This window comes from Triticum urartu, chromosome 2A (genome assembly GCF_056163025.1).
Source record: "Triticum urartu cultivar PI428250 chromosome 2A, HENAU_Tu73, whole genome shotgun sequence".
Lineage (NCBI taxonomy): Eukaryota > Viridiplantae > Streptophyta > Magnoliopsida > Poales > Poaceae > Triticum > Triticum urartu.
This window is the reverse complement of record NC_141874.1, coordinates 505587459-505659547: the sequence shown is the minus strand read 5'-3', so window position 1 is coordinate 505659547 and position 72089 is coordinate 505587459.

The following is a 72089-nucleotide window of genomic DNA, read 5'->3' as shown; positions in this document are numbered from 1 at the left end:
CTAAGGTTTATCAATCCGTGGGAGGCGTAGGATGAAGAGAGTGTGTTCCAAACAACCCTGCAACCAAATACAAGAAACCTCTTGTGTCCCCAACACACCGAATACAATGGCAAATTGTATAGGTGCACTAGTTCGGCGAAGAGATGGTGATAAAAGTGTAGTATGGATGGTAGAAATATATTTTTATAATCTTAATAAATAAAAATAGCAAGGTGAGTAAAAACGGCATTGCAATGCTTGAAAACAAGGCCTAGGGTTCATACTTTCACTAGTGCAAGATCCCTCAACAATGATAACATAGTTGGATCATATAGCAATCCCTCAACATGCAACAAAGAATCACTCCAAACTTCCTATCACGGAGAACATAAGATGAAATTGTTTCTAGCGTATGAAACCACCTCAAAGTTATTCTTTCTGATCAATCATTTGAGCTATTCCTATAAGTTTCACAAACAGCCCTAGAGTTCATACTAAAATAATACCATATGACACGCATCAATCAACCCTAATGTCACCTGGATACTCCAATGTCACCACAAGTATCCGTGGGTTAATTATACGATGTGCATCACACATATTCATATCCATAACATTCGATCCAACATGAACAACTTCAAAGAGTACCCCAATATTTCTATCAGAGAAAGGAACATGAAAACGTGTATCAACCCCTATGCATAGATTACCCCAATGTCACCACGTGAATCCTCAACTTGATAACCAAAACAGACACGAAGTGAATCAATAGAACATCCCATTATCACCACGGATATCCCATTGCAAGACATACGTCAAGTGCTCTCACATCCAAAAGATTCAATCCAACATAACAAAACCTTAAAGGAAAATATTCAATTCATCACAATAAGGTAGAGAGGGAAGAACACCACAAGATCCAACTATATTAACAAAGCTCGTGGTAGATCAAGATCGTGCCAAATCAAGAACATGAGAGAGAGAGAGATCAAACACATAGCTACTGGTACATACCCTCAGTCCCGAGGGTGAACTACTCCCTCAACATCATGGTGGCCACCGGGATGATGAAGATGGCCTCCGCTGATGATTTCCACCTCCAGCAAGGTGCCGGAACAGGGTCCCGCTTGAGTTTTCATGGATATAGAGGCTTGGGGTGGCGAAACTTCTCATCTAGGGTTCTTTTGGGGGCTTTGGTATTTATAGGAATTTTTGGCGTTGGTTTCACGTTAAGGGGATGCCCGAGGGGCGCACAAACTCGGGGGGGGGGGGGGGGGGGGTAGGCTCGTGGCTCCCTTGTCCACTTCCTAGCCCAGCTCTGGTGCTTCATGGGTCTCTTGTGGTCCATAAAAAATCACCGTATATTTTCAGCCCATTCCAAGAACTTTTATTTCTGCACAAAAAACAACACCACGGTAGTTCTGCTGAAAACAACGTTAGTCCGGGTTAGTTCTAATCAAATCATACCAAAACCATAAATTGTTGTAAACATGGCATGAATATTTCGTAAATTATAGATACATTGGAGACGTATCGGCCACCTCCTATTCTTCATCGGGAGGGTTGATCTGGAGTCCATTTTGGGCTCCGGAGAGGGGGATTCAACGTCGTCGTCATCATCAACCTTCCTCCATCACCAATTTCATGATGCTCACCACCAGCAGTGAGTAATTACTTTGTAGGCTTGTTGTACAGTGATGCGTTGGATGAGATTTATCATGTAATCGATTAAGTTTTGTTAGGGCTTGATCCCTAGTATCCACTATGTTCTGAGAATGATATTGCCATGACTTTGCTATGCTTAATGCTTGTTACTAGGGCCCGAGTGCCCTGATTTTAGATCTGAACCCTTTATGTTTTCATGAATATATTTGTGTTCTTAATCCTATCTTGCAAGTTGCATGCACCTATTACGTGTTATGATCAGCATACCCCAAGGTGACAATAATTGGGATTCTTTATGGTGATTACCGTAGTCTGAGGAGTTCATGTATTCACTATATGTTAATGCTTTGTTCCAGTTCTCTATTAAAAGGAGGCCTTAATATCCCTTAGTTTCCTTATGGACCCTGCTGCCACGGGAGGGTAGGACAGAAGATGTCATGCAAGTTCTTATCGCAAGCACATATGACTATATACGGAATACATGCCTGCATTACATTTATGAATTGGAGCTAGTTTTGTGTTGCCGTAGGTTATAACTGTTACATGATGAATGTTATCCAACATAATTATCCACCACGATCCAATGCCTATGAGATTTTCACATATTGATCTTTGCTAAGTTACTACTATTGCTGATGTTGTCACAATTGCTACAAAACTACTGCTACTTCTGGTACTGTTATTGTTGCTATTGCTACTACCGCTATCAAACTATCATATTATTGTGCTACTGATCACTCTGCTACACATATTTAGTTCTCCACGTGTGGTTGAATTGACAACTCAATTGCTAATACTTGTAAATAGTCTTTGGCTCCCCTTCTGTCGAATCAATAAATTTGGGTTGAATACTCTACCCTCGAAAACTGTTGCGACCCCTATACTTGTGGGTTATCAAGACCTTTTTCTGGTGCCAATGCCAGGGAGCATAGCTCTATTTTCCGAGTCACTAGGGATTTATATCTGTTGATCACTATGAAGAATCTAAAGGATGATAGAACCAAGACCGTCCTCTCTAGGACGAGGGGAGGTAAGGAAGTGTTATCTAGCTCTGCACTTGATTCACCTTCTATTTTAAGTAAGCTTGCGACACCACAACCTGCTATTAATTCTAATATGTCGCCAGTAATTGATGATGCTACTTCTTCTATGAATGATGTTATGGATGATGCTAGTGCTTTGCTTGATGATACTGTGCCACTAGGTGAATTTCTTGATGAACAACTTGCTAGATCTAAAGAATTTGAGAATGCTGAAACTGATGAAATTATTGAAACTGAAAATTATGAAACACATATTGGACATAGCTCTCCTATATATGAATTGCCTAAGATACGTGAGGGTTATGTTATGGATGGAGAGATAGCTAGACAATTTCTTGCTTGTAATGTTAGAGATGGTCTTAAGAAGTTACTATGTAAGCTGAAAGAAAAATCTCTGAATGCTACAATGAAATATTATCCTAAGTTTACTACTTCACCTATCTTTGTTACTAATACATCTCCAACGTATCTATAATTTATGAAGTATTCATGACGTGTTTACAACAATTTTATATGGTTTTGGTATGACATGATTAGAACTAACTCGGACTGACGTTGTTTTCACCAGAACTACCGTGGTGTCGTTTTTTGTGCAGAAATAGAAGTTCTCGGAATGGGCTGAAAATTTACGGTTATTTTTTATGGACCAAAAGAGACCCCTGAAGCTCCGGAGATGGGCCAGGAAGTGTCCGAGGAGGCCACAAGCTATGTGCTTGATCCTCAGGGTTGAGGGTATGTACCATGACGAGGAGGGACTAGTTCACCCTCAGGGCTGAGGGTATGTACTAGTAGATATGTGTTTGATCTCTCTCTCTCTCTATCTCTCTCTCTCTCTCTCTCGTGTTCTTCACTTGGCACGGTCTTGATGTACTGTGAGATTGTTACTATAGTTGGATCATATGGTGTTTCTCCCCCTCTACCTTCTTGTGATGAATTGAGTCTTGCTCTTTGAGGTTTTGTTATGTTGGATTGAGTATTGGATTTGAGAACACTTGATGTATGTCTTGCGATGGGATATTTGTGGTGACAATGGGATGTTCCATTGATTCACTTGATGTATGTTTTGTCACTCAAATCGCGGATTTCCGAGGTGACATTGGGGTAATCTATGCATAGGGGTCGATGCATGTTTTCGTCCTACGTTCTCCGATAGGAACTTTGGAGTGATTCTTTGTTGCACGTTGAGGTATTGCCATATCATTTGATTATGTTATCATTGTTCAAAGAATTTGCACTGGTGAAAGTATGAAGCCTAGGCCTTGTTTTCAAGCATTGCCATACCGTTTTTTGCTCACTTTTGTTACTAGTTACCTTACTGTTTTTATATTTTCAGATTACAAAAACATATGTCTACCATTCATATTACACTTGTATCACCATCTCTTCGCCGAACTAGTGCACCTATACAATTTACCATTATATTTGGTGTGTTGGGGACACAAGAGACTCTTTGTTATTTGGTTCCAGGGTTGTTTGAGAGAGACCATCTTCATCCTACGCCTCTCATGGATTGATAAACCTTAGGTCATCCACTTGAGGGAAAATTGCTATTATCCTACAAAAATCCGCGCTTGGAGGTCCAACACGAGTCTACAAGAAGGTTGTGTAGTAGACATCAAGCTCTTTTCTGGCGCCGTTGCCGGGGAGGTGAGTGCTTGAAGGTATATCTTTAGATCTTGCAATTGAATCTTTTAGTTTCTTGTTTTATCACTAGTTTAGTCTATAAAAGAAAACTACAAAGAAAGCCACAAGCTTGGGGATGCTATGTTTGATGAAGATCATATTTTTTGTCCCCCAAGTTTTGATGAGCAAATTTATTATGATGATAGCATGCCTCTTATTTATGATGATTATGTTGATGAAAGTGGGTCGGAAGAGTTTCAACTCTAGTTAATGATCCCACTATTTTGGAGGTTGTTGAATCTTTTCACAATATTGATAAAAGTGGACTTGGAGAGGTCATGACTTTATTTAGTGATGATTCCACTATCTTGGAAGATGTTTCAATTAACTATGATAAAAAAGTTGCTATCTATGATGATTATTGTGATGACATATATGATATAAAGAATAATGATAACCATGGAACTTGTCATCATGATTTTAATTTTCAATTTTATTATGTCAATCAAGTATCCCATGATATTTATTTTGTTGAATTTGCTCCCACTATTATGAATGAGAAGAATTTTGCTTATGTGGTGAGTAGTGAAGTTTCTATGCTTGTGGATCATGAAAAGAATGCTTTATGTGATAGTTATACTATTGAATTCCTTCATGAAGCTACTGAAAATTACTATGAGAGAGGAACATATGCTTTTTCACATCTCAATAGTATCAAGTTTCCTCTCTATGTGTTGAAAGTTTTGAAGTTGCACTTGTTTTGCCTTCCTATACTAGTTGATTCTTGCTTCCAAAAATTATTTGCTCACAAAATCCGTATGCATAGGAAGTGGGATAGGATTAGATGTGTGATACGTCTCCAACATATCTATAATTTTTGATTGTTCCATGCTGTTATATTATCAGTCTTGGATGTTTTATAATCATTTTATAGTCATTTTATATCATTCTTTGGTACAAACCTATTGACATAGTGCCAAGTGCCAGTTGATGTTTTCTGCATCTTTTTTTACATCGCGGGAAATCGATACCAAATGCAACGAAACATTTTGTGGATTTTTTGGACCAGAAGACATCCAATGGGACGGAGAAGCGCCTGGGGGTGCTCCAAGGGGAGCACAACCCACTAGGGCGCGCTAGGAGGCCTAGGCGCGCCCAGGTGGGTTGTGCCCACCTCAGGTGCCCCCTAGACCAACTCTTTGTTCTATAAATACCCCAATATTCCAGAAACCCTAGGGGAGTCAATGAAAATAAATTCCAGCCGCCGCAGACTCCAGAACCACCAGATCCAATCTAGACATCATCACGGAGGGGTTCACCACTTCCATAGGTGCCTCCCCGATGATGCATGAGTAGTTCTTTTTATACCTTTGGGTCCATAGTTAGTAGCTAGATGGCTTCCTCTCTCTCTCGCGCGCGTTTGATTCTCAATACAATGGTCTATTGGAGATCCATATGATGTAACCCTTTTGCGGTGTGTTTGTTGGTATCCGATGAACTTTGAGTTTATGATCAGATCTATCTTTTTATCCATGAAAGTTATTTGAGTTTCTTTGATCTCTTATATGCATGATTGCTTATAGCATCGTATTTCTTCTCCGATATTAGGATTTTGTTTGGCCAACTTGATCTATTTATCTTGCAATGGGAAGAGGTGCTTTGTAGTGGGTTCGATTTTACGATGCTTGATCCCAGTGACAGAAGGGGAATCGACACGTATGTATCATTGCTACTAAGGATAAAATGATGGGGTCTATTTCAACATAAATAGATCTTGTCTACATCATGTCATCGTTCTTATTGCATTACTCCATTTTTCCATGAACTTAATACACTAGATGCATGCTGGATAGCGGTTGATGTGTGGAGTAATAGTAGTAAATGCAGGCAGGAGTTGGTCTACTAATCTTGGACGTGATGCCTATGTAATGATCATTTCCTGGATATCGTCATGATTATTTGAAGTTCTATCAATTTCCCAATAGTAATTTGTTCACCGACCATTTGCTATTTTTCTCGAGAGAAGCCACTAGTGAAACCTACGGCCCCCGGGTCTCTTTCTCATATTATTTGCCTTTGTGGTCTATTTTATTTGTCTTTTATTTTCAGATCTATTAAACCAAAAATACAAAAATACCTTGCTGCAATTTATTTTATTTGGCGTTCGATCTATCAATGGTTACAACTCTCTCACGTCTGTTTGCCAATTTCTGGCGCCGTTGCCCGAAAGGGATTGACAACCCCTTTAATATGCCGGGTTGCGAGTATTTGTTATTTGTGTGGAGGTGTTGTTTATGTATTGGTGCTCAGTTCTCCTACTAGTTCGATAACTTTGGTCTCATCTCTAAGGGAAATACCTACTATTGTTGTGTTGCATCATCCCTTCCTCTTTGGGGAAATACTGACGTAGTCCTAGCAGACATCAAAAGGAATTTCTGGCGCCGTTGCCAGGGAGGATCTTCAACATCTACCAGGTTCTTAATCACAAATCTCATCTCCTTGTAATTTACATTATTTGCCAATTTCCTCTTGTTTTCCTCTCCCCCACTTCACAAAAATTTTCCGTTTTATTCGCCCTCTTGTTCGTTTGCCATTTTCTTGCCAGATCTATTTTTGTGTGCAATCTTATTTTCCATTATTATTGTCCTGCATAGTTCTTCCTCTATTACGTGCACTCCCGAGAACGAAGTTCTCAACTTTAAACAAAGGGGAAGAGAAAATTTGAAAGATGTTTGGTATAGAATTTGCAATGCTCATAATAGATCTATCTGTAAGCAATCTACCGTTGTTCTTCTTTGTTGTTTTTATGTGGGCATCACCACTTGGTATAGATTCATCCTTGATATGATTGTCGGTGGAAATTTCTTGATGTTCCCCTCTCTTGATGCTTTTAATGCTATGGAAATTTAGTAGGCTCGCCACCTCTTCTGATTAATGAAACAACTATGACTCTTGAGCATGTCATGGAAAGATTAGATCCTATTGAAAAGAAAATGCTTACTGAATAGCATATTGAAAACTTGGATAAAAAGATACACAATTTTTCTACTAAGATTGGGTCAAAAGTGGGAGAAGATTTTAAGTTGTTAAAAGAAAAGGGGACCGTAATTCATGAAAGAATTGAAGAAAGCCCGTCTCGGATTGATAAACTGGAAGAAATCTTTAGTAATTGAAGCACGGCTTTGCTTTCACTAAGACTATTGAAAAAACTCCTGTAAAGATTGGCAAGACTACTCAAGTTACTAAGAACAAGGGTGCAACTTCTAGTAATAACAATAAAGAGGATCTTAAGATGATTAGTATTCACTCGGATTTTGTTGAAGTTATAAGAGATCCCTTTGGAAAGAATGAATTCTTTAAATTTGTTCCTAGGAGTATTGTCATTGAAAATATTTATGCTAAATATTTGAAGAATTCTAAGTGTTTTATTGAAGAGTTGGATAAGGATGAAAAAACTTAGATCCTTGCTTTATGCCTAGCTAAGGGCGTGAAACAATAGCGCTTGTTGGGAGGCAACCCAACGAATAAAATTTATTTTTGATTTTTGCTTTCTGTTCTTGAGTGTTAGCACAATTATGCTACTGTTATGATTGTGTATTTTGTGTTTTAATTAGTGTTGGTGCCAAGTAAAGCCTTTAGGATCTTCTTGGGTGATAGTTATTTGATCTTGCCGAAAAACAGAAACTTATGCACTCATGAAAATAATTTCCATAAATCACAGAAACGTGATTTTGATCTGATTCATTTTGCAGAAGATTAATATACAAATTTCTCAGGCTTTCCTAATTTCTCAAGATTTTTGGAGTTACACAAGTATTCGAAACATCCAGATTGCTACAGATTGTTCTGTTTTTGACAGATTCTGTTTTCTTTGCGTTGTGTGCTTGTTTTGATGATTCTATGGTTTTCTTTGATGAGTTTTTGCCATAGAAAAGTTGGAATAAAGTAGATATAATGCAAAAATAAAATATGAATTGGTTTTCTACATCACTTGTAGTAGTGATTTTTTTCTTATACTAACGGATCTCACGAAGGTTTTGTTGAGTTTTGTGTGATTGAAGTTTTCAACTTTTGAGTTATCTTACGATGGATGAAGGAATAAGGAGTAAGAAGAGCCTAAGCTTGGGGATGACCATGGCACCCCAAGTTATTATCCAAAGAGAATCAAGCAACTAAACTTGGGGATGCCCCGAGTGGCATCCCCTCTTTCTTCTAACAACCATCGGTATTTTACTCGAAGCTATATTTTTATTCGTCACATACTATGTGTTTTGCTTGGAGCATGTTGTATGATATGAGTCTTTGCTTGATTTTCTTTGTGTTTTAAGTCTTGATCCCTTGCTGGACACACTTGTTTGAGATAGCCAAAATTATGCCATGACTTGTTAGAATTGCTCTCTATGCTTCACTTAAATTTTTATGAGATATGGATTCGCTCTAGTGCTTCACTTATATCTTTTTGAGAACGACGTGCTTTAGAATTTTTGAAGAAATACTCTCTTGCTTCACTTAGATTTATTTGAGAGTTAGTAAAATTTTCAAGAAACTCTCTCTTATTTCACTTAAATTATTCTGAGAGAAAGAAATATTATGCTCATGACCTTCACTTGTATTTGTTTGAGCTTATCAAAAGCAACAGATAAAAACTAGTCCCAGAGTGATAGATATCCAAGAAGGATATAATAAAAACTTTCATGAAGATCATTGGACAAAATAAACTTGATTCTTAGTAATAGTTTTGAGATATGATGATGTGAGTCATGTTGATGAGTAATTATGCTTTAGTAAGAATATAGGTGTTAAGGTTTGTGATTCCCTATGCAAGCACGAAAGTCAATAGTCATGCAATGAAATTACATCCTACTTGTGGTGTGTTATTCGATGTTAATTATGCTTAATGCTTGCTTATGAGATTAATCGTTTCTTGGTTGGTCGCTTCTCAATCTTTTGCTAGCCTTCATTTCACACTAAGTATGATCTCTACTTGTGTATCCAAAATTCTTTAAACTAGTTTTGCCACATGAGTCCACTATATCTACCTACATGTGGTATTCTTTTGTCGTTCTAATTAATCAAATTTGTATGTGCCATCTCTAATATTCAAAATAAATTTCTCTTTTGTGTGCTCGTACCGCTCGCACGGCGGTGAGGAGTCGCTAATATTTTCCATGCTAGATGTGTTATTCTCACGATGAGTGTTTATTCACTTGTCATTGCAGGAGAGTAAGGCAAAGGTATTATGGATGCCCAGTCCCGAAATGAAAAATGAATTTACTTTATGTTGTCAAATAATAAATTCCTTGGAAAGTGTTGGTATGGAGGGCAACCGTGGATACGGCTAGCCATGGAAAGTGAAAGTATGGTTGAAAAACTAATAAACTTTATTTTCTGTTTGGGAACCGCCTATGATATATCTAGCATGTGAAGTGTTGGGAACTCTAAATCGTTTTCGTTGGTGGGAAAAGTATGCCTCTCAAAATGTTTTTATCTCTCAATTTCTGCTTTGAGCTCTGGCACCTCTACAAATCCCTACTTCCCTTTGTGAAGGGTCTTTCTTTTTACTTTATGCAATTTTTATTTTTATTTTGAGTCTCCATCTTCTCTTATAAAGCACCAACTAGGAGGCAATATGATTGTACTTGAGCATTGGGTATAGCTACTATGCGAGTGTGTTTCATGAATGGATCAATGATTGAGCATGATGGGCTAGGGATAGCTTATTTTAGTGTTGATATTTTGAAAGACATGGTTGCTTGTTGGTATGCTTGAGTAATTAAGTCCTCATGTCAAAACTAGACTATTGTTTTAAATCATATAAAAGTCCAAATGTCCATGCTATAAAGAAAAGAATATGAGATGACATGTTAGGCAGCATTCCACATCAAAAATTATGTTTTTATCATTTACCTACTCAAGGACAAGCAGAAATTAAGCTTGGGGATGCTGATACATCTCCAACGTATCTATAATTTTTTATTGTTTCATGATGATATATATATTATCATTCTTGGATGTTTTATAATCATTTTATAGTCATTTTATATCATTTTTTGGTACTAACCTATTGACATAGTGCCAAGTGCCAGTTGTTATTTTCTGCATGTTTTTTACATCGCAGGAAAGCAATACCAAACGGAGTCCAAACGCAGCGAAACTTTTTGTGGATTTTTTTGGACCAGAAGACATCCAATGGGCCAGAGAAGCGCCTAGGGGTGCTCCGAGGGGAGCACAACGGGCCTCCTGGACCGACTCTTTGCTCTATAAATACCCCAATATTCCAGAAAACCCTAGGGGAGTCGACAAAAATTAACTCCAGCCGCTGCAGAGTCCAGAACCACTAGATCCAATCTAGACACCATCACGGAGGGGTTCACCACTTCCATTGGTGCCTCTCCGATGATGCGTGAGTAGTTCTTTGTAGACCTTCGGGTCCGTAGTTAGTAGCTACATGGCTTCCTCTCTCTCGTTTGATTCTCAATACAATGGTCTCTTGGAGATCCATATGATGTATCTCTTTTGCGGTGTGTTTGTTGGGATCCGATGAACTTTGAGTTTATGATCAGATCTATATTTTTATCCTTGAAAGTTATTTGAGTTTCTTTGATCTCTTATATGCATGATTGCTTATAGCCTCATATTTCTTCTCCGATATTTGAGTTTTGTTTGGCCAACTTGATCAATTTATCTTGCAATGGGAAGAGGTGCTTTGTAGTGGGTTCGAACTTACGATGCTTGATCCCAGTGACAGAATGGGAACCGACACATATGTATCGTTGCTACTAAGGATAAAAAGATGGGGTCTATTTCTACACACTAGTAGAAAAAGGGTCTTCTGTCCTGGTTGGTAAGGGCCTTTTGTCCCGGTTTTTGAACCGGGACTAAAGGGTTGTTACTAATGCCCTGCCCTTTAGTCCCGGTTCAAACAGGAACCGGGACAGATGGGCCTCCACGTGGCCGGTGCGCCGAGCCCAAGCAGGAGGGCCTTTGGTCCCGGTTGGTGGCACCAACCGGGACCAATAGGCATCCACGCGTCAGCTTTTCAGGGGCTGAGGTTTTTGTTTTTTTGAAAGGGGGGGGGGTTGGGGGTTTTGGGAGGTTAATTTAGGTGTTTCATATATTGTGTTAGCTACCTAATTAATAGAGAGAAGTGTCCTCTCTTATGTCCGTGCTTGGTCGATGCTACGTACTATATACGTATAGAGAGGACTAGACACGCTAGCTAGCTAGTAAGCAAACAAGGAAACAGAAGATCGTCATGAAGATATATGCATACAGAGATAAGTGATATCGACCACCTCTCCTTCTCCGAGAGATTGGTCGAACAACAATTTCTCGTATATCTATCCGACACTACCGGCCACATATATACAATAATTATCTCTTACAATATAATCTCCTAATTATATACGAACACAGGATCCACATAGTATTCTCTGTCTTCAACGATCACGTGGTCAAGGAAGAATGCCGCCAATTCCTCTTGAATTGGTCGCATACGATCTGGTGCTAGGAGTTCAACCCGCATCCGAAAGATCTAATTTGAAGAAGGGGGTCAATACATATATATGTATATATATATATGAATAAATGAAACTCAACACAAATGATGGTAATAAAATAAAATTGTGAATATTATTGCTTACGTACTTCATATTGTTCGTCAGAGTACCGCTGTTCACAGGTCGTGTGGCGGATGGACTCACAAACGTAGTATCCACAGAAATCATTCCCTTGTTCCTGCCACAACCACTTTACAAGAAATAGAGGTTAATCAAACTGATAAGCAAGCATGCCAAATGGTATTGACGAAACTAGCGCTTGAATCACTAGGAGATGCGCGGAACATGTTACTATAGTACTTACTTTCGGGTGTCTAAATTGCAGCTTCTTCGGCAGTCCCGGAGCTTTTGGTGAATTTTCTCCAAACCATGCCAGACAAAGAAAACAATTACTTGATATCAGGAAATGAACAAAGTTGCTGATATGGTGGATAATGATCGATTTAACTTACTTCTCGAGCATTTGAGTCATGTCCGCATAGTCCTAGGGATCTTTTCGTCTCGAGTCTAAGACGGTTACTAGTCCCTGCTCAAGCTTAATCTCTAGGAGAATATAGTGGAACCTGTGCACGCATGCATAACTCATCAATTATATTACTATAACCTGGACTAATAAGGGAAACCGAATATGCACAAGACAGTAACACTCACTTGAAGTTGTAAGGAAAGAGTATTATATCTTTGTTTTCATTTATTACCAATGATCGTAGCATGTTGGCCTCGTATCTTCGGCACGCTATTTAACCTCAGTTGTATCTATGAGATTTGTGTTAATGAACCCAATATCACCGATTTGTCTTTTCTTCAATTCGGCGATCTTCAATCTGCATAATATAGTGAGGATAATTATAAATACATGCAATGAAAGAGATGACCTATATAGAGAGACTTAATGATAGAAGTAGTACTACTTACAAACAGTAGCAAGTGACCGTTGCTTTATCGAGGGCCTTTTGATTGAAAAACTGGAAGAACTCCTCAAATGGAACATTCAACAGCTCAATTCCAACGAGGTCATGCTCCTCTCTAACTCTCAGCGTCAAAGTATTCCTCCCCCAGACTCTCTGCAGGTTTTCATGTACCAATCATGGAATCTTCGCATCATCGTTGTTAGAGATCTTTCATCTTTGATGAGAGGCTTCCCGTACTCGTATTTGTGTTCCTCCACCTCCAAGAACTCATAATGTACATCGTCAGGCAGGTAATCTCCAAGATTGCCATAACCGGGCACCATCCTCGGATCATTAGTAGGCACCTTGAGCGGGGGGCATGATTGGTTCGCTTGTTCGCTGAGTTGGGCATTTTTTTCCCAGCTCATCGTTCTTTTAACCTTTGATCACTGACAGTACTTCCCGACCGCTCCGCTTCGACAAATGACTTTTCAATAATGCGCTCATAGTTGCCTTTCGGCGGAGACTTTGCTGGTTTTTTCAGGGCAGCCAGAGTGCGCTTCGCTTTCACCAGATCTACCTTCTCCTCTGGTGGTGGATGTTTCTTTGCTTTCACCCCTTCAAAGAAGTTCCTCACTTCGGCTCGCGCGATCTCGGCGTTCTCCTCCGGGGTCCTCTCGTATGGTAACTTCTCTGGAGTCTTCAGAGAAGGACCGAATCTGTATTGCCTCCCGCCTCTGGCTGTACTGCTAGACGCTGGCAGAGCAGACGGAGCGGCTGCGACTGTCTTCTTTCCTTTCTTACAAGGCGAGGAGAAGGACTACGACGCGCCGGAGCAGCCGGAGCGACGGCGGGTCTCTTCCGCCCTTGCTGACGAGGTGGAGAAGGAGGAGGCTGGCTGCTCAGGCGCGCCGGCGCTGGCAGAGAAGGAGGCGGAGTGCCGCCACGCGCCGGAGAAGGAGGCCGAGTGCCCTGATCTTCACTCGCCGGAGGAGGAGGCAGAGTGCCCTGACTCGCCGGAGGAGGAGGAGGAGGCGGAGGTGTCTAGTTCGGAAGGTTGATGAGCTCCTTCCGCCATAGGCATGGAGTCTTCAGAGCAGAACCCAGCCGAGTCTCCCCTTCACCGGTAGGGTGGTCAAGCTGGAGGTCCTCAAATCCCTCCGTTATTTTATCCACCATCACCCTAGCATATCCTTATGGAATCGGCCGGCGGTGAAAAGTTGCGCCGGGTTCAGTAGGAAAAACAGAGCCAACAGCCGCCTCGACCTTCAAATTCATCCATTGCGTCATAAGGTGGCAATTTTGAGACTCCATGATAGCATCCACGGGATAGCTAGCAGGAGCCGTCAAGACATGCTCCGTCTGAAGCAGCTCGATGGAAGCCACGCTGCTTCTCCACTGAGATGGCGGGGTAGCTTCGGGGGAAGCTTCGGCAGTTCGTTTGCTGCGATTTGCTTCTCGTTCCTCTATCGCTTGTACCCTTGCGTGCAGCGCCTGCATTTGGGTCTACTGCACTTTTTTCCTCCTCTCCTGGCATTTGTACCCGCCTGCGTCCGGAAAACCAGCCTTCCACGGAACAGAGCCTGGCGTGCCTCGTGTCCGTCCAGGGTGCTCAGGATTCCCGAGGGCCATTGTGTGCTCGTCGTTCTCTCTGTCTGGAACGAGCGTCCCTTGCTGCGCTGCATCGATATAGTGCTTTAGCTTCTTGACTGGTATGTTCATTTGCTCATCCGTCCAAATGCATTTCCCTGATACAGGGTCCACGGTTCCGCCAGCCCCGAAGAACCAAGTCCGGCAACGGTCTGGCCAGTTCATTGTCTCTGGTTCGATCCCTTTATCAAGGAGATCATTCTCAGCCTTGGCCCACTTAGGCCGGGCTTTGAGGTAGCCACCTGACCCCGTGCGATGGTGAAGCTTCTTCTTTGCAGCATTTTTCTTGTTTGTCGCGACATCTTCTTACTCTTTTCCGATGTCTTGTAGGCCACAAATGCGGGCCAGTGATCTCTGATCTTCTTATATCTGCCGATGAATTCTGGTGTCTCTTCGTTGTCGACAAACGTTTTCAGCTCTTTCTTCCACCTCCTGAATAGCTCTGCCATTTTCTTAAGAGCATGAGACTTGATTAATTGCTCTTTGACTGGCTTCTCCGGATCCTCCTCTGGCGGTAGGGTGAAATTTGCCTTCAGCTCAGTCCAAAGATCATCTTTCTGCATATCATTGACATAAGACACCTCAGGGTCTTTGTTCTTAGGCTTATACCATTGCTTGATGCTGATCAAGATCTTGTCCCTAACAAGAACCCCGCACTGAGCAGAAAATGCTTCCTTTGTCCAGATGGGTTCAATCGGCATGCCATCGCGCGTGATTTCTGTGATCTCAAACCTTTCATCCAAGTGCAACTTTTTCTTCGAGCCTCGTCTCTTTACCGAAGTTGTGCTCGATCCGGAGGGCTAGAAAAAAGAAGAATTAGATGAGAGTTAATTAATATGTGTACATACCAAAACAATAAATGCATCAATTAGCTAGTCATCACAGGCTTAACTAATATATTTACCTGGCCGGACTCTGCTCGGTCACCGGAGCCGTCACCACGGGCTCCTTCTTGCACCAGCATTGGGTCACCGGAGCCATCATAATCATGTGTTTCCTCCTCCATTCTTCGATCACCGTAGCCTGCTTCTTCTTCACCCTGTTCTTCTTCCAGACCATCATTGTCCTTAAGATACGACATGACATCACCTCCGGCTAAGATTATGTCCCCCAACACCTGTTCTTGTTCCTCGTCTCGTCCGAACTCCATTGTTTCTGCAAATATTACAACATGGCGATTATTACACAAACATGACAACATGTGGATATATTAGTGGCAAATGTAGACCTAGCTTATTCCGGGTTTGGGGTGGCCTCAGCAACGCTTATCACGGTCGAAATTATCCGGGAGGGGGTTATATCAACAACGACGACATACATACATGGGAAAATAATGTTATCAGGGAGGGGGTAGGTCGAACCCCCCCCCCCTCGTGTTGAAGTTATCGGGACATGGGGTATATGAACCCCCCCCCCTCGTGTTGAAATTATCGAGAGGGGGTATATCGACCCCCCCCATGTGTTGAAGTTATCGGGAGTTTATATCGACATGACATACGTACATGGGAAAATAATATTATCGGGGAGGGGGTATATCGACCCCCCCCCTCGTGTTGAAGTTATCGGGAGGGGTTTATATCGACAACGATGACATACGTACATGGGAAAATAATATTATCGGGGAGGGGGTATATCGACCCCCCCATGTGTTGAAGTTATCGGGAGGGGGTATATCGACCCCCCGCCCACGTGTTGAAGTTATTGGGAGGGGTTTATATCGACAACGACGACATACGTACATGGTAAAATAATATTATTGGGGAGGGGGTATATCGACCCCCCCACGTGTTGGAAGTTATCAGGAGGGGGTATATCGACCCCCCCCCACGTGTTGAAGTTATCGAGAGGGGTTTATATCGACAACGACGACATACGTACATGGGAAAATAATATTATCGGGGAGGGGGTATATCGACCCCCCCCCACGTGTTGAAGTTATCGGGAGGGGGTATATCGACCCCCCCTCGTGTTGAAGTTATCGGGAGGGGGTATATTGACCCCCCCCCCACGTGTTGAAGTTATCGGGAGTTTATATCGACACGACATATGTACATGGGAAAATAATATTATTGGGGAGGGGGTATATCAACCCCCCCCCCCCACGTGTTGAAGTTATAGGGAGGGGTATCTCGACGACGACAGACCCGATAAAACATAAGAAAACGAAGAAGAAATAAAAAGAGGAGAAGAAGAAAGGAATAGAGGAGAAGAAGAAAAAATAGGGCTTCTCCTCTATTTTTTCTTCTTTTTTCCTCTTCTTATTTATTTCTCCTCTTCTTCCTCTCCTCTTATTCTTTCTTCCTCTTCTTATTTTCTTTTTTCATATCCTTCTTTTTCTTCTTCTTCCTTCTTAATATCACTTAGCAACTTTTGCAACGATAGGGAGCGGGTGCTCCCGTGGTCTAAAATACGTCTATGCACGATAGAAAATTCTGAAGAAACACATCTATGATCCCTCGACGTCCCCGCCTCTCTCATGAACAAAAAAAATCTGTGAATAAAAAAACATCATGTTCTATGAACAAAAAACATCATATTTCATCCACATCTGTGCATACATCATATATGTGATCATCTATGAAAAAAACATCATATTCTATAAAAAATCATTACATATATATATATATGTGAACAAAAACAATTATGATAACAAGCATATATATCATCATATATATAAAAAACAAGCATATATATGAAAAAAACAAGCATATATATGAAAAAAATGCTAGGGAGGGCGCCGGCCGGACCAAGGTGAGGAGGACCGCGGGGTCGGTGGCGAGGATGGCGACGGGGCAGTGGGCGCGCGCTCGGGGTAGGGGGCGACGGCGATGAAGGGCGAGGCAGGGCGACGACGATGACGGGATCGGGGCAGGGCGCGGGTGACGACGAGGGCGTGGGTAACGGCGGGCGACGGGGCAGGGGCATGGGCGACGGCGAGGGCGTGGGTAACGGCGGGCGACGGTGAGGGCGCGGGCGCGCGTTGGGGCAGGGGCGAGGGCGCGGGCGACGGCGAGGGCGTGGGCAATGGCGGGCGACAGCAAGGGCGACGGTGAAGGCGACGGCGGGGGCGGCGTCGTCGGGGCGGCAACTGCGATATGAGAGTGAAAATTTCCTAAGTGTGAACTTATATAGCAAAGCCTTTAGTCCCGGTTCGTGGCACCAACCGGGACTAAGGGTGGGCATTAGTCCCGGTTGGTGCCACCAACCGGGACCAAGGCCTTTGGTTCCGGTTGGTGGCAACAACCGGGACTAAAGGGGGCATTGGTCTCGGTTGGTGCCACTTACCGGGACCAATGCCCCCCTTTAGTCTCGGTTGGTGCCACCAACCGGGACCAAAGGCCTTGCGCTGGCGCGGTGCGGTGGGAAGTTTAGTCCCACCTCGCTAGCTGAGAGAGCTCAGCACCTGTTTATAAGCTGCATTGCGGCTCCGGTGCTGAGCTCCTCTCTAATATGCAGACAGTACTTGCCAACCCTTGTCACTTCCTTGTTGGGCCTGTTGGGCCTGCATCCTGGCCCATGTACAGATGGGTTTCTAGTCGTATGCAGGCCCTGTGGCCCAATAGGTGGCATTTTTATTTTTTGAATTATTTATTTTCTTTTGATTCTTGCTTTATTTTTTATTCCTTTTGCTTTTAGTTTTAGAAAAATTATAAAGTTTCTGTTAGTGTCATTAGTTTCCAAATTTGAATAGTTAAAATTTGAATTGTTTGAAATTTATGTGAATCACAAGTTTGTGATTAACTTTACTAGAAAAATAGGTTTTTTCAAGTTTTTTGTTCTGTTTTCTGCATTATTTATTTTCTTTTGTTTTTTCTTTATTTTTTAATTCTTTTTGCTTTTAGGTCAGCAAAATTATAAACTTTCTGTTAGTGCCATTAGTTTTAGAAAAATTATAAACTTTTTGTTAGTGCCATTAGTTTTCAAATTTGAATAATTAAAATTTCAATTCTTTGAAATTTGTGTGAATCACAAGTTTGTGATTAACTTTACTATAAAAATAGTTTTTTTCCTGTTTTTTGTTTTGTTTTTTGCATTATTTATTTTCTTTTGTTTTTTGCTTTAATTTTTAATTCTTTTTGCTTTTAGGTTAGCAAAATTATAAACTTTCTGTTAGTGCCATTAGTTTTAGAAAAATTATAAAATTTCTGTTAGTGCCATTAGTTTTCAAATTTGAATAGTTAAAATTTGAATTCTTTGAAATTTGTGTGAATCACAAGTTTGTGATTAACTTACTAAAAAAATGAGCATAGATGCGCTTATAGAGAAAATTCAACCTAAATTCATAGTAAATTTCTATGAATTTCAGAGAAATTCACTCTGAATTTAGGTTAAACTTTTCTCTATAAGGGCATCTATTTTCACTTTGAGAGGAGCTCAACAAGGCAGAGAGGGAAGGGCTTATAAACCGGTGTGAGCCCCCTTCGGTTGGCGAAGTGGGAGTAAACTCTGCCTGCAACGAGGACCAACCCTTTAGTCCCGGTTTGTGGCACAAACCGGGACTAATGGTCATGGGCCAGGGGCGAGGAGCATTGGTCCCGGTTGGTGCCACGAACCGGGGTACCAACCGGGACCAAAGGCCTTGTGCTGCCCCGCGTCAAAAGTTTAGTACCACCTCGCTAGCTGAGAGAGCTCGAGAGTGGTTTATAAGCGTTGCTGCGCCCACCCCCTCGAGCTCCTCTCAATTGTAGGCTTTCGGGCCTAACCAGACGTTGTGTGCCTGTGGGCCTACTGGGCCACCTGCGGGCCTGAATCCTGGCCCATGGTAGGGTTTCTAGTCGTATTCAGGCCATGGGGGCCCAGTAGGTGGCACTTTTTTTGTTTTTTTGTTGCTTTATTTATTTTATTTTGTTTCTACTTACAACAAAATACTTATTGTTTTTATTTTTAATTATTTTATTAAATTTTATTTTTAATTATTTTTCTTTTAGGTCACAAAAATTTTAAACTTTCTGTTAGTGCCATTAGTTTTCAAATTTAACTAGTTAAAATTTGAATTCTTTGAAATTTGTGTGAATCACAAGTTTGTGATTAACTTTACTATAAAAAATAGTTTTTTTCTAGTTTTTTTGTTTTGTTTTTTGCATTATTTATTTTCTTTTGTTTTTTGCTTTATTTTTTAATTATTTTTGCTTTTAGGTCAGAAAAATTATAAACTTTCTGTTAGTGCCATTAGTTTTAGAAAAATTATAAACTTTCTGTTAGTGCCACTAGTTTTAGAAAAATTATAAACTTTCTGTTAGTGCCATTAGTTTTCAAATTTAAGTAGTTAAAATTTGAATTCTTTGAAATTTGTGTGAATCACAAGTTTGTGATTAACTTTACTATAAAAATAGTTTTTTTCTAGTTTTTTTGTTTTGTTTTTTGCATTATTTATTTTATTTTGTTTTTTGCTTTATTTTTTAATTATTTTTGCTTCTAGGTCAGAAAAATTATAAACTTTCTGTTAGTGCCATTAGTTTTAGAAAAATTATAAACTTTCTGTTAGTGACATTAGTTTTAGAAAAATTATAAACTTTCTGTTAGTGCCATTAGTTTTCAAATTTAAGTAGTTAAAATTTGAATTCTTTGAAATTTGTGTGAATCACAAGTTCGTGATTAACTTTACTATAAAAATAGTTTTTTTTCCAGTATTTTGTTTTGTTTTTTGCATTATTTATCTTCTTTTGTTTTTTTCTTTATTTTTTAGTTCTTTTTGCTTTTAGGTCAGAAAAATTATAAACTTTCTGTTAGTGCCATTAGTTTTAGAAAAAATTATAAACTTTCTGTTTGTGCCATTAGTTTTCAAATTTGAATAGTTAAAATTTGAATAATGGTATTACGAGGGCCGAACCATAAGACATTAAAGCATTTCAAATGAACTCTGAAAAAGTTGAAAGTTGGCATGGTATCATAATTTCACCCACATAGCATGTGCATGTATGAAACGGACAATGGTATCATACTCGTCTGTTACAAAGTTGGCATGGTATCATCATAATAGTTGCGGGAGAAAGTCTTCACTTTTTCTTCGCTTGTATCATTTGCTTATTGCGCCGTAACCATGGATAATCTTCATCGTTTATCAGGATTCTTGGGTCAGCCTTGACTTTGAAGGGAGGAATTTCATGAAACTTTTCATAATCTTCAGACATGTCTGTCTTGCCCTCCACTCCCACGATGTCCCTTTTTCCTGAAAGAACTATGTGGCGCTTTGGCTCATCGTATGATGTATTCGCTTCCTTATCTTTTCTTTTTCTCGGTTTGGTAGACATGTCCTTCACATAGATAACCTGTGCCACATCATTGGCTAGGACGAACGGTTCGTCTGCATACGCAAGATTGTTGAGATCCACTGTTGTCATTCCGTACTATGGGTCTACCTGTACCCCGCCTCCTGATAGATTGGCCCATTTGCACTTAAACAAAGGGACCTTAAAATCATGTCCGTAGTCAAGTTCCCATATGTCCACTATGTAACCATAATATGTGTCCTTTCCCCTCTTGGTTGCTGCATTAAAGCGGACACCGCTGTTTTGGTTGGTGCTCTTTTGATCTTGGGAGATCGTTCAAAATGCATTCCCATTTATCTCGTATCCTTTGTAAGTCAATACAGTCAAAGATGGTCCCCTGGACAACAAGTACAGCTCATCACAAACAATGTTGTCACCTCTGAGACGTGTTTCCAACCAACTGCTGAAAGTCCTAATGTGTTCACATGTAATCCAGTTGTTGCACTGCTCCGGGTGTTTGGAGCGCAGACTATTCTTGTGTTCATCGACATACGGGGTCACCAAGGTAGAGTTCTGTAGAACTCTGTAGTGTGCTTGAGACCAAGAATATCCGTCCCTGCATATTATTGAGGCCCCTCCCAGCGTACCTTTTCCAGTCAGTCTCCCCTCATACCGCGATTTAGCGAGACCTATCTTCTTAAGGCCAGGAATGAAGTCAACACAAAACACAATGACATCCTCTGTTTGATGGCCCATGGAGATGCTTCCTTCTAGCCTAGCGCGGTTACGGACATATTTCTTTAGGACTCCCATGAACCTCTCAAAGGGGAACATATTGTGTAGAAATACGGGCCCCAGAATGACAATCTCATCGACTAGATGAACTAGGACGTGCGTCATGATATTGAAGAAGGATGGTGGGAACACCAGCTCAAAACTGACAAGACATTGCGCCACATCACTCCTTAGCCTTGGTACGATTTCTGGATCGATCACTTTCTGCGAGATTGCATTGAGGAATGCACATAGCTTCACAATGGCTAATCAGACGTTTTCCGGTAGAAGCCCCCTCAATGCAACTGGAAGCAATTGCGTCATAATCACGTGGCAGTCATGAGACTTTATGTTCTGGAACTTTTTCTCTGGCATATTTATTATTCCCTTTATATTCGACGAGAAGCCAGTCGTGACCTTCATACTGAGCAGGCATTCAAAGAAGATTTCTTTCTCTTCTTTCATAAGAGCGTAGCTGGCAGGACCTTCATACTGCTTCGGAGGCATGCCGTATTTTTCGTGCAAATGTTGCAGGTCCTCCCGTGCCTCAGGTGTATCTTTTGTCTTCCCATACACGCCCAAGAAGCCTAGCAGGTTCATGCAAAGGTTCTCCATCACGTGCATCACGTCGATTGAAGAGCGGACCTCTAGGTCTTTCCAGTAGGGTAGGTCCCAAAATATAGATTTCTTCTTCCACGTGGGTGTGTGTCCCTCAGCGTCATTCGGAACAGCTAGTCAGACGGGACCCTTTCCAAAGATTACGTGTAAATCATTGACCATAGCAAGTACGTGATCACCGGTACGCATGACGGGCTTCTTCCGGTGATCTGCCTCGCCTTTGAAATGCTTGCCTTTGTTTCGACATCGATGGTTGGTCGGAAGAAATCGACGATGGGCCAGTTACACATTCTTCCTGCATTTGTCCAGGTATATGCTTTCAGTTTCTTCTAAACAGTGTGTGCATGCGTGGTATCCCTTGTTTGTCTGTCCTAAAAGGTTACTGAGAGCGGGCCAATCATTGATGGTTACAAACAGCAAGGCGTGCAGGTTAAATTCCTCCTGTTTGTGCTCATCCCACGTACGTACACCATTTCCATTCCACAGCTGTAAAAGTTCTTCAACTAATGGCCTTAGGAACACATCAATGTCGTTGTCGGGTTGCTTAGGGCCTTGGATGAGAATTGGCATCATAATGAACTTGCGCTTCATGCACATCCAAGGAGGAAGGTTACACATACATAGAGTAACGGGCCAGGTGCTATGATTGTTGCTCTGCTCCCCGAAAGGATTAATGCCATCCGCGCTTAAACCAAACCATACGTTCCTTGGGTCACTTGCAAACTTAGGCCAGTACTTTCTCTCGATTTTTCTCCACTGTGACCTGTCAGTGGGTGCTCTCAACTTCCCGTCTTTCTTATGGTCCTCATTGTGCCATCGCATCAACTTGGCATGCTCTTCGTTTCTGAACAGACGTTTCAACCGTGGTATTATATGAGCATACCACATCACCTTCACAGGAACCCTCTTCCTGGGGGGGCTCGCCGTCAACAACACCAGGGTCATCTCGTCTGATCTTATACCGCAATGCACCGCATACCGGGCATGCGTTCCGATCCTTGTACGCACCGCAGTAGAGGATGCAGTCATTAGGGCATGCATGTATCTTCTGCACCTCCAATCCTAGAGGGCATACGACCTTCTTTGCTGCATATGTACTGTCAGGCAATTCGTTATCCTTTGGAAGCTTCTTCTTCAATATTTTCATTAGCTTCTCAAATCCTTTGTCAGGTACAGCATTCTCTGCCTTCCACTGCAGCAATTCCAGTATGTACCAAGCTTTGTGTTGCCATCTTCGCAATTGGGGTACAGCCATTTTTTGTGATCCTCTAACATGCGATCGAACTTCAGCTTCTCCTTTTGACTTTTGCATTGCGTCCTTGCATCGACAATGACCCGGCGGAGATCATCATCATTGGGCACATCATCTGGTTCCTCATGATCTTCAGCAGCTTCCCCCGTTGCAGCATCATTGGGAACAACGTCTGGTTCCTCTTGATCTTCAGCAGCTTCCCCCGTTGCAGCATCACCGTATTCAGGGGGCACATAGTTGTCATCGTCCTCTTCTTCTTCACCGTCTTCCATCATAACCCCTATTTCTCCATGCCTCGTCCAAACATTATAGTGTGGCATGAAACCATTGTAAAGTAGGTGGGTGTGAAGGATTTTCCGGTTAGAGTAAGACTTCGTATTCCCACATTTAGGGCATGGACAACACATAAAACCATTCTGCTTGTTTGCCTCAGCCACTTCGAGAAAATCATGCACGCCCTTAATGTACTCAGAGGTGTGTTTGTCACCGTACATCCATTACCGGTTCATCTACGTGCAATATATATAATTAAGTGTGTCAAAAACCATTACAAAACATCATGAATAGATAATTAAGTGACCAAATTAATAGAAGTTCATCATCACATTAAAACCAAAGTACATACATAGTTCTCATCTAACAACATATAGCTCTCCAGAGCATCTAATTAATTAAACCATACATTGAAACTATGTAAAACATTTCAATGCGAAAACAAATGCGATCATAATCGCAACCAAGGTAACAATTGATCCAACGACATAATGATATCAAGCCTCAGTATGAATGGCATATTTTCTAATCTTTCTCATCTTCAACCGCATTGCATCCATCTTGATCTTGTGATCATCGACGACATCCGCAACATGCAACTCCAATATCATCTTCTCCTCCTCAATTTTTTTATTTTTCCCTTCAAGTAATTGTTTTCTTCTTCAACTAAATTTAACCTCTCGACAATAGGGTCGGTTGGAATTTCTGGTTCAACTACCTCCTAGATAAATAAAATCTATGTCACGTTGGTCGGCATAATTGTCATAAACAATAAATGAACCAAATAGTTATAAAAAGATAATATATGCCACATCCGAATCATAGCCAGGACAAGGGCCGACGGGGGCGGATACCAAAACCATCGCACTATATAATAACAAGCAATAATAAAAGTAAGAAAATTAGACAAGTATCTATCTAGCTAAAGTAACAATTTTTTCTTTCAGAAAGAAGATAAGTACAAGAGGCTCACCACGGTGGTGCCGGCGACGAGATCGGTGCGGGCGATCGACGGCGGTGAAGACGGGAGTGGGACATGACGGGCCGCTAAACCTAGACAAATCTCGAGGAAAATGGAGCTTTGAGGTCGAGCTTCGAGAGGAGAAAGCTTAACCAGTGTGGCTTGGGCATTTCATCGAACACCTCATGTGCATAGGAGGTGAGCTAGAGCACCACAAAGCCCTTCCCTCGCCGACCAGAGAAAAACTGAGCACTGGGGTGCTCTGCTCGTGGGCGAGGGGTATATATAGGCACCTCATTGGTCCCGGTTCGTGGCATGAACCGGGACTAAAGGGAAGCCTGTGGTCCCGGTTCAAGCCACCAACCAGGACCAATGGTGGTGGGCCAGGAGCGAGGCCCATTGGACCCGGTTCCTCCCACCAACCGAGACCAAAGGGGCATGACGAACCGGGACCAATGCCCCACGAGGCCCGGCCACCCTCTGGCCTCATGAACCAGGACCAATGACCCCATGGGTCCCGGTTCTGGACTGAACCGGGACTAATGGGCTGGCCCGGCCTGGACCAAAGCCCTGTTTTCTACTAGTGACATAAATAGATCTTGTCTACATCATGTCATCGTTCTTATTGCATTACTCCATTTTTCCATGAACTTAATACACTAGATGCATGCTGGATAGCGGTCGATGTGTGGAGTAATAGTAGTAGATGCAGGCAGGAGTCAGTCTACTAATCTTGAACGTGATGCGTATGTAATGATCATTGCCTAGATATCGTCATGATTATTTGAAGTTCTATCAATTACCCAACCATAATTTGTTCACCCGTTTGCTATTTTTCTCGAGAGAAGGCACCAGTGAAACCTGCGGCCCCCGGATCTCTTTGTCATATTATTTGCCTTTGTGATCTATTTTATTTGCCTTTTATTTTTAGATCTATTAAACCAAAAATACAAAAGTACCTTGCTGCAATTTATTTTATTTGGTGTTCGATCTATCAATATTTACAACTCTCTCACGTCCGTTTGCCAATTTCTAGCACCGTTGCCCGAAACGGATTGGCAACCCCGTTAATACATCGGGTTGCGAGTATTTGTTATTTGTGTGCAGGTGTTGTTTACGTACTGTTGCTTGGTTCTCCTACTGGTTCGATAACCATGGTCTTATCACTGAGGGAAATACCTACCGTCGCTGTGCTGCATCATCCCTTCCTCTTTGGGGAAATACCGGCATAGTCCTAGTAGACATCAATGTGCTAGTCATATGCTTCATGGTGCTCCCATTATGTTTCAATTCTTATCTTTTATGTGAGCATCACTGAAATCATCATGCCTAGCTAAAAATGCATTAAAGAAAAGCGCTTGTTCGGAGACAAACCAATATTTGTACCTAATTCTTTTGTGTGTTCACATGATTATGCTACTATAGTAATCATGTTTTGTAGCTTTTGTTTCAATAAAGTTCCAAGCAAAGCCTTTGGGATAGTGTGGATGATAGTTGACTTAATTTTGTGCAAAAACTGAAACTTTTGCGCCTAGTTTTGCAATTTGGTAAATTAACACAAATTTTATTTTTCTCTGAATTGTTTACACGTGATTTATATACAAATTGCTTAGGTTTTCCTAATTGTTCAGAATTTTTGGAGTTACACAATTATAAGAAATTTCCAGATTACTACAGACTGTTCTGTTTTTGACAGATTCTGTTTTCATTGTGTTGTTTGCTTATTTTGATGAATCTATGGGTAGTATCAGAGGGTATGAACCATGGAGAAGTTAGAATACAGTAGATATAACACCAATATAAGTTTAGAATGAGTTCACAACAATACCTAAGTAGTGATTTGCTTTATTATACTAATGGAGCTTACGAGTTTTCTGTTGAGTTTTGTGTTGTGAACTTTTTCAAGTTTTGGGTGAAGTTTCGATGGACTACAGAATAAGGAGTGGCAAGAGCCTAAGCTTGGGGGTGCCAAAGGCACCCCAAGGTAATATTCAAGGATAACCAAGCATCTAAGCTTGGGTATGCCCCGGATGGCATCCCCTCTTTTATCTTAAATCCATCGGCAAAATTACTTAAGCCTTATTTTTATTCACCACATGATATGAGTTTCTCTTGGAGCGTCATTTTCTTTTGTTGAGATTTGCTTGATTCTATTTATTATAATGTTTTGCATATTTTATTTCAATAAAAAGGTCAAGTATAGCCATTACCATGCTTATTTTATAAGTATATATGTTGTTGTTTTGAAAATAGAAACTTTTCTACAATTTTCTGAATTATTCTGGAAACTCGGAACGTGATAAAATCCTTGAAACTTTTACACAATGGGTAACAACAATTTTTCTATAGTGTGGTATTTTTCATAGTTTTTTAAGTTAGAGAAGTATGTGAAGGAAATATGCCCTAGAGACAATAATAAAGTTGTTATTTATATTTCCTTATATCATGATAAATGTTTATTATTCTTGCTAGAATTGTATTAACCGGAAACTTAGTACATGTGTGAATACGTAGACAAACATAGTGTCACTAGTATGCCTCTACTTGACTAGCTCGTTGAATCAAAGATGGTTAAGTCTCCTAACCATAGACATGAGTTGTCATTTGATTAACGGGATCACATCATTAGAGAATGATGTGACTGACTTGACCCATTCCGATAGCTTAGCATTTGATTGTTTAGTATATTGTTATTGCTTTCTTCATGACTTATACATGTTCCTATGACTATGAGATTATGCAACTCCCGAATACCGGAGGAACACTTTGTGTGCTACCGAACGTCACAACGTAACTGGGTGATTATAGTGGTGCTCTACAGGTGTCTCCGATAGTACTTGTTGAGTTGGCATAGATCGAGATTAGGATTTGTCACTCCGATTGTCGGAGAGGTATCTCTGGGCCCTCTCGGTAATTCACATCACTATAAGCCTTGCAAGCAATGCAACTAATGAGTTAGTTGCGGGATTATGTATTACGGAACGAGTAAAGAGACTTGCCGATAACGAGATTGAACTAGGTATTGAGATACCGACGATCGAATCTCGGGCAAGTAACATATCGATGACAAAGGGAACAACGTATGTTGTTATGTGGTTTGGCCGATAAAGATCTTCGTAGAATATGTAGGAACCAATATGAGCATCCAGGTTCCGCTATTGGTTATTGACCGAAGATGAGTCTTGGTTATGTCTACATAGTTCTCGAACTTGTAGGGTCCGCACGCTTAACGTTTGGTCACGATCGGTACTATGAGTTTATGTGTTTTGATGTACCGAAGGTAGTTTGGAGTCCCGGATGTGATCACGGGCATGACAAGGAGTCTCGAAATGGTCGAGACATAAAGATTGATATATTGGATGGCTATATTCGGACACTAGAAGGGTTTCGGATGAACTCGGAGAAAACCGGAGTGCCAGAGGGGTTACCGGAACCCCCGGGGGGCTAATGGGCCTTGATGGGCCCTAGTGGAGAGAGAGAGGGGCCAGCCAGGGCAGGCCGCACGCCCCCTCTCCTTTAGTCCGAATAGTACAAGGAAGGGGGCGGCGCCCCCCTTGCCTTTCCCCTCTCCCACTCCTTCCGTCCCCCTCCTAGTGGGACTAGGAAAGGGGAGTCCTACTCCCACTAGGAGGAGGACTCCTCTTGGCGCTCCCTCCTAGGGTCATCCGGCCTCCCCCTTGCTCCTTTATATACGGGGGCAGGGGCACCCCATGGACACACAAGTTGATCTTTGATCTTTTAGCCGTGTGCGGTGCCCCCTCCACTATAATCCACCTCGGTCATATCGTAGCGGTGGTTAGGCGAAGCCCTGCGTAGGTATCTTCATCAACACCGTCATCACGCCGTCGTGCTGACGGAACTCTCCCTCCAAGCTCTACTGGATCGTGAGTTCGTGGGACGTCACCGAGCTAAACGTGTGCAGATCGCGGAGGTACCGTATGTTCGGTACTAGGATCGGTCGATCGTGAAGACGTATGACTACATCAACAACATTGTCTTAACGCTTCCGCTTACGGTCTACGAGGGTATGTGGACGACACTCTTCCCTCTTGTTGCTATGCATCACCATGATCTTGCGTGTGCGTAGGAAAATTTTGAAATTACTATGTTCCCCAACAGTGGCATCCGAGTCAGGTTTATGCGTAGATGTTATATGCACAAGTAGAACACAAAGGAGTTGTGGGCGTGGGTATATACATATTGCTTGCCGTCACTAGTTGATTCTTGATTCAGCGGCATTGTTGGATGAAGCGGCCCAGACCGACATTACGCGTACGCTTATGCGAGACTGGTTCTACCGACATTCTTCGCACACAGGTGGCTAGTGGGTGTCTGTTTCTCCAGCTTTAGTTGAATCTGATTCAATGAACAAGGTTCTTTCTGAAGATCAAAAAGCAATCACTATACCGCGTTGTGGTTTTTGATGCGTAGGTAAGAACGGTTCTTGCTCAGCCCGTAGCAGCCACGTAAAACTTGCAACAACAAAGTAGAGGACGTTTAACTTGTTTTTGCAGGGCATGTTGTGATGTGATATGGTCAAGACATGATGCTAAATTTTATTGTATGAGATGATCATGTTTTGTAACACAGTTATCGGCAACTGGCAGGAGCCATATGGTTGTCGCTTTATTGTATGAAATGCAATCGCCATGTAATTGCTTTACTTTATCACTAAACGCTAGTGCTAGTCGTAGAAGCAATAGTTGGTGAGACGACAACGATGCTACGATGGAGATCAAGGTGTCGCGCCGGTGACGATGGTGATCATGACGGTGCTTTGGAGATGGAGATCAAAGGCACAAGATGATGATGGCCATATCATATCACTTATATTGATTGCATATGATGTTTATCTTTTATGCATCTTATTTTTCTTAGATCGACGGTAGCATTATAAGATGATCTCTCACTAAATTTCAAGGTATAAGTGTTCTCCCTGAGTATGCACCATTGCGAAAGTTCGTCGTGCTGAGACACCACGTGATGATCGGGTGTGATAAGCTCTACGTTCACATACAACGGGTGCAAGCCAGCTTTGCACACGCAGAATACTCGGGTTAAACTTGATGAGCCTAGCATATGCAGACATGGTCTCGGAACACTGAGACCGAAAGGTCGAGCATGAATCATATAGTAGATATGATCAATATAGTGATGTTTACCATTGAAAACTACTCCATCTCACGTGATGATCGGACATGGTTTAGTTGATATGGATCACGTGATCACTTAGATGATTAGAGGGATATCTGTCTAAGTGGGAGTTCTTAAATAATTTGATTAATTGAACTTTAATTTATCATGAACTTAGTACCTGATAGTATTTTGCATGTCTATGTTGTTGTAGATAGATGGCTTGTGCTGTTGTTCCATTGAATTTTAATGCGTTCCTTGAGATGATGGTAGCAATTACACGGACTGGGTCCATAACTAGAGGATTATCCTCATTGCTGCACAGAAGAATTACATCCTGGAAGCACCGCTAGGTGCCAAACCCGCTGCAGGAGCAACGCCGGATGTTATGAACATCTGGCAGAGCAAAGCTGATGACTACTCGATAGTTCAGTGTGCCATGCTTTACGGCTTAGAACCGGGACTTCAAAGATAATTTGAACATCATGGAGCATATGAGATGTTCCAGGAGTTGAAGTTAATATTTCAAGCAGATGCCCGGATTGAGAGATATGAAGTCTCCAATAAGTTCTACAGCTGCAAGATGGAGGAGAATAGTTCTGTCAGTGAACATATACTCAAAATGTATGGGGTATAATAATCACTTGATTCAACTGGGAGTTAATCTTCTGGATGATAGTGTCATTGATAGAATTCTCCAATCACTGCCACCAAGCTACAAGAGCTTCGTGATGAACTATAATATGCAAGGGATGGATAAGACTATTCCTGAGCTCTTCGCGATGCTAAAGGCTGCGGAGGTAGAAATCAAGAAGGAGCATCAAGTGTTGATGGTCAACAAGACCACCAGTTTCAAGAAAAAGGGTAAAGGGAAGATGGGGAACTTCAAGAAGAACGGCAAGCAAGTTGTTGCTCAAGTGAAGAAGCCCAAGTCTGGACCTAAGCCTGAGACTGAGTGCTTCCACTGCAAAGGGACTGGTCATTGGAAGCGGAACTGCCCCAAGTATTTGGCGGATAAGAAGGATGGCAAGGTGAACAGAGGTATATGTGATATACATGTTATTGATGTGTACCTTACTAATGCTCGCAGTAGCACCTGGGTATTTGATACTGGTTCTGTTGCTAATATCTGCAACTCGAAACAGGGACTACGGATTAAGCGAAGATTGGCTAAGGACGAGGTGACGATGCGCGTGGGAAATGGTTCCAAAGTTGATGTGATCGCGGTCGGCACGCTACCTCTACATCTACCTTCGAGATTAGTTTTAGACCTGAATAATTGTTATTTGGTGCTAGCGTTGAGCATGAACATTATATCTGGATCTTGTTTGATGTGAGACGGTTATTCATTTAAATCTGAGAATAATGGTTGTTCTATTTATATGAGTAATATCTTTTATGGTCATGCACCCTTGAAGAGTGGTCTATTTTTGATGAATCTCGATAGTAGTGATACACATATTCATAATATTGAACCCAAAAGATGCAGAGTTGATAATGATAGTGCAACTTATTTGTGGCACTGCCGTTTAGGTCATATTGGTGTAAAGCGCATGAAGAAACTCCATTCTGATAGACTTTTGGAATCACTTGATTATGAATCACTTGGTACTTGCGAACCATGCCACATGGGCAAGATGACTAAAACGCCATTCTCCGGAACAACGGAGCAAGCAATAGATTTGTTGGAAATCATACATACTGATGTATGTGGTCCGATGAATATAGAGGCTCACGGCGGGTATCGTTATTTTCTCACCTTCACAGATGATTTAAGCATATATGGGTATATCTACTTGATGAAACACAAGTCTGAAACATTTGAAAAGTTCAAAGAATTTCAGAGTGAAGTGGAAAATCATCGTAACAAGAAAATAAAGTTTCTACGATCTGATCGTGGAGGAGAATATTTGAGTTACGAGTTTGGCCTTCATTTGAAACAATGCGGAATAGTTTCACAACTCACGCCACCCAGAACACCACAGCGTAATGGTGTGCCCAACGTCATAATCGTACTTTACTAGATATGGTGTGATCTATGATGTCTCTTACTGATTTACCGCTATCGTTTTGGGGTTATGCTTTAGAGACGACTGCATTCACGTTAAATAGGGCACCATCAAAATTCGTTGAAACGACGCCTTATGAACTGTGGTTTGGCAAGAAACCAAAGTTGTCGTTTCTTAAAGTTTGGGGCTGCGATGCTTATGTGAAAAAGCTTCAACCTGATAAGCTTGAACCCAAATCAGAGAAATGTTTCTTCATAGGACACCCAAAAGAGACTGTTGGGTACACCTTCTATCACGGATCCGAAGGCAAGATATTCGTTTCTAAGAATGGATCCTTTCTAGAGAAGGAGTTTCTCTCGAAAGAAGTGAGTGGGAGGAAAGTAGAACTTGACGAGGTAATTGTACCTTCTCCCTTATTGGAAAGTAGTTCATCACTGAAATCAGTTCCAGTGATTCCTACACCAGTAAGTGAGGAAGATAATGATGATGATCATGAAACTTCTGATCAAATTACTACCGAACCTCGTAGGTCAAGCAGAGTAAGATCCGCACCAGAGTGGTACAGTAATCCTGTTCTGGAAGTCATGTTACTTGACCATGACGAACCTACAAACTATGAGGAAACAATGATGAGCCCAGATTCCACAAAGTTTGGGGCTGCGATGCTTATGTGAAAAAGCATCAACCTGATAAGCTCGAACCCAAATCAGAGAAATGTGTCTTCATAGGATACCCAAAGGAGACTGTTGGGTACACCTTCTATCACAGATCCGAAGGCAAGACATTCATTGCTAAGAATGGATCCTTTCTAGAGAAGGAGTTTCTCTCAAAAGTAGTGAGTGGGAGGAAAGTAGAACTTGATGAGGTAACTGTACCTGCTCCCTTATTGGAAAGTAATTCATCACAGAAATATGTTCCTGTGACTCCTACACCAATTAGTAAGGAAGATAATGATGATGATCATGTAATTTCAGATCAAGTTACTACCGAACCTCGTAGGTCAACCAGAGTAAGATCCGCACCAGAGTGGTACGGTAATCATGTTCTGGAGGTCATGTTACTTGACCATGACGAACCTACGAACTATGAGGAAGCGATGATGAGCCCAGATTCCGGAAAATGGCTTGAGGCCATGAAATCTGAGATGGGATCCATGTCCGAGAACAAAGTGTGGACTTTGGTTGACTTTCCCGTTGATCGGCAAGCCATCGAGAATAAATGGATCTTCAAGAAGAAGACTGACGCTGACGGTAATGTTACTGTCTACAAAGCTCGACTTGTTGCGGAAGGTTTTCGACAAGTTCAAGGAGTTGACTACGATGAGACTTTCTCACCTGTAGCGATGCTTAAGTCTGTACAAATCATGTTAGCAATTGCCGCATTTTATGATTATGAAATTTGGCAAATGGATGTAAAGACTGCATTCCTGAATGGATTTCTGGAAGAGGAGTTGTATATGATGCAACCTGAAGGTTTTATCGATCCAAAGGATGCTAACAAAGTGTGTAAGCTCCAGCGATCCATCTATGGACTAGTGCAAGCATCTCGGAGTTGGAATGAATGTTTTGATAGTGTGATCAAAGCATATGGTTTTATATAGACTTTTGGAGAAGCCTGTATTTACAAGAAAGTGAGTGGAGCTCTGTAGCATTTCTAATATTATATGTGGATGACATATTGTTGATTGGAAATGATATAGAATTTTTGGATAGCATAAAAGGATATTTGAATAAGAGTTTTTCAATGAAAGACCTCGGTGAAGCTGCTTATATATTGGGCATCAAGATCTATAGAGATAGATCGAGACGCTTAATTGGACGTTCACAAAGCACATACCTTGATAAAGTTTTGAAGAAGTTCAAAATGGATCAAGCAAAGAAAGGGTTCTTGTCTGTGTTACAAGGTGTGAAGTTGAGTCAGACTCAATGCCCGACCACTGTAGAAGATAGAGAGAAAATGAAAGGTGTTCCCTATGCTTCAGCCATAGGCTCTATCATGTATGCAATTTTGTGTACCAGACCTGATGTGTGCCTTGTTATTAGTTTAGCAGGGAGGTACCAAAGTAATCCAGGAGTGGATCACTGGACAGCGGTCAAGAACATCCTGAAATACCTGAAAAGGACTAAGGATATGTTTCTCGTTTATGGAGGTGACAAAGAGCTCGTCGTAAATGGTTACGTCGATGCAAGCTTTGACACTGATCCGGATGACTCTAAGTCACAAACCGGATACGTGTTTATATTGAACGGTGGAGCTGTCAGTTGGTGCAGTTCTAAGAAAAGCATCGTGGCGGGATCTACATGCGAAGCGGAGTACATAGCTGCTTCGGAAGCAGCAAATGAAGGAGTCTCGATGAAGGAGTTCATATCCGATCTAGGTGTCATACCTAGTGCATCGGGTCCAATGAAAATCTTATGTGACAATACTGGTGCAATTTCCTTGGCAAAATAATATGGATTTCACAAGAGAACGAAGCACATCAAGAGACACTTCAATTCCATCCGCAATCAAGTCAGGGAGGGAGACATAGAGATTTTCAAGATACATACGGATCTGAATGTTGTAGATCCATTTACTAAGCCTCTCTCACGAGCAAAACATGATCAGCACCAAGACTCCATGGGTGTTAGAATCATTACTGTGTAATCTAGATTATTGACTCTAGTGCAAGTGGGAGACTGAAGGAAATATGCCCTAGAGGCAATAGTAAAGTTGTTATTTATATTTCCTTATATCATGATAAATTTTTATTATTCATGCTAGAATTGTATTAACCGGAAACTTAGTACATGTGTGAATACATTGACAAACAGAGTGTCACTAGTATGCCTCTACTTGACTAGCTCGTTGAATCAAAGATGGTTAAGTTTCCTAACCATAGACATGAGTTGTCATTTGATTAACGGGATCACATCATTAGAGAATGATGTGATTGACTTGACCCATTCCGTTAGCTTAGCATTTGATCATTTAGTGTATTGCTATTGCTTTCTTCATGACTTATACATGTTCCTATGACTATGATATTATGCAACTCCCGAATACCGGAGGAACACTTTGTGTGCTACCAAACGTCACAACGTAACTGGGTGATTACAAAGGTGCTCTACATGTGTCTCTTATGGTACTTATTGAGTTGGCATAGATCGAGATTAGGATTTGTCACTCCGATTGTCGGAGAGGTATCTCTCGGCCCTCTCGGTAATGCACATCACTATAAGCCTTGCAAGAAATGCAACTAATGAGTTAGTTGCGGGATGATGTATTACAGAACGAGTAAAGAGACTTGCCAGTAACGAGATTGAACTAGGTATTGAGATACCGATGATCGAATCTCGGGTAAGTAACATACCGATGACAAAGGGAACAACGTATGTTGTTATGCGGTTTGACCGATAAAGATCTTCGTAGAATATGTAGGAAACAATATGAGCATCCAGGTTCCGCTATTGGTTATTGACCGGAGATGAGTCTCGGCTATGTCTACATAGTTCTCGAACCCGTAGGGTCCGCACGCTTAACGTTCGGTGACGATCGGTATTATGAGTTTATGTGTTTTGATGTATCGAAGGTAGTTCAGAGTCCCGGATGTGATCACGGACATGACGAGGAGTCTCGAAATAGTTGAGACATAAATATTGATATATTGGACGGCTATATTCGAACACCGGAAGGGTTTCAGATGAACTTAGAGAAAACCGGAGTGCCGGAGGGGTTACCGGAACCCCCCGGGGGCTAATGGACCTTGATGGGCCCTGGTCGAGAGAGAGAGGGTCTGGCCAGGGCAGGCCGCGTGCCCCCTCTCCTTGAGTCCAAATAGGACAAGGAAGGGGGGCGGCGCCCCCCTTACCTTTCCCCTCTCCCAGTCCTTCCTTCCCCCTCCTAATGGGACTAGGAAAGGGAAGTCCTACTCCCACTAGGAGGAGGACTCCTCTCTTGGCGTGCCCTCCTAGGGCCGGCCGGCCTCCCCCCTTGCTCCTTTATATATGGGGGCAGGGGGGCACCCCATGGACACACAAGTTGATCTTTGATCTTTTAGCCGTGTGTGGTGCCCCCCCTCCACCATAATCCACCTCGGTCATATCGTAGCGGTGCTTAGGCGAAGCCCTGCGTCGGTAGCTTCATCAACACCGTCATCACTCCGTCGTGCTAATGGAACTCTCCCTCGAAGCTCTACGGGATCATGAGTTTGTGGGACATCACCGAGCTGAACGTGTGCAGATCGTGGAGGTGTCGTACGTTCGGTACTAGGATCGGTCGATCATGAAGACATACGACTACATCAACCGCATTGTCATAATACTTCCGCTTATGGTCTACGAGGGTACGTGGACGACACTCTCCCCTCTCATTGCTATGCATCACCATGATCTTGCATGTGTGTAGGAAAATTTTGAAATTACTACGTTCCCCAACAATATGAATCTTCTTGCATTCTTTAGAGACTGTCCTGTTTTGACAGATTGCTATTATGTTTGCATTGTCTGCATATGTTTGCTTGTTTAATGATTCTATTTGAGGATAGGAGTATTAAATATGCAGAGGCGTTTAGTATGCAATGTTAAATTATAATTTATTGATTTGTTACAGTAGAGAATGATAAGGTTATTGCATTGGTTTACACTAACTTATCTCAGGAGTTCTAGTTGAGCTTTCTGTGGATGAAGTTTTTAAGAATTAGGGAAACCGTGATATAAAACGAATTAAGGAGATACAAAGTCTCAAGCTTGGGGATGCCCAAGGCATCCCTAGTTAATATTTCAAGAAGTCTCAAGCATCTAAGCTTGGGGATGCCCCGGTTGGCATCCCACCTTTGTTCTTCAACAATGATCGGTCAGTTTTGGTTGAACCTAAGTTTTGCTTCTTCACATGATATGTGCTATCCATGGAATGTAATTTTTTTATTACTGTTTGAATAAAATACTTAAAATATGATATTCTTAGATGAGAGATAGTCTTCACATAGCTACTTAATTATTTGACAACTCATTGATCTTCACTTATATCTTTTTGGAGTAGTTTGTCATGAACTCCCGTGCTTCACTTATATTATTTTGAGAGTCTTATAAATAGTATGGCAATTTTCTTAGATTATGAATTTAGTCCTAATATGATGGGCATCCAAGAGGGATATAATAAAGACTTTCATAAAAAGCATTGAATATATGAGAAGTTTGATTCCTTGCATTTGTTTTGAGATATAAAGATGGTGATATTAGAGTCATGCTACTGGGTAATTATCGATTGGTAGAAATACTTGTGTTAAGGTTTGTGATTCCCGAAGCATGCACGTATGGTGAATCGTTATGTGATGAAGTTGGAGCATGATTTATTTTTTATTGTCTTCCTTAGGAGTGGCGGTTGGGGACGAGCGATGGTATTTTCCTACCAATCTATCCCCCTAGGAGAATGCGTGTAGTTCTTTGTTTCGATGGCTAATAAATTTTTGCAATAAGTATGTGAGTTCTTTATGAATAATGTTGAGTCCACGGATTATAGGCACTCTCACCCTTCCACCATTTCTAGCCTCTCTAGTATCACGCAACTTTCGTCGGTGCATTAAACCCACCATATGCCCTTCCTCAGATAAACCACCATACCTACCTATTATGGTATTTCCATATCCATTCGGAGATATTGCCATGCAACTTCCACCGTTCCGTTTATTATGACAAATACCATCATTGTCGTATTGCTTTGCATGATCATGTAGTTGGCATAGTATTTGTGGCAAAGCCACCGTTCATATTTTCTATACATGTCACTCTTGATCATTGCACATCCCGGTACACCGTCGGAGGCATTCATATAGAGTCATATTTTGTTCTAGTATCAAGTTGTAATTTTTGAGTTGTAAGTAAATAAAAGTATGATGGTCATCATTATTAGAGCATTTTCCCATGTGAGGAAAGGATGTTGGAAGCTATGATTCCCTCACAACTTGGGATGAGACTCCGGGCTTCAAAAAAATAAAAAGAGCCCAAAGCAAAAAAAAGAGGACAAAGAGCCCAAACAAAAAAAGAGAACAAGAGAGAAGGGACAATGTTACTATCCTTTTTCCACACTTGTGCTTTAAAGTAGCATCATGTTCCTAATGATAGAGCGTCTCCCATTTTATCACATTCAGATACTAGTGGGAATTTTTCATTATAGAATTTGGCTTGTATATTCCAATGATGGGCTTCCTCAAATTTCCCAAGGTCTTAATGAGCAAGCAAGTTGGATGCACACCCACTTAGTTTCATTTTGAGCTTTCATACACTTATAGCTCTAATGCATCCGTTGCATGGCAATCCCTACTCACTTGCATCGATATCAATTGATGGGCATCTCCATAGCCCATTAATTTTCCTATTTGATGTGAGACTTTGTCCTTTTTGTCTTCTCCTCATAGCCTCCACCATACTCTATTTCACTTATAGTGCTATATCCATGTCTCACGCTCATGTATTGTGTGAAAGTTGAAAAGGCTTGGGAACATTAAAAGTTTGAAACAATTGCTTGGCTTTTCATTGGGCTTGTGCATGATGAAATATTTTGTGTGATGAAGATAGAGCATAGCGAGACTATAGGATTTTGTAGGGATAACTTTCTTTGGCCATGTTATTTTGAGAAGACATGATTGCTTTATTAGTATGCTTGAAGTATTATTGTGTTTATGGCAATATTAAACTTTTGTTTTGAATCTTATGGATCTGAACATTCATGCCACAGTAAAGAAGATTATATTGATAAATATGTTAGATAGCATTCACACTTCATAAATTCTTTCTTTTATCATTTATCTACTCGAGGACGAGCAGAATTTAAGCTTGGGGATGCTGATACGTCTCCAATGTATCTATAATTTATGAAGTATTCATGTCGTGTTTACAACAATTTTATACGGTTTTGGTATGATTTGATTAGAACTAACCTGACTGACGTTGTTTTCAGCAGAAATACCATGTTGTCGTTTCATCATACCCTCAGGTTTTAGACCACAACATATGATCTCGAGGTAGATCAACTCCGTACTTGATACTCCATCAATATAAACAAGAGCAAGACGTAGGGTTTTACCTCCATCAAGAGGGCCCGAACCTGGGTAAAACATTGTCTCCTTCATTCCTCTTACCATGGATCCGATAATCTACAGCTTGGGACCCCCTACCCCGAGATCTTCCAGTTTTGAAACCGACAATGGTGCTTTCATTGAGAGTTCCGCTGTGAGATCAACAAAGGATCAATGGCTCGCCAGCAGATCAACTGCGACGTTGGCGTCTTCGTCGCCGACTCAACCGGTCACCTTGGCTTAACCAAGGACTGTGCCCCGCCTCCAATCGTCATGTTTGGACGAGGGCCTTCATCAAACATCAACTCCGATCTCTATCATGATCATGGAGTAATCATCCTTGGAGCTCGGGGGCTCAACGTCAACATTGCCCTCGGGCGACCGTGCTGTTCTTCCGGACAACAAACTTGTATCCACTGCCACCATCTCCTCGAGCATCGCTTTGACGATTCCTTTAGTGGAATTGTGCGGAATTGGGTCTACAACAACCCTGTAGAATTTTGTCGCGTTCCGATGAAGCAATCTCCGCCGATCTCCGATATATCGGAGCCCTGTCGAGTCTGGATGGGAATCAGGACGAGTTTAGGGCGTGGTCTCTAGAGCCCATATCGGAGGTTATTTGGAAGATCCAGCCGTTCACCCGCTGCGGAATTTCCATATCTACAACCTCTCAAAATTTCAGCTCGATCCGACCGTTCAAACTCCGACAACCTTCCGATTAGTGCATCACTTTTCGGATCTATTTTCTGCGCGAATACGAATCCGACCTGAGATCATCTCACTTCATGAATGAGATATTGGACAATCTTTTTGCAAGAATCTCTTTCTACGGTATTGTGTTTTGTTTCCGAACACATGCTCGCGAATTTTGCTCCTTTTCAGAGGTAATCTTCACCGTCATGCTGGTGTCAAACCAGTCCGGCAATATTGCTTCACTGCTGTCGACCTGCACTAGACACTGATAACCCACAAGTATAGGGGATCACAACAGTTTTCGAGGGTAGAGTATTCAATCCAAATTTATTGATTCCACACAAGGGGAGCCAAAGAATATTCTCAAGTATTAGTAGCTGAGTTGTCAATTCAACCACACCTAGAAACTTAGTATCTGCAGCAAAGTGTTTAATAGCAAAGTAATATGATAGTAGTGGTAACGGTAGCAGAAGGTAACAGTAGCAAAAGTAATGCTTTTGGTATTGTGTAGTGATGATAGCAATAGCAATGGAAAAGTAAATAAGTGAAGAACAATATATGGAAAGCTCGTAGGCAATGGATCGGTGATGGAGAATTATGTCGGATGCGGTTCATCATGTAACAATCATAACATAGCGTGACATAGAACTAGCTCCAATTCATCAATGTAATGTAGGCATGTATTCCGAATATAGTCATACGTGCTTATGGAAAAGAACTTGCATGACATCTTTTGTCCTACCCTCCCGTGGCAGCGGGGTCCTAATGGAAACTAAGGGATATTAAGGCCTCCTTTTAATAGAGTACCGAAACAAAGCATTAGCACATAGTGAATACATGAACTCCTTAAACTATGGTCATCACCGGTAAGTATCCCGATTATTGTCACTTCGGGGTTAACGGATCATAACACATAATAGGTGACTATAGAGTTGCAAAGTAGATACAACGGAGACGTATCAACTCCTCCAAGCTTAAACCTTTGCTTGTCCTCAAGCAATTCAGTTGATAAACTGAAAGTGATAAAGAAAAACTTTTACAAACTTTGTTTGCTCTTGTTGTTGTAAATATGTAAAGCCAACATTTAAGTTTTCAGCAAAGATTATGACTAACCACATTCACAATAACGCTTAGGTCTCAAGTTTACTCATATCAATGGCATAATCAACTAGCGAGAAATAATAATAAATCTCGGATGACAACACTTTCTCAAAACAATCATAATATGATATAACAAGATGGTATCTCGCTAGCCCTTTCTGAGACGGCAAAACATAAATGCAGATCACCTTTAAAGATCGAGGACTGACTAGACATTGTAATTCATGGTAAAAGAGATCCAGTCAAGTCATACTCAATGTAAACTAACAATAATGAATGCAAATGACAGCGGTGCTCTCCAACTGGTGCTTTTTAATAAGAGGATGATGACTCAGCATAAAAGTAAATAGATAGGCCCTTCGCAGAGGGAAGCAGGGATTTGTAAAGGTGCCAGAGCTCGGTTTTAAAATAGAGATGAATAATATTTTGAGTGGTATACTTTCATTGTCAACATAACAACCAAGAGATGGCAATATCTTCCATGCTACACACATTATAGGCGGTTCCCAAACAGAATGGTAAAGTTTATACTCCCCCTCCACCAACAAGCATCAATCCATGGCTTGCTCGAAACAATGAGTGCCTCCAACTAACAAGAGTCCCAGGGGGAGTTTTGTTTGCAATTATTTTGATTTGATTTGCATAAAGCATGGTACTGGGCATCCCGGTGACCAGCCATTTTCTCGTGAGTGTGGAGCGGAGTCCACTCCTCTTGAGAATAACCTGCCTAACATGGAAGATACGGACAACCCTAGTTGATACATGAGCTATTCGAGCATACAAAACAGGACATTTATTTGAAGATTTAGAGTTTGGCACATACAAATTTACTTGGAACGGCAGGTAGATACCGCATATAGGAAGGTATAGTTGACTCATGTGGAATAACTTTGGGGTTTATGGGATTGGATGCACAAGTAGTATTCCCGCTTAGTACAGGTGAAGGCTAGCAAAAGAGTAGGAAGCGACCAGCTAGAGAGCGACAACAGTCATGAACATGCATTAAAATTAATCAACACCGAATGCAAGCATGAGTAGGATATAATCCACCATGAACATAAATATCGTGAAGGCTATGTTGATTTTGTTTCAACTACATGCGTGAACAAGCGCCAAGTCAAGTCACTTAAAAATCATTCAGAGGAGGATACCACCCTATCATACCACATCACAACCATTTTAATAGCATGTTGGCACGCAAGGTAAACCATTATAAGCTCCTAGCTAATCAAGCATGGCACAAGAAACTATGATCTCTAGTTATCATTGCAAACATGTTTATTCATAATAGGCTGAATCAGGAACGATGAACTAATCATATTTACAAAAACAAGAGAGGTCGAGTTCATACCAGCTTTTCTCATCTCAGTCAGTCCATCATATATCGTCATAATTGCTTTCACTTGTACGACCGAATGATGTGAATAATAATAATAATAGTGAGCGTGCATTGGACTAAGCTGGAATCTGCAAGCATTCAATAAACAGGAGAAGATGAGGCAATACGGGCTCTTTTGTCAGATCAACAATAATGCATATAAGAGCTGCTTCAACAATTTAATTATGGTCTTCTCCTATCGACCCCCAAAGAAAATAAAAGAAATAAAACTATTTACACGGGAAAGCTCCCAACAAGCAAATGAAGAACAGGAAATATTTTTGGGTTTTCTTTTTAATTACTACTACAAGCATGGAAAGTAAACTAATTGAAAACTACAACTAATTTTTTTGGTTTTTCTTAAGGTTTTATTAAACACACAAGAAGAAAGCATAAAAAGGAAAATAAACTAGCATGGATGATACAAGAAAAAAGTATGAGCACCGACATCTAGCAATGAGTGTGTGAACATGAATATAATGTCAGTGGGAAATACGTACTCCCCCAAGCTTACGCATTTGGCCTAAGTTGGTCTATGGCCACGGATGGCCTGGCGGATATCTATAATAATAGTTGGGGTCGTACTAAGATGCAGCGGCTATCGCCTCCTGAGCTGCAGCGTGGCGACGAGCGGCCTCCGCCCTCCTCTCGTACTCATCTGCCTCCTCTCTGGTAATAACATATCTTCCTTTTGCCTGATAATCAAAGAAGGAAGGAGCAAGGAGAGTAATACCGAAAGAACGACGTCTGTCAAAGATTAAACAATACTGGAGAGGTGATTCATTCCTCTCGACAAACTGGTGGTGAACCATAGAATTAAAGACTAGGTAAGCAGGATGTAATTCAATATCATCATTACGTATAGTTACACCAAGAAAATTAGCTAAGCGGGTTGCATAAATTCCACCAAAGAAATCTCCATTAAATCTATTCAGATGCAACCTACGTGCAACAATGGCTCCCAAATTATAAGATTTATCTCTCAACACAGCACTCCTAAGAATACTGAGGTCATGGACACACATGTGACATGCTTCATCTTTACCGTTAATGCATCTACCTATGAAGTGAGCAAAATAATGTATAGCAGGAAAATGAATGCTCCCTATGGTAGCTTGTGTTATATCTCTAAGTCCATAGTGTAAGAATTTTCATAAAGATCAAACAGGACAGTTGGAGAATTACATGAAGATGAAAATTCAAACCTGCTCATAAAGGAACTAGTGAGATAGTGATACTGGCGGCACTTTTCTTCCTCGAAGCTCACAAGATCAGAGGTACGCAAATATGCGTTAAATTCTTCCTTAATTCTCGCTCGATCCAAAAAGTTTCCCGAAGGCCATTCACAAGGACGCACTGGAGCGTCTCTTGGTGGTTCTTCATCAGCATCACACATTGCAAGCCCTGGGTCCTTGCTTCCTTGAAGAACCACCTTGGTACATTTTCCTAAGCATATTTCTTCCTCTAAAAAATTTCTGAAATTTTTAGTAACTTCAAAATAAAAGTAAACCAAACTCAACAAAATTGATAGCCACTACTCCTACAAGTGCTTATAGCCTATATCATGCATCAAAACTACTTTTGACCATATAAATTTGACATGCAAGCTCAAGAACGGGGTCACCTAGGCAACACAAATTTGCAATGAATAAATCACTAGAACAAAAACTAATTGGACCAATGGAGGAGTCACATACCAAGGAACAATCTCCCGAAGCAGTTTTGTGAGAGGTGCTTTGAGCAAGGAGATCAAAAACGGTAGCAAAATGAGCTTGGACTCGGGTTTGAGCTGGATATTCGTGTTTGTGGGAGGAAGAAGGAGTGTGTGGGTGAAAGGATAAGTGGAGGAGGGCCACCGTGGGCCCACGAGGCAGGGGAGCATGCCCAGGGGGGTAGGGCGCGCCCCTGACCCTCGTGGCCAGGTGCCAGCTCCTCCTGTTATGTTCTTAGTGCCAAATATTCTCAAATATTCCAGAAAAAATCATATTTAAATTTCAGGGCATTTGGAGAACTTTTATTTTTGGGGTATTTTTATATTGCACGGATAATTCAGAGAACAGACAGAAAATACTTATTTTTACTTTATTTAATATAAATAACAGAAAGTAAAAGGAAGGTACAGAGAGTTGTGCCTTCTAGTTTCATCCATCTCATGCTCATCAAAAGGAATCCACTAACAAGGTTGATCAAGTCTTGTTAACGAACACATTCCGAATAACATGGAACCGGAGAAATTTCGAATAACACTATGTTACCTCAACGGGGATATGCACATCCCCAATAGCAAGAATATCATATTTCTTCTTGACAGTAGGAAGAGGAAATTCAAAACCTCCAAATATAATCGATGGAATTTTTCCAATAGAGTTGATACTATGAACTTGAGGTTGTTTCGTTGGAAAGTGTACCGTATGCTCATTACCATTAACATGAAAAGTGGCATTGCCTTTAGTGCAATCAATAATAGCCCCTGCAGTATTCAAAAAGGGTCTTCCAAGAATAATAGACATACTATCGTCCTCGGGAATATCAAGAATAACAAAGTCTGTTAAAATAGTAACGTTTGCAACTACAACAGGCACATCCTCACAAATACCGACGGGTATAGCAGTTGATTTATCAGCCATTTGCAAAGATATTTCAGTAGGTGTCAACTTATTCAAATCGAGTCTACGATATAAAGAGAGAGGCATAACACTAACACCGGCTCCAAGATCACATAAAGCGGTTTTAACATAATTTGTTTTAGTGGAGCATGGTATAGTGGGTACTCCTGGATCTCCAAATTTCTTTGGTATTCCACCCTTAAAAGTATAATTAGCAAGCATGGTGGAAATTTCAGCGTCCGGTATCTTTATTTTATTTGTAACAATATTTTTCTTGTACTTAGCATAAGGATTCATTTTAAGCATATCAGTTAATCGCATACGCAAAAAGATAGGTCTAATCATTTCAGCAAAGTGCTCAAAATCCTCATCATCCTTTTTCTTGGATGGTTTGGGAGGAAAAGGCATGGGTTTCTGAACCCATGGTTCTCTTTCTTTACCATGTTTCCTAGCAACAAAGTCTTTCTTATCATAACGTTGATTCTTTGATTGTGGGTTATCAAGATCAACAACAGGTTCAATTTCTATATCATTATCATTACTAGGTTCAGCATCATCATGAACATTATCATTAATATTATCACTAGTTTAAGGTTCATTACCAGATTGTGTTTCAGCATCAGAAATAGAAATATCATTTGGATTCTCAGGTGTATTAACAATAGGTTCACTAGAAGCATGCAAAGTCCTATCATTTTTCTTTTTCTTCCTTTTAGAAGGACTAGGTGCATCTATATTATTTCTCTAAGAATCTTGCTCAATTCTCTTAGGGTGGCCTTCAGGATATAGAGGTTCCTGAGTCATTTTACCACCTCTAGTCAGAACTCTAACAGCATAATCATTATTCTTACTATTCAATTCATTGAGCAAATCATTTCGAGCTTTAAGTACTTGTTCTACTTGAGTGGTAACCATAGAAGCATGTTTACTAATAAGTTTAAGTTCACCTTTGACATTAGCCATATAATCACCCAAGTGTTCAAGCATATTTGAATTGTATTTTAATTGTCTACCAAAATAAGCATTGAAGTCTTCTTGCTTAACCATAAATTTATCAAACTCATCTAAGCACGGGCTAGCAAATTTAGTAAATGAGATTTCAGCTTTATCATATCTATAGAGAGAATTTACCTTTACTACCTGTGTCGGGTTATCAAGACCACGAGTTTCTTCAATAGGTGATGGATCACGATCATATGTTTCTTCAACAGGCGGTAAATTAAGACCATGTATTTCTTCAATAGGAGGTAAATTCTTAACATCTTCAGCTTTAATACCTTTTTCTTTCATAGATTTCTTTGCCTCTTGCATATCTTCAGGACTGAGAAATAGAACACCCCTCTTCTTCAGAGTTGGTTTAGGAATAGTCTCAGGACTTGGTTCAGGAACTGGTTCAGGAAGTGTCCAATTATTTTCATTTGTCAACATATTATTCAATAGAATTTCAGCTTCATCCGGCATTCTTTCCCTGAAAATAGAACCAGCACAAGTATCCAGGTAATCTCTGGAGGCATCAGTTAGTCCATTATAAAAGATATCAAGTATTTCATTTTTCTTAAGAGGATGATCAGGCAAAGCATTAAGTAATTGGAGAAGCCTCCCCAAAGCTTGTGGGAGACTCTCTTCTTCAATTTGCACAAAATTATATATGTCCCTTAAAGCAGCTTGTTTCTTATGAGCAGGGAAATATTTAGCAGAGAAGTAATAAATCATATCCTGGGGACTACGCACACAACCAGGATCAAGAGAATTAAACCATATCTTAGCATCACCCTTTAATGAGAACGGAAATATTTTAAGGATATAAAAGTAACGGGTTATCTCATCATTAGTGAACAGGGTGGCTATATCATTTAATTTAGTAAGATGTGCCACAACAGTTTCAGATTCATAGTCATGAAAAGTATTAGATTGAACCAAAGTAATTATATCAGGATGGACAGAGAATTCATAATCCTTATCAGTAACAAAGATAGGTGAAGTAGCAAAAGCAGGGTCAGGTTTCATCCTAGCATTTAGAGATTGCTTATTCCATTTAGCTAATAACCTCTTAAGTTCATAACTATCTTTGCAAGCTAAAATAGCTAAAGAAGCTTCTTTATCAAAAACATAACCCTTAGGAATAACGGACAAGTCTTCATCATCACTTCATCAATATTATCAGATTAAATATTTTCATTCTCTCTAACCCTAGCAAGTTGTTCATCAAGAAATTCACCAAGTGGCACAGTAGTATCAAGCATAGAAGTAGTTTCATCATAAGTATCATGCATAGCAGAAGTGGCATCATCAATAACATGTGACATATCAGAACGAATAGCAGAAGCAGGTTTAGGTCTCTCAAGCTTACTCAGAACAGAAGGTGAATCAAGTGTAGAGCTAGATGGCAGTTCCTTACCTCCCCTCGTAGTTGAGGGATAAATCTTGGTTTTTGGATCTCTCAAGTTTTCATAATGATAAGCAAATATAAATCCCAAGTGATTCAAAGAATAGAGCTATGATCCCCGGCAACGGCGCCAGAAAATAGTCTTGATAACCCACAAGTATAGGGGATCGCAACAGTTTTTGAGGGTACAGTATTCAACCCAAATTTATTGATTCGACACAAGGGGAGCCAAAGAATATTCTCAAGTATTAGCAGCTGAGTTGTAAATTCAACCACACCTGGAAACTTAGTATCTGCAGCAAAGTGTTTAGTAGCAAAGTAATATGATAGTAGTGGTAACAGTAGCAAAAGGTAACAGTAGCAAAAGTAATGTTTTTGGTATTTTGTAGTGATGATAGCAATAGCAACGGAAACGTAAATAAGCGAAGAACAATATATGGAAAGCTTGTAGGCAATGGATCAGTGATGGAGAATTATGCCGGATGCGGTTCATCATGTAACAATCATAACATAGGGTGACACAGAACTAGCTCCAATTCATCAATGTAATGTAGGCATGTATTCCGAATATAGTCATGCATGCTTATGGAAAAGAACTTGCATGACATATTTTGTCCTACCCTCCCATGGCAGTGGGGTCCTAATGGAAACTAAGGGATATTAAGGTCTCCTTTTAATAGAGTACCGAAACAAAGCATTAGCACATAGTGAATACATGAACTCCTCAAACTGTGGTCATCACCGGTAAGTATCCCGATTATTGTCACTTCGGGGTTAACGGATCATAACACATAATAGGTGACTATAGACTTGCAAGATAGGATCAAGAACTCTCATATATTGATGAAAACATAATAGGTTCAGATCTGAAATCATGGCACTCGGGCCCTAGTGACAAGCATTAAGCATAGCAAAGTCATAGCAACATCAATCTCAGAACATAGTGGATACTAGGGATCAAACCCTAACAAAACTAACTCGATTACATGATAGATCTCATCCAACCCATCACCGTCCAGCAAGCCTACGATGCAATTACTCATGCATGGCGGTGAGCATCATGAAATTGGTGATGGAGGATGGTTGATGATGACGATGGCGACGGATTCCCCTCTCCGGAGCCCCGAACGGACTCCAGATCAGCCCTCCCAAGAGGTTTTAGGGCTTGGTGGCGGCTCCATATCGTAAAACGCGATGAATTCTTCTCTCTCATTTTTTTCTTCCCGAAAGCAAATATATAAAGTTGGAGTTGAGGTCAGAGGAGCTCCAGGGGGCCCATGAGGTAGGGAGCGCGCCCTAGGGGGGCAGGCGTGCCCCCCACCCTCGTGGACAGGTGGTGGGCCCCCTGGTCTTCATCTTTGCAAGGATTTTTTATTATTTCTGAATAGACGTTTCGTGAAGTTTCAGGTCATTCCAAGAACTTTTGTTTCTGCACATAAATAACACCATAGCAATTATGCTGAAAACAGCGTCAGTCCGGGTTAGCTCCATTCAAATCATGCAATTTAGAGTCCAAAACAAGGGCAAAAGTGTTTGGAAAAGTAGATACGACAGAGGCGTATCAGACACGTCGTCGCTTTGTTGAGCCAAGCTCAACTTCCTAGGATCATCATCTCGGTGAGCCGAACAAAGAGTTCAGAATCGCAATGGATAAATCATCAGCAACATCGCCACCCTACGGATCACACGGAGCGGGCACACCGGCATCGCCGCATGGTCACTTCATCAAGCCGGCATTGAATGCATCACAAGTTACGACCTGCGTCGGCATGGCCGCACTGTTGCTTCTTCAAGCCAATGTCCATCACGCCGAACTGTTTCAACACCCTCGGCTGACACGGCGGCTGCAACGTCTCCTTGTCGGCCTGCTCCGTCACCTCGGTTGGACCGGGGGCTTCACCATATCTTCATCAAACCTACTCTGGTGACTTCGGCGTCACCAGCCGACATGCTTCGACTGATCGGTTGACATGGAGGTTTCGACACCTTTGTTGGATCGGAGACTTTGCTATTTCATCATCAACATACCCCGGTGACTTCAGCGTCACCAGCCGACCAGCTTCGCCACGTTAGCTGGACCAGGGGATTTGCCTCAGCGAGCCAACCTTTGCCAGCATCGTCATGTCGTCGCTTTATCGCCCATCAGGCAATGGGTGTACGGATCGAATCCCAATTTTGGGAGTCGCCTTTCTTCTGATTGCTACAACAAATAAACCAGGTGCTATTAATCCTAGTAATTTTTGCTTGTTTGGGTTTATTTTTCCCGAGGAATTATTACTTTGATTTGTTCCATCATTTTTACATAGGTCTATCAAATGATGGCCGCATTAACGACGAATGCGTGGTGGTTCGGTCAGTTTTCGTACACAGTTTGGTGAATGCCGCATCCGGAACTCGGACTGACCTATGAATTCAGGCTTTGTCATGCCTATACCGCATTACGCCGATGCCCTGCATCGACATTGACTTCGGTGCCAGGCCACATATCTTTAAATAAATTATTTTGCGTAAATTAATTACGCGAGGATTTTTATATATTTATATTATTATTGTTGGACTGCACTATTTTACATGTGTAGGTAATCGACTTTGACTGCGTCACGCGGTCACTTAGGCAAGCCGACGTCGTCGTCCCAATCGGCCTAAATCGGCTTGCGTGATCACCTTGTTGGTCGAATTGCCATACCGACATGTTCAGTTGCCTCGGCATCGCTGAGGGAGCTCTACCTCATCGAGTGTTCGGCACACATGCCATATTTCTTTTATTACTCACTTTGCATAAATTATTAATTATGCAACATTTTTTTAATTTATTATTATTACTATTATCTCCAGTTTGCACTATTTCCTGTGCACAAGTAAATGATCCGGGTCAGGCAGTGTTGTCACCTTGGCGTACAAACATACCACGTCACCTCAGCTAGACTGGGGCCTTCGTCCTCACTTCATTAAACCACGCGGGGACTTCGGCGTCACTCTGTCGGCCTGCATTGGCTGTGCTATGTCTCCACTCCGGAGTGCCGAGCTCTTCGCTCTGCCATCTTGGGACCATCTTGGGGGATGGAACCTTGTCCCGCATCAAGCTCGGACCGCATCATCAATGCCGAACACATTAACCAGCTAAGTCGCTTTCATGCTCAAAAGTCTTAAATTTTTAACTTGTGTTCGGTTCGACCTTGCTCACATACGTTGTTCGTTAAAAGAAGCTCCCTTTACCCATGTTAACTAGGGGCTCTTAAAATTTACATGAGCCATTTTAAAGTAAATGTGTTTTCTTCTTGGTCGTTGCAAAGTCTTCTTCTACCGCTCCTTTTTTGACTCGAGTGTATGGTCAATAGTTGGATAGCCTAGCTTCCCTCTAAAGCCGCTCGAGTTTAGTTTGCTAAACTGGCCTCGGAGAAGCACTCCGCCTTCGGTATAAGGATCTTGAAGCCGTAGGCTGACCCGCTTGAAGTCTTGAGATCGTATGTGTCATGTTAAAGCACGACAGAAGCACATTTTTTTAAAAGACCAATTTTCAGATTGGCACCAAATGACTCGATTTTGTTTGGGCGTAAAGTTTTTACTGAAGTTTTTAGGTTTTCCAAGCCTATGGCACTTTTAAACTATTTGTGTGTTTCCAGCATAAGTCTCGCAGTACAACGCCAAACACCTTTAGAGATTCGGCAAAAACATTCTTGGATATTGCTATATATGCATCAGTTTCGAATTGTGTCTTCTGTAAATAGTTGGGTTGCCTGGCTCCTATGCTTGGCTCCTACGTTCCGTTTTGTTCAGCTAGGTGTGCAAAGGAAGAACCACTACGATTGTGCTTCCAGCTCGCATGGTTAAGCGCCTCAGTGGAGAAAGCCGAAAACTGACTGTCACAATAAGCATAAACTGTCAGCGATCTGATGACTGTATTAACCTATAAGATTGATAGAGGTCACCTCATGCTAAATGACGGGCCAATCATAATATTGGCTGAAGTGTTTATGGCTAGACCTCGGCTGTCACCAAACACTAACCGGGGGCTCGTAACTAGCCTCGCCGATTTAAAGCTCCTATGACTACGTGAAAGTTATAAAGCCCGCATATCTGATTGCCTCGTTTCCGCTAACACAACCGCCTTCGGGCATCGAGGCGTCAGCTAAGGGTTGTTTTGTTATTGCGAAAACACCCTGCGTAGCATCTACAAGGGGGTGGAAGCCGACGATGGGCAACTTTCAACGGATAAACAGTTGCAACGGAGTCAAAATAAACATATCATCGGTGTTTTTATTTCATATACGAGGGCTGCCTTCCACAATCATCGTTATAAAGGCATAAATGTGCATCAATTTGACTTAAGATTTTGGCCAAGCTAGGTTGCTTGGCTCCTGTGCTTACCCCTATGTTCCCGATTGTTCGGCTAGGCGGTAAAGGGAGCACCTCTGTGATTGTTACTGCCAAGTCATCCGAGTTAGTACCTCAGACTGGGTGAAGCCGAAAGCTAGCGATCTTAAAGGATATAATCGGTCGGCAACGATGGAAGTGAAAAATTTGCTTCATTAATACTATAGAGTTCGGGAACTTTCCCCGAACTAAATCCTCAATATTTTCCTCCCACATCGATCGGAGGTGAGGTTATGATCATGATCAGCATGAAAACCCAAAGAAAGGAACCGATAGCATGACTATTTTCTTCGGAAGATGTTTCTTACGGTAAAACATAATATAACATATCTCTCTGTGTACCTTTGCTTATAAAACCATATGGCCGGATTGCCTTGTTTGTCATAAATCTTTGCCCTCATAAAGGCTTTATAAAGTGGGACAAACACTCCCTTGCTACTAGCCAAGGAGGTTGAAGCCAATGGTCGATCAACAAAGTTTTGTACAATGCGGATCCGAGCATTAATGATGTAAAGTACTTGGGTACATAGAATCATTACATATAAATTGTGAGCAAAAATCAATTTTTTTAGCAGCCAATCTTTTAAAGAGTCAATGGCACAGTCTCTTTGAGACAATCGAGCGGCTGACATAACGCTCTCATAGTTCCTTATTGGCATTGATTTCCTATCTATTAAGTCCCTTGAGGCCGATCTTGGCGAGCTGAGTTTTCGTTAGCTCTAACTCCTTTATTAGATCTTTATTCTCTTTCCGAGAAGTTTGTGTTAAACACAATAAAATTTTTCTATCAAACGGATATCGATCCTTAATTCGGCCACCCGTGCCCACATTAAGGCTCGGGGGCTACTAGGCTTTGCGCTCATTATTTATAAATATTAAAAGGGCACAACGATCCCCTGATCTGGTGTTGCCACCCGACCACTGGCTCGGAGGCTACTGCATTGTCTATTCAATGCAGAAAATTCAAAGTGTTCAGTGTTCGGCATAATCAAACTATGGACAATCGCGTCTTTGGACGACAATAAATACCATATGGGACTTATCCGGCATCAATATGATATATCACAACGACTTCTCACGACCCTCTCTCAGGGGTCTGTCTGCCGATCACTATTACCTCTAATATATTACACTGCGTTTCTATTCCTACGTATGCTGCCGAGCTAGGAGTTGATCCTCAGGCTGATTTGGCGAATCGACCTGAGTCTCAGGGGCTACTAGGATCAGCGGTTTCAGGTTTTCCTTCAGGTGCATCTCGGGTTTTAGACCGACACACACCTTGAGGGATACTGGATATACATATACTGGCTATATATCTCGGCAGAGAATAAATTGCACCAATCAAAAATATTCACAAAAAATCAGCCCGCGGTCGGGGTGGTGCACCACCTTAGAAGCAGTCCGGCATAAATCTCGGGCGCCAGTGGCTGGTTCCATAGAGGGCATTTCCGGCATAAGCTTGGATGAATTCATTCAATCTTTTAAAAGACCGAGGTAGTTTACGACACCTCGGACGCTGACCATCGTTGGAGCTCAGAAGTGGTCCGGCATAAAGCTTGGATTCGAATGGCTTGTTCCATAGAGAACTTTTCAGTGTTAAACTCGGATAGCCTCCTTCAAACTTTTTCAAGCCAAGGTGATCTATGACACCTCGGATATAGTCCGGCGTTGGAGCTCGGATATAGTTCGGCGTTGGAGCTCGGATATAATCTAGCATTGGTGCTCGGCTGCAAAAGATATCTTGAATTCAATCCGGCGTTGGAGCTCGGATTCAAGAGGACACCACCGCACGGGAACAACATCAAACCCGAGGTGTGGCGTAAAAAATAATAACAAGGCATCGATAAAGGACGATAACTTAAAGGGGCTCCTCGGATACCCGATGTGTAAACTCTTCGGATTCGCTTTGGCGATCCTCAAGATTGAAGATGAGATGATTTGTTGAACCAGTTTTCAAGACCGACGACCGAAGATGAAGAACAGTTCGGAAGAATCGAGGAGCGTCCCCAACTTGAAGACCGGTTCAGGGGTCTACTGGCGGTGTCCTGGACTAGGGGGTACTCACCACGTCGTCTCCCGGTCAGTTGGGTTGGGCCGAGGACCCCCATGGTTGTTTACTCATGGGCCGGTTCAGACAGCCGATGCATACACGAGGATGATTCCACAAGACTTGGTGATCAAGACAAGGACTCCTCTCCATCGACGTATTCAACTAGGACTCTTGTTATCCTAGGCCTCTGGTATATTATATAACTCGGGGCCGGGCTAGTTGATTGGGAGATGCTAGATCATTATGACATTATTCATCATACCCTCAGGTTTTAGACCACAACATATGATCTCGAGGTAGATCAACTCTGTACTTGATACTCCATCAATATAAACAAGAGCAGGACGTAGGGTTTTACCTCCATCAAGAGGGCTCGAACCTGGGTAAAACAACATCTCCTTCATTCCTGTTACCATGGATCTGAGAATCCACAGCTCGGGACCCCCTACCCCGAGATCTATCGGTTTTGACACCGACAGCGCGCACCCCCCTAGGGCACACCCCCTGGCTTGTGGGCCCCTCGGGCACCCCCCTAACTTGTTTCCAATGCCAAAAATTCTTATAAATATGGAAACCCTGAAAAGAACCCTAGATCATAAGTTCCACCGCTGCAAGCCTCTGTAGCCACAAAAAACAATCGGGAGCCCGTTCTGGGACCCTGCCGGAGGGGGAAACCATCATCAAAAGCCATCTTCATCATCCCGACGGTCACCATGACGAGGAAGGAGTATTTCACCCTTGGGGCTGAGGGTATGTACCAGTAGCTATGTGTTTGATCTCTCTCTCTCTCTCGTGTTCTTGACTTGGCACGATCTTGATGTACCGCGAGCTTTGTTACTATAGTTGGTTCATATGGTGTTTCTCCCCTCTACCTTCTTGTGATGAATTGAGTCTTGCTCTTTGAGGTTTCATTATGTTGGATTGAGTATTGGATTTGAGAGCACTTGATGTATGTCATGCGATGGGATATCTATGGTGACAATGGGGTGTTCCATTGATTCACTTGATGTATATTTTGGCACTCAACTCACGGATTCCCGAGGTGACACTGGGGTAATCTATGCATAGGGGTTGATGCACGTTTTTGTCCTACGTTCTTCGATAGGAACTTTGGAGTGATTCTTTGTTGCACGTTGAGGGATTGCCATATGATTTAATTAAGTTATCATTGTTGAGAGAATTTTCACTAGTGAAAGTATGAACCTAGGCCATGTTTTCAAGCATTGCAATGTCGTTTTTGCTCACTTTTGTTACTAGTTACTTTGTTGTTTTTATATTTTCACATTACAAAAACCTATATCTACCATCCATATTACACTTGTATTACCATCTCTTCGCCGAACTAGTGCACCTATAAAATTTACCATTGTATTTGGTGTGTTGGGGACACAAGAGACTCTTTGTTATTTGGTTGTAGGGTTGTTTGAGAGAGACCATCTTCATCCTATGCCTCCCACGGATTGATAAACCTTAGGTCATCCACTTGAGGAAAAACTGCTACTGTCCTACAAAACTCTATGCTTGGAGGCCCAACATGGGTCTATAAGAAGAAGGTTGCGTAGTAGACATCAGTTACTGATAAGGATTATGAATTCTCTGTCGATCCTGAGTTAATTAGTTTGGTTGAATCCGATCCTTTCCATGGTTATGAATCTGAAACTGTTGTGACACACCTTACTAAGTTGAATGATATAGCCACCCTATTTGCTCATGAGGAAAAAATTTGCTACTTCTATATTCTTAAGTTGTTTCCTTTTTCGTTAAAAGGTGATGCTAAGATATGGTTTAATACTCTTGTTCCTGGTTGTGTGTGTAGTTCCCAGGTATGATATATTACTTCTCTGAAAAATATTTCTCTACTCATAAGAAACAAGCTGACTTACACGAAATATTTAACTTTGTGCAAATTGAAGAAGAGAATCTCTCTCAAGCTTGGGGGAGGCTTCTCCAATTACTCAATGCTTTTCCTGGTCATCCTCTCAAGAAAAATGAAATACTTGATATCTTTTATAATGGACTAACCGAAGCTTCTAGAGATTACCTAGATAGTTGTGCTGGTTGTGTTTTCAGGGAATGAAATATTGAGCAAGCTGAAGAACTATTGAATAATATATTGAGGAATTATAATTATTGGACACTTCCTGAACCACCGCCTAAACCAACTCCGAAGAAGATGGGTATTCTATTTCTCAGTCCTGAAGATATGCAAGAGGCAAAGAAATCTATGAAAGAAAAAGGTATTAAAGCTGAACATGTCAAGAATTTACCACCCATTGAAGAAATGCATGGACTTTACACCCCGACACAGGTAGTAGAGGTAAATTCTCTTATAAAATTTGATGAAGGTGATATTCCTACCATAAATCTGCTAGTCAATGCTTGTATGAATTTGACAATTACATTATTAAGCAAGATCATTTTAATGCATATGTTATGAAACAATTAAAACATAATGCCTACATGATTGACCGCTTGAGTGACTTGTTGTTTGGAATTACTAATGATGTTAAAGGTGTAGGTAAACATGCTTCTATGGTCAGACTCAGTTAGAACAAGTAGCTAAGTCAAAAAAGGATTTTCTTAATGAAATGAATAGTAATATGAATGATCATGTTGTTAGAGTAATGACTAGAGGAGGTAGAATGACTCAGGAGCCACTTTATCCCAAAGGTCACCCTAAAAGAATTGAACAAGACTCTCAAAGAATTAATATTGATGCGCGTAATCCTTCTAGAAGAAAAAGAAAAAGGAAAATGATAGGACTTTGCATGCTTCTAGTGAACCTTAGGTAGAAAAACCTTCTGAGACACAATCTGGTAATGAACATTCACCTAGTGATAACGATAATGATAAAGATGATGTTCATGTTGATTCTCAACCAGACAATGATAAAGAACATGATAATGATGATGAAATAGAACCTGTTGTTGATCTTCATAACCCACCTCCTAAAAATAAACGTTATGATAAAACAGATTTCATTGCTAGAAATTAAACATGGTAAGGAAAGAGAAACATGGGTTCAGAAAACCATGCCTTTCCCAACTAAGCCATCTAAAAATGAGGATGAAGAAGAATTTGAACACTTTGCTCAAATGCTTAGGCCAGTATTTTTATATACTCATTTGACTGATATTTTAAAGTTGGCCCCATATGCTAAATCTATGAAAGATCTTGTCACTAATAAAAGAAAGATACCTGAAGCTGAAATTTCCACCATGTTTGCAAACTATTCTTTTAAGGATGGTGTACCTAAGAAACTAGGAGATCCAAGAATACCCACTATACCATGCTCCATTAAAAGAAACTATTTTAAAACTACTTTATGTGATTTAGGAGCCAGTGTTAGTGTTATGCCTTTCTCTTTGTATAGAAGACTTGATTTGAATAAAATCACACCTACTAAAATATCATGGCAAACAGCTAACAAATGAACGGACACACCTATCGGTATTTGCGAGGATGTGCCCGTTATAGTTGCAAATGTTACTATCTTGACAAACTTTGTTATACTTGACATGCTCGAGGATGACAACATGTCGATTATCCTTGGTAGACCCTTCTTGAATACTACATGGGTTATTATTGATTGCAACAAAAGTAAGGTCACTTTTCATATCAATGGTAATTAATGAGCATACGGTACACTTTTTGAAGAAGCAATTTCAAGTGAATGGTATTAATGTTATTGAAAAGGCTCCAACAATTACTATTGGAAGTTTTCAACTCCCTCTTCCTATTTTCAAACATAAATATGAAACTATTATTATTGGGGAGATGCATATCCCTATTGACGTAACCTAGTGTCATACGAAGATTCTTCCATTTCATGTCATTTGAAAATAGTTTGTTAATAAGACTTGATCAACCATATTAATGGATTCTTTTTTAGGGGCATGTGGTCGGTGAATATAGTATGCACAAACCTTTTGTACCCCTTATTTACTCTCTGTTATTTAAAGTTAATAAAATAGAGATGCCTTTATTTTCATGTTTTCTGAATTTTCCGTGCAATAAAAAAATGACCCGACAGTAAAAGTTCTCATAATGCCCTAAAAATTAGTATGGTTTTTGTATAATATTTAAGAATTTTTGGTAGTGAACACACCCCAAGGGGGTGCACCTGTGAGCCACAAGCTCACAGGGCGCACCATCCCCTAGGCGCGCCTAGTGGGCTTGTGGGTCCCACAACAACCCACTCACTTATCCCAGCCGCCCACTCCCTTCTTCTTCCGCTAGAAAAAATCACTTGCTTGCTCAAAACTATTTTGGGAGATTATTCTTTGGTACGTGACTCCTCCAATGGTCCAATTAGTTTTTGCTCTAGTGCTTTATATATTGCAATTTTTTGCTACTATTGTGACCATGTTTTTGAGCATGCATGTCAAATTTATATGGTCCAAAGTAGTTTTGATGCATGATATAGCCTCTAGATGCCTATGGGAGTAGTTGCCATCAATTTTGGTGAGTGTGGCTTACTTTTATTTTGAGTCACTAAAAATTTCAGAAATTTTCAGAAAAAGAAAATGCTCAAGTGGAGGTTAAGAGCATCTTAAAGCCGAACTCCTAAGGAGGCTCCAGAGCCCAAATATCACCTTTCTCGTGTTGCCGAAGTACGGCCATGCGAATGGTCATGCTACACTTTCTTGAGGGATGTGGGAATTCTCGATAACTTCTATCATTTGGTGAACAACGTCAGCATTCTTCCCTTCCTCGAAGATAAGTGTGACCAGTACCTCCTCCTCACAAATACTTTTGTGCAAAGTTTCCATTTTCACTCTAGGGTGGAACCACCCACAATCACATTCAACTTATATGATGTTCCTAGAGAGATGACACTAGATGAGTTTTATGAGGTTTGTTTGATTCCACCTGAGGACAGCCCTATAGAACCATGTCCACGTGACCTTGCAGATTTTATATCCGATGCACTATTGGGGAGACGAGACGAGTTTCTTAGGCTAGAGTTGCTAGTTTACATTAACCTGTTTTGCGCTACTATTCATTATTTGCTAGGAGGTGTTTGACTGGACGGTGGGAGAGTGCAACACTCAGCTCTCAGGACCTTGCCATTTTGCGCCATGCTCTTTACAAAGATAGGAATTTTAGTTTGGGCGCTATGATTGCTCGACGGTTACATACTAACCGCTCAAAGGGAGTTATTTATGGTGGTATTTATGCCTCTCGCCTCACTAGATGTTTTGAGATTCCTATTAGACATGATGAGGAGGAGGAGAAGCTTTTATGTGTTAGATACCTCGACTGTGCTAGTATGGTTGGGCATGACTTTATTGATGGTGGCAATATGCGATTTTGGTATAACTTAGTTTTTAGCCAGGGCACTCGTGAGACTATTACCCTGCCTGCACCTTCTTTGTTCGATCTTTCTTTAGGCAGGTACACTATTATGCCCGAGGACATTTATGATTATTGGGGCTTGGTGCCGCGCCAAGTGGTCGAGCCTGAGCCAACACTTGAGCTTGAGGCGGTCGTAGAGCCTATTTACCAGTGGGATCCACAGGATCCCGTCTATCAGTGGAACCCCGATGAGCCTCAGTACTATCCTAGAGAGGGATACTTTGACCCGTGACCATAGACCAACTTAGGCCAAAAGCCTAAGCTTGAGGGAGTACGTATTTCCCATCGACATTGCATTCATGTACCACACATTTCATTCCAGTTGTAAGTGTTCATCCTTTTTCATTGTATATCCATGTTAGTTTTATTTCACTTTCTTCTTTTGTGTTTGGGGAACTTCAAAATCCAAAAATATTTCTTGCTTCTTTTCGGTTTTCCTTCTTGTTTAGTAATTTGTAGTATTAAAAAGAAAACCCCAAAAAGATTTCTCATTCTTCTTTTACTTGTTGGGAGTTTCCCATGTAAATAGTTTTTCTCGTTTTCATTCATTTTTCTTTCCTTCTTTTATTTTCTTTCTTCCAAAAAAAATTAAAATTCCAAAAATATTTCAGTGTGTTTCTCTGAAATTCTTTACTTTTCTTTGAGTTGTCATGAGGAGAAGACCACAATGAACTTGTTGAGTGGCTCTCATATGCATTACTGTTGATCTAACAAAGAGCCCATCTTATCTCGTCTTCTCCTTTGAATAAAATGTTTGCAGATTCCAGCTTACTCCATGGCACACTAGCACTGATATTATTTTCATATCATTCGGTCGTGCAAGTGAAAGGCAATAATGACGATGAATAGATGAAGAAAGACTGGTATGAATGCCTCTTGCTTTTGTTTTCCTAAATATGTTTAGCTCATCACTCTTGATTCAGTATTATTATGAGGAAACATGTTTGTGATGACAATTAGAGATTATACTTGCTCATGCCATGCTTAAATAGATAGGATTGGATAATGATTTATCTTGAGTGTCAACATGCATTAAAATGGTTATGATGTAGTATGATAGTATGGTATTTCCCTCTGAATGATTCGAGTGGCTTGACTTGGCACATGTTCATGCATGTAGTTGATTCAAAACCAACATAGCCTCCACGATATTTATGTTCATGGTGTTTGATATCCTACTCATGCTCGTATTCAATGCTAATTATTCTCAATGCATGTTTATGACCGTTTTCGCTCTCTAGCCGGTCGCTTCTCAATATATTTGCTAGCCTTCGCATGTGCTAAGCGGGAATACTACCTGTGCATCCAAATCTTAAACCCAAAGTTATTCCAGATGAGTCCACTATATCTACCTATATGCGGTATTACCCTGTCGTTCCAAGTAAATTTGCATGTGCCACCTCTGAACATTCAAATAAACATATGTTTTGTGTGCCTGTACCGCTCTCAAAGCGGCAAGGGGCAGTTACTATCTTCCATGCTAAGCGGTTTATTCTCATGTTGAGTGTGTATTCACTTGTCCTTACACGAGAGGGGCTGGTAATCGGGATGCCCAGTCCCATGATCAAAATGCAAAATAATGAAACAAACTCCCCTGGAAAGTTGTTGGTATGGAGGGCACCCGAGGATTCGTCTAGACATGGCTTGTGATTGTTGGTGGAGGGGGGGTAAACTTTACCTTTTCTGCTTCGGAACCGGCGCTTATTTGTTTAGCATGGAAGATATTGAAAACTCTCGGTCATGACATTGACAGGAAAGGCATACCTCCCAAAAAAATATTCATCTCTGTTTTAAGCTTCGAGCTTTGGCACCTCTACAAATAACTGCTTCCCTCTGCGAAGGGCTTATCTATTTACTTTTGTGTTATTTTACTTTTATTATTGAGTCACCGCCCTCTCATTTAAGAACCAATCGGTGAGCACTATTGTCACTCTAATGCAATGAGTATAGTTAATGTTGAGTGTGAGATGACTGGATATTTTGTACTACGAATTACACTGTTTAATCATTGATTGAACTTCGGTGGTCCTCTGCATTTATGTTTTGCGGTCTCATAAAGGGCTAGCGAGATACCATATTATCATATTACATCATGATTCTTTTGACAAATTGTTGGCATCCGAGATATCTTATTATTGCTCGCTAGTTGGTTATGTCATTGATACGAGTAAATGTGAGACCTAAATTCATCATGAATATGGTTAGTTCACAATCCTTGCTAAAAACTTGAGCATTAGTTAAGTATATTTACAATAAGAAGAACAAAAGGAGTTTGTAAAAGTTTTTCTTTATCACTATCAATTTGTCAACTGAATTGCGTGAGGACAAGCAGTGAGTTAAGCTTGGGGGAGTTGATACGTCCCAAACGTATCTACTTTTCCAAACAGTTGTGCTCTTTTTGCATGATTTGAATGGAACTAACCCCGACTGACGCTGCTTTCAGCAGAATTGCCATATGGTGTTGTTTTTGTGTAGAAATAAAAGTTCTCGGATTGAGGTGAAAATTTACGGAGAATTATTTCAGAATGTATAAAACAATATTGGCGAAGGAAATTACCAGAGGGGGCCACCATGGCGCCACAACCCCAGGGGGCGCGTCAACCCCCTCCCCGGGCGCGCCTAGCAGGCTTGTGGGCCCATGGCAGCTCCCGCAACCCTAACTCCAAATCCATAAGTACCTATTTTGCCAAGAAAAAAATCAAAGAGAAGGAATCATCACGTTTTACAATACGGAGCCGCCACCACTGATACGTCTCCAACATATCTATAATTTTTTTTGTTGCATGCTATTATATTATCTATTTTTTATGTTTTGTATGCATTAATATGCTATTTTATACTCCCTCTGTCCCAAAATAAGTGTCTCAACTTTGTACTAACTTCAGTACAAAATTGTATTAAGGTTAAGGCACTTATTTTGGGACACGGGGAGTATTAGTTTTGGGACTAACTTATTAACCTAGTGCCCAGTGCCAGTTGTTGTTTTTTCCTTGTTTTTGGCTTTTACAGAAAATGAATATCAAACGGAGTCCAAACGGAATAAAACTTTATGATGATTTTTCTTGGACCAGAAGAAACCTAGGAAGCTTTGGGAGGAGGCCAGAAGCCCTAGGGGCGCGCCCCCTAGGCTTGTGGGCCCCTCGGAGACCTTCCAACCCTAACCCCACCATTATGTATTCTCAAATATTCCCCCTACGTCATAGGGCACAACAAAAAAACTTTTCCGCGCCGCAATCTTGTGTTCTCATGAGATCCCATCTTGGGGCCTTTCCCGACACTCTGTCGGAGGGGGATTCGATCACGGAGGGCCTCTACACCAACCTTGTTGCCCTTCCGATGATGCGTGAGTAGTTTACCATGGACCTAAGGGTCCATAGCTAGTATCTAGATGTCTTCTTCTCTCTCTTTGATCTTCAATACAATGTTCGCCTCGATGTTCTTGGAGACCTATTCGATGTAAGCTTCTTTTGCGGTGCATTTGTTGAGATCCGATGAATTGTGGATTTATGATCAGATTATCTATGAATATTATTTGAGTCTTTTCTGAACTCTTTTATGCATGATTAAGATAGATTAGTATTTCTCTCCGGTCTATTGATTTGGTTTGGCCTACTAGATTGGTTTTTCTTGCAATGGGAGAGGTGCTTTGTGATGGGTTCAATCTTGCGGTGTCCTCACCCAATGACAGTAGGGGTAGCGAGGCATGTATTGTATTGTTGCCCTTAAGGATAAATAGATGGGGTTTATATCATATTGCTTGAGTTTATCCCTCTAGATCATGTCATCTTTCTTAAGGCGTTACTCTGTTCTTATGAACTTAATACTCTAGATGCAGGCAAGAATCGGTCGATGTGTCGAGTAATAGTAGTAGATGCAGGCAGGAGTCGGTCTACTTGTCACGGACGTGATGCCTATATTTTCATGATCATTGTCGTAGATATCGTCATAACTACGCGCTTTTCTATCAATTGCTCAACACTAATTTGTTTACCCACCATGTGTTTTCTTCAAGAGAGGTGCCTCTAGTGAAACCTATGGCCCCCGGGTCTATTTTCCATCATATATTTTCAGATCTATAAAACCAAAAACCCCAAAATACCTTGCTGCAATTTATTTACATTTACTTTATTTTGCCTTTTACTTATCTTTTATATCTATCTCTATTAGATCTCACTCTTGCAAGTAACCATGAAGGGATTGACAACCCCTTTTTCGTGTTGAGTGCAAGTGTTTGTTAGTTTGTGCGGGTGCATATATTGGGGACTTGCTTGTGCCTCCTACCGGATTGATACCTTGGTTTTTAACTGAGGGAAATACTTATCTCTACTTTGTTGCATCACCCTTTCCTCTTCAATGGAAAAATCAATGCAAGCTCAAGAAATAGCAGCCACCTCCTGTTCTTCATTGGGAGGGCTGATCTAGAGTCCGTTCTGGGCTCCGGAGAGAGGGATTCGACGCCGTCGTCATGATCAACCTTCCTCCATCACCAATTTCATGATGCTCACTGCCGGGAGTGAGTCATTCCCCGTAGGCTTGCTGGACGGTGATGGGTTGGATGAGATTTATATAATCGAGTTAGTTTTGTTAGGGCTTGATTCCTAGTATCCACTATGTTCTGATATTGATATTCCTATGACTTTGCTATGCTTTATGCTTGTCACTAGGGCCCGAGTGCCATGATTTCAGATCTAAACCCTTTATGTTTTCATGAATATATTTGTGTTCGTGATCCTATCTTGCAAGTTGTATGCACCTATTACGGATCCACATACCCAAAGGTGACAATAATTGGGATTCTTTTCGGTGATTACCGTAGTTTGAGGAGTTCATGTATTCACTATGTGTTAATGCTTTGTTTCGGTTCAATGTTACAAAGAGGCCTTAATATCCCTTAGTTTCCTAATGGACTCCACTGCCATGGGAGGGTAGGACAAAAGATGTCATGCAAGTTCTTATCGCAAGCACGTATGACTATATACGGAATACATGCCTACATTACATTGATGAATTGGAGCTAGTTCTGTGTCGCCATAGGTTATAATCATTACATGATGAATGTTATCCAACATAATTATCCATCACCGATCCAATGCCTATGAGATTTTGACATATTGATATTTGCTAAGTTACTACTAGGCTGCTACTGTCACAATTGCTACAAAACTACTGCTATTACTATTTCTGTTGCTATTGCTACTACCGCTATCAAACTATCATATTGTTGTGCTATTGATCACTCTGCTACAGATATTTAGTTCTCCAGGTGTGGTTGAATTGATAACTCAACTGCTAATACTTGTGAATATTCTTTGGCTCCCCTTGTGTTGAATCAATAAATTTGGGTTGAATACTCTACCCTCTAAAACTGTTGTGATCCCCTATACTTGTGGGTTATCAATTATAGAAACTTGGTCATGCCATCACGGTGGGACCGAGATCCATATCGGTAGAAGCGAAATGCTTGGGTTTGTCCCTAGCAGTGTATGTGATCAACTTGGTGAGTCCGGGATAGAGAATTTCAGTGGGACCTAGATGATACTTTAGTACTTTGGACAGATGTGATGTGGAGAAACTTTGAGGGTTTTGGAGCAATATCACTAAGCACTTGAGCAACAAACTCATCATTAGTACATCATCCCCTTTTAATAGTATTGGATGTCCTATAGGACTCAATGTGATCTTGGATCACTTAAACAAAACGAAGAGTCTTTGGAGCTTTGCTAATTTCATGTCCTTGTCATGCCAATCATTGATCTTCTCCAAAATCTATTATCAATAAGCATTAGATCAATGACTTATATGTTGTTATTAATTACCAAAACCACCAAGGGATTAGTTTCACTTTTAGAAACCATAGTTGGGTTAATATTTGACAGAAGTTGGGCTATATTATTACATCTGAAGACTGATGAAGAACTTGTAGAGATGGAATTCCAGCAAAACTTTGATTGGTCGTACCTGCCCAACAAGAAGTTTAAGAAAGTATAAGTTCCTCCGATCGCCCCAAGCTCAGTGTCTCCTTCACTCTCTAATGACGAAAATGAACAGGTTGAAGACATTGTGCATGCCCTTCTGCTTCACGTGATCCCGACAACAACGCTGGCGCTCCTCCGGACTCTTCAAGATGATTTTCTTCAGGGGCGTTAGTCCTCAGTTTCATCTCCTTTTGGTCATTTGATGACAAAGGGGGGATTTGAGTTTGTCTTCAAGCGGGTCATATATATTGGGATGTTTTTGCTAAGTTGTAACTCTTGTTTTTTCACTTGATGCGCTCTTTGATAAGTTGTTATTTAATAATTGTTGGTGGTTTGACTCTTTTGCTACACTATATTTTCATGCTCTGATCCTGAATGATATATGCTCATGCATGTTGTATTTCGTCAGACACCAATTTTCATTATGCATTCAAATTCTTCAAATATTTTATTATCATGCATGATTGGATTCCAAGATATAGGGGAAGATCTCCACAATTCCAACCTGCCATGTGCATTTGCAATCCAAAGCAAATTCATTATATGCACATCTTCACGGGGAGTTTCTCAATATATTGTAACCAATTTCTTCATGCTATGTTCTTACACTTCATTTTTTTGCCCCTGTTGAAAACTTAACCAATTTGTCGTCAATCACTAAAAAAGGGGAGATTGTAGGTGCATCAAGTACCCCTTAGTGGTTTTGGAGTAATGAAGACAAATAGCTTGAGGGACTAATGTGTTTGTGAGTGTACACATGAATTATAGTCCGTGAGATTTGGTTTAACCGGCGGAAGATGGCCCCTAAAATGTATTTCTTCAAGTGAAGAAATTGGTATGACCTTTGAAGAAATTGATGTGAAGACTTTTGTTTTCATAGTTTCTTTCTTCTTATTTGAGTTATAGGAAAAACCATACTATTAAAAGGGGGTTAGGTGAAATATATTTCACATTTTCAAAGTGATGCTCCACTACTGCAGGATGGTCCAAATGCGACAGTCGAATCAGAGACCCTTCGACGAAACTGTGTGCGATGCCATAATCGTAAACGGTGGTGTAAAAAACTGTCAAAAGGGTGCAAAACATTTGCGATGACAGATGCATCAAACACGGTTCAGAATTTAGTTGCGTGTGCGATGCAGGGCATACGGTTCAGCTCAATGAACTGTTTGTGATGAGGAGGCACAAAAGAAACGGGCAGCCAGATGAAGGCGTGTGCGATATACAGCGTACGGTTCACTGGGATGAACTGTGTGATTAGGCAACACAATGGAAACGGTTCAACTGAACAAGATGTGTGTGATACGTGGCAAACAAGTCCGTAATCTGAAATGTGTGCGAAGACCAATAATAACACAGACGATTGCTGCTAATAAGCCGTGTGAATTGCTCTGTCTATAGTAGAATAACATGTATATATATAACTGAAATAAACATCCAATTACATAAGTGACTATACAGATCATTCGCACACACCTCAATAAACAATTGCATGCATTCTAAAGTAGGAGAAACAATAGTCTAGTCATCTACTTCTTGTGACGCTCCCACCACTACTATGTGGCTCGATCCCTCGTCTGGGTCAGGAAGAAGACAGTTCCTCATGTCAACGATCCACCTGTACATCTCATACCTTGTGTATGCGTCCATGGCCGCGTACTTGACATGTTGTTCATCCAGTCTCGTATGCCACAAACTGTGCCAGGCGTGTTCTTGTCCTTATTGCTCTCTTGCTTCATCTTCGCGTAGTAGGGGTCGATGATGGCCAAGGCGAGGTCAACCAGGGAGTTCAGTTTGCTTTTGTCGGTGCCCCAGACCTTGTAGTGGTGCTGGATGTTAACAAGATTCAGGCATTTCAAGTCTGAAATCTTGAGCGCTTTTAGATCGTTGCTGGTGTCCACCGTAGCGAAACTGTAATCTGAGCTCTTGATAAACCTGGAGAAACGCTCACAAGGCCTTGTGGCAAGGTGGAAGTGGTAGGCGAGTATGTCATGTCGCATGCACAACTGGGCGACGGCAACCTTCTGATCGTGCCCGGCACGACCGATGGTGTAGTCGAGGTCGAAGCCGACTACTCGGTACTTGTCCTCGGCAAGGAACTGCTCCATAGTTTGGATGGAGCTCTCCACTGAGACCGGATCATTCGTTTACACCACCGAGAGGGCCTTCCCCCTCACGTGGGTGTCCACTACGTGATGCGTGGTGAACTGCCCGCCGTTGTCGCCATCGGCCGCTAGGAGCGCCATTGGAGCCACGGGGAGCGTCATTGGAACCGCTGGATGTCCTCTCTGTATGTGTCCTCGTGGGTGTGCTTATTGTGACGTGTGAGACGAGAGATGAAGGTAAATGGCCGCAGGAATAAAAGGGGGCCGGGCGGCGTGGATTCTCGGCGCGTCCGCATGGCAGTTTTTGCAGCGGGTAACTGCATCGTCGCGCCGCGCCGGCGCAACCGCTTGCACATGAATGTGTGTGATCATGCGCCGGCCCAAAACACCGACAGCGCGTGTGGAGGGACGAGGGCAGAGCACCCAAAGGGACGTGAGAGCAGAACGCATGCGGTGGGATGTGAGCAGACCGCGCCGCGGCCGCCTGAACCGCAAGCAACCTCACGCATGGAGCAGTTGAACACGCAGCAAATGGTCGCCTACAAGCCAACCGACAGTTGCATCGCTGCATAGAGAGCAGCCGTGTGGTACCACCTCCGTCTAGTCTATAGTCTCCTTTATATTCCGTGCCATACTTTGCCATCAAATTTAACCAACAAAATGTTAATGCGTGTTTTAAAAATTATATAATTGGAAACTATGTTCATATACAAATCCAACTATATAATCTTTGGCGACATGCATTCGTATTTTATTAGTTAAATCATACTTATAAATGAGGACGGTGGTATACTAGGTAATTAAATCACAAACGTTTTTTATTAATCGTATGTGTACGTGGCCTTTCATCCTCCTCTCGCACGTCTTGTCACCACGCTGTCGCAGACGGCTTACAGCGCAAGCTTTGCAGCACGCGGGGGCGTTCTTTTTGCCAAACAGTGGCGCCAATGAATCGTTGGTGAGCCCGTTCCCGCGCAACCTCGCAGGTTCCCGCACAAGCTTCCCGCCCGACTCGGTGAAATCCCCCAAAATCCCAATGCTTACTGGCTAGCTATAAAAACCCTCACGGCTGGTGAGTCCTGCGTCGCATTTTCCCCTCCATCCCTGTAGCTTATCTCATCTGCTTCTCCCACATTCGCCAATGGCACCGGTCCATCGTCGTTGCTCAGCCACTCTGCCGTCATTAGAGGACAGCTCCAGCTGGGAGGCTACACCGCGGCGGCGGCGTAGTCCCCGGCGTAGTGTAGTGCGTGTGGCGTCCCTGTTGGGTGTGCGCGGAACACCCACCACACGCTCCACTGGCGGTGCCCGTCGGCAGCTATTGCCGGCCGTCGTTGCCGCCACACCATCGTCGAAAGCCAGGGCCATCGCCCGCTCCGCTGCCGCAGCCCGAAGGCGGGAGATGGTCGTCGTGGCCGCCACCCCAGTGCCGGCCACTGTGGCCATCACCCGCTCCGCCACCGCGACCCGAAGGCAGGAGGTGGTGGTCATGGCCGCCACCCCATCATCGGCCGCCGTGGCCGCCAGCCCACCGTCGACTGTCGGGGTCATCACCCGCTCCGCCACTGCCGCCCGAAGGTGGGAGGCGGAGGTGGATGCCTGCACGTGCGACAGCGACCTTGCGCGCTACACCGAGTTCCTACGGGAGGAGGAGGAGCGCCTCGTAGACCATGCAAAGAGACTTACCGCCGCAGTGGCAGCGGCACACGCCACCTCAAAGGCGAGGAATCAGGAGATCTACGAGGAGAACCACCGCTTCGAGAGGGGTCGTCTGGAGCGGGAGAGGGCGTTTGAAGGCGAGCGTCGCTGAAGCTACATTAGCGGCAGGCACCGCATTGCAGTTTCCCAGCTCGTCGGTAGGCTCCTCCTCCTCCGCCTCTTACTGAGCGCGCTCGGCAGAGGAGAGGCAGCCAGAAGTAATACAAAGCCTCTCCGTAGTAGTAGTATTTAGGGGCTATTTTGTTCAGTTCATCGGACTATAGATGTGGTGGAATTGTACAACGTACTTAAAATTAGCTAGTATATATATTTGAATTAGCTATTACAGTACGTGGTTGGCAACAATTGGGGAAAAGTTTGGTCGGTTCAGCTGTCGAGTTGAACTGTTTGTATAAATTAAGAACGATTGCTTAATCTATGAATGAAATCTATGCGTAATTACTGAATTTTAGTTGCAAAAACTAGATACTGCTAGTGATTTTTAGCTTCATATTTTGACAAATCGCAGTGTTACAAGGATTGACATATCTTATCAAATTATTTGTACGTGGTTCCATACGGGTCATCCAAAACAACCATTTGCGTTGAAGGGATGCACAAATCCTGTGCTACTCTCACTTTGGATACGGGTGTTCTATCTAAAACGTTTGCGATCAAGAGCTGCAAAAATCCTGCTCGGCACATTTCCTCTTGGCTTCCTGGGGAAGCTGTCGGTTTGCATACGGGTGTTTTAACTAAAACGTTTGTGATGAGTGTTTTATATTTAAAAGCGAATTAAACTACGGGTTGGGCGCCATTAATGGAGAGGATGCGAGCAAGGCAGGCGGTCATGGAAGTCAAAGGGCTCGCTTCCCAGCTAGCCTGCGCAGCGTACAGCTCACACGCTTCCTAGTGAGCCTGCGCACTCAAGGACAGCTTGCATGCCTCTCGGTCAGCCTGCGCACCGGACGGCGCTCGCATGCCTCCCGTTCAGTCAAGGTCAAGCAGCTGTCCGCACGGCACCTCCTACAGCCATTAAAACCAAGGCACGTGGTGTCATGTGAATGGTTAACAAAATTTCGGATTTACTAGAATTTAAAAACCAGGCATCTTAATGTTTTGCCGGCAATCAACGGTGCCCTGGTGTTTGAAATTCATTCCCATTTCTTGCATGGGACCTAAGCGTGCACCCAAGGACACGTATTTGATTTTTCAACCAATTTATATGCACTGGAGCATGTGCATGTAGTTCAAATTTGAATTAGGCACATAAAATGCATTGAAAACTCAGTTAATGCATAAAAATGTACAAACGAACCCCAAAAAATCACAAAAAACTACATAACACTCCTGTTGTTTTATGTTGACATGAGAAAAAAATTTGAAAGCAATAAGAGGCAATGGATACCGTTTCGTCCACAAAGGTGGGACGTTCCCTACCGAAAACCATCATGCTTGTTGTGAGAAGCTCCGGTTTGTGAGAAGCATATACCCAAACCTGCCCCAAATGGGACGAAATTTGTACCACAGCATGTTTATGTCGCTGCATGATAGCATGCCAAGTTTCATGAATTTCAGACGAGTTTTGGATTTACTAGAATTTAAAAATCATGCATCTCAATGTTTTGCCGGCAATCAACGGTGCCCCGGTGTTTGAAATTCATTTCCATTTCTTGCATGGGACCTAAGAATGCACCCAAGGACACAGATTTAATTTTTCAACCAATTTATATGCACTAGAGCATGTGCATGTAGTTCAAATTTGAATTATGCACATAAAATGCATTGAAAACTTAGTTAATGCATAAAAATGTCCAAACGAACCCCGAAAAATCACAAAATATCACACAACACTCCTGTTGTTCTATGTTGACACGAGAAAAAATTTGAAAGCAATAAGAGCCAGTGGATATCATTTCGTCCACAAAGGTGGGACGTTCCCTACCGAAAACCATCATGCTTGTTGTGAGAAGCTCCGGTTTGTGAGCAGCATATACCCAAACCTGCCCCAAATGGGACAAAATTTGTACCACGGCATGTTGATGCCGCTCCATGATAGCATGGCAAGTTTCATGAATTTCAGACGAGTTTTGGATTTATTAGAATTTAAGAACCATGCATCTCATTATTTTGCCGGCAATCAACGGTGCCCCGGTGTTTGAAATTCATTCTCATTTCTTGCATGGGACCTAAGCATGCACCCAAGGACACATATTTGATTTTTCAACCAATTTATATGCACTGGAGCATGTGCATGTAGTTCAAATTTGAATTATGCACATAAATGCATTGAAAACTCAGTTAATGCATAAAAATGTCTAAACGAACCCCGAAAAATCATAAAAAATCACACAACACTCCTGTTGTTCTATGTTGACACGAGAAAAAAATTTGAAAGCAATAAGAAGCAATGGATATCGTTTCGTCCACAAAGGTGGGACGTTCCCTACCAAAAACCATCATGCTTGTTGTGAGAAGCTCTGGTTTGTGAGAAGCATATACCCAAACCTGCCCCAAATGGGACAAAAATTGTACCACGGCATGTTGATGCCGCTCCATGATAGCATGCCAAGTTTCATGAATTTCAGACGAGTTTTGGATTTACTAGAATTTAAAAACCAGGCATCTTAATGTTTTGCCGGCAATAAACGGTGCCCCGGTGTTCCAAATTCATTCACATTTCTTGCATGGGACCTAAGCATGGACCCAAGGACACATATTTGATTTTTCAACCAATTTATATGCACCGGAGCATGTGCATGTAGTTAAAATTTGAATTATGCACATAAAATGCATTGAAAACTCAGTTAATGCATCAAAATGTACAAACAAACCCCGAAAAATCACAAAAAACTACAGAACACTCCTGTTGTTTTATGTTGACACGAGAAAAAAATTTGAAAGCAATAAGAGGCAATGGATACCATTTCGTCCACAAAGGTGGGACGTTCCCTACCGAAAACCATCATGCTTGTTGTGAGAAGCTCCGGTTTATGAGAAGCATATACCCAAACCTGCCCCAAATGGGACGAAATTTGTACCACGGCATGTTGATGCCGCTGCATGATAGCATGCCAAGTTTCATGAATTTCAGATGAGTTTTGGATTTACTAGAATTTAAAAACCATGCATCACAATGTTTTGCCAGCAATCAACGGTGCCCCGGTGTTTGAAATTCATTTCCATTTCCTGCATGGGACCTAAGCATGCACCCAAGGACACAAATTCAATTTTTCAACCAATTTATATGCACTGGAGCATGTGCATGTAGTTCAAATTTGAATTATGCACATAAAATGCATTGAAAACTCAATTAATGCATAAAAATGTCCAAACGAACCCCGAAAAATCACAAAAGATCACACAACACTCCTGTTGTTCTATGTTGACACGAGCAAAAAAATTAAAGCAATAAGAGGTAATGGATATCATTTCATCCCCAAAGATGGGACGTTCCCTACCGAAAACCATCATGCTTGTTGTGAGAAGCTCCGGTTTGTGAGAAGCATATACCCAAACCTGTCCCAAATGGGGCAAAATTTGTACCACGGCATGTTGATACCGCTCCATGATAGCATGCCAAGTTTCATGAATTTCAGACGAGTTTTGGATTTACTAGAATTTGAAAACCAGGCATCTCAATGTTTTGCCGGCAATCAACGGTGCCCTGGTG